The following is a 72089-nucleotide window of genomic DNA, read 5'->3' as shown; positions in this document are numbered from 1 at the left end:
TTAAGCTTTTCTTGGAAGGTAAGATTGTGTCCTACACACTTTTGAATTTGAATTTCAAATTGAAATTAGTTTGTTTAGGTTGATTAGTGACTTCACCCCCTCTTTTGAATAGTGACTTCACCCCCTTTAAGATTGTGTATACAAATTCCGGTTGATAATTTCACTAGAGGTTGATTCATTGTCCAAGAAATGGGTGGTGAAGAAGCTGACAAGTTCTTTAGCGTGGAAGTTGAATGCAGATTATGGTCAGAAGTACAGAAGAAATGGTAACAAAGAGAATGTGGTTGTCGACTCTGCTGTTGCTGATCGTTGTGCTTTATCTTCTTCCACAGGTAAGGAGCACGACCACATGTAAGTTAGCTGTTATTGAGTACTGTCTCTTCGTATATGTGAATTTAACTAAGGCTTCTATTTGTGTTTGTTCTGCTACTGTGTTAACAGGATCAATGGCCAACGTTCATACTTCGTCCCCCAAAACGAACCGATCACCTCTGTTCACCCCAGCAATAGTTAGTCATGGGAGCCAAAACAAAACACCTACAAGTACAGATTCTAATTCTTACAAAATTTAAACCGCAGTCATACTTAGGCTTATGTTCTGACTACCCATTGTTGTGTCTGTAATGCAGGTATGTTGACGAAATCCACGCCAAATATTGTTAGGTTGGTGGGAAAGAGGACAAAACTTGGTGACTTGCCTAGGTCCGGCCATTTTAATGAAACAGCTGTAAGTACTGTTTGTTTTCTTAATTTACTCTGTGTTTTTCTTGCAAAGCAACTACTATTTTATGTATATGATGCAATAATACGTTTAATATTTGGTTGGTAGAATGTAGTTGTCCAATTGTTACTCCCCGATCAAAGAGCAGAGGAAACTACATGAATCCTCCTGAAGGTAGTCAGGACAAAACTCCTTTATCAGATGTAACAAATTTAGTTAGCGCCTCATTTCCTAGAAAAATAGTGAGAGGCAAATATTAGATTCTACCTTTGTTAATCTTTTGTCTGTCTATCCTTATGGTAACAGGAAGAACTGAAGAATTGTTGTTTTAATTATGAAACAGAGGAAACGCAATCAAACATTAATGTTGTTTCCTTAAATGGACGTGAACCTTTGAACCGGAAAGGGAAGGAAAATTATCTTGGGTTTGGTAGAGAATTATTCGCAGATGAGATTGTTACTAATGATGAGAAAGAAAGTAATGACTTTAATGAAGGTGATATCTATGTGACATTTCGTCTTGGTTATGTGTTACATAATTGTGGATTACCATTTAATGTTTTCTTGCAGGTCCGAATGTTGTTGCTCCTTCACCGTGGGCTGATGATTCTGATGGATCAGATTATGAAGCAAGTGGTTGTGAATCAAGTGGTAAGTAATACAAAGATGTACTCCTTAAAAATTCCCCAGATTTAATTTGGTGACACTAAAATAAAAAAATGCAGATGATGCAGATTGTCTTAGTGGGTCTCATGATAGTGATGATGAATACACTATTAATGAGATGAATTCGGAATGTAATTTGACGCAGAACAGACGTGCACCGCGACGTGTCATTCCTGAGGACTATGCTTCTTTGTGTGCTCCTACTGCCATTTATTTAGAAATGTCATGCTCGGATGTGGAAGGAAGAAAGGGTAAATAAAAATGTGACTAAAGGCTCTTATATTTTCTCTTTGTTGTATGAAAGGTGCATTGAGATTGCCTCCAATCCCTCCTACCCCTCAGTATTTGCTGGATTTGTACAACGACAAGAAAAGAGGTCATGCATTTCATAGATTATTATGGCTCTACAATGCAATTTTTGCGTTTACTTCTGCTGGCAGTAACATAGATCATTCAATCAACAATAGAAGGGCGCCTTATGTGTACAGATTAAATGGTCAGAACCACCATGTTTTTGGATCTTTAATACCGAATGACAATAAAACCCCCAAATTTTGTCAACTTTACATTTATGACACCATTAACGAAGTTGATAATCGTCTTCGGTGGGTTAGTGTTCAGGACCGAGAAAGTTTTGATAAAGAGGTTTTAAAAGGTCTTATAACAATGTTAGATGAAACAAATCAATTGGTTGGTGAGTTTAGGCAGCAGCGTGATCTGTATGGAAGCGATGAAATTGTTGAGCTGCAGATTACACTGCAAGTTATTAGATCTGAAAGTGGAAGAGAGTGTCATATTTCTAGTACTGATGAAGTTGCTGGCATTATGGTTGCCAATACTGAAGAAACGTGTGGCAACCGTGATATAGTTGTCAATGAAAAAAGTAAAGGTTTAGTCCATGTTTCTTATGTTCATCCGAAGTTGATGTCTTTACAGTACCCTTTACTCTTTCCACGTGGAGAAGATGGATTTCACCCCAAGATAAAATTTCAAAAGACCGATGATAGTTCTTGCAAAGCACGTGGGTTTTTGTCTCTGAAGAATTACTACTCATATTCTTTCCAAATTAGAGAGACTGATGAACATGATTTGTAGCACGTGTCCTAATTTTTCTCACGAAGGGCACAGTTCACAGTACTTGAGCGAGAGAGCTATTTTGACGCCTACCAACCAGACTATGGGCCACCTCAATTCGCTTATTATAGACAAGCTCCCATGAGAATTTGTGTCCTATTTTAGTGTTGATGTTGCAGAGGAATTTGGTGGGAGATGAGGATCTGAATGAAGCCTTCCCAGTAGAGTATTTGAACTCCTTAAATGTTGCTGGGATGCCACCTCATGATCTGAAACTTAAGGTTAGGGCTGTTATTATGCTAATGCGTAATTTGAACCAAACCCTAGGTTTGTCTAATGATACAAGGATGATTGTGACCAAATGCCTGAGATTCTGTGTGGAGTGTGAGGTCATCTGTGGTACCTTTGTTGGTTCGAAGCATTTCATTCCACGTATGGAGCTTTCTCCCTCGGATACAAAAATGCCATTTAAATTGGTACGGAAGCAAATGACTCTACAAATATGTTATGCCATGACCATCAATAAATCTAAAGGTCACTCCCTTAAGACAGTTGGGCTATACTTACCTAAGTCAGTTTTCACTCATGGACGGTACTATATTTCTATTAGTCGAGTAACATCACCCACTGGCCTCACTATATCTGTTGATGATGAGTCTAGTGCAGCTACAAATTTAACCCAAAACGTTGTGTACAAATAAGTTTTTTACGGCCTTCTAGAAGCTTAGTTTGTTTGATTTTATGTATGTGTAAAAATACAGTATTGTGATTAAGTAATTATGTAAATGTGATGGTGGGAAAATGTTTTACTGTATAAAATACATTGCTCTTTACCATTACATATTATAACTTATGTTATGTTTTGATAGTAGTTTATTCTTATACAAACATTTTCTCAATTATTTCATCTTACATGTAATGGGATAAAAGAAGAGTTACGCTAATGATCGTAGAAAGAGATGAAGAAAGGTTATAATTAAAGTGTGAATAGTTGATCAAATGTAACAAACTTCAAAATTACAAATAAGTTCAGAATTAAAGTACAGGTTCTTTGGAATTGGCTTTTACATTACGTTCATGCCAGAATGCAAGTGCACTTAAGTAAGCAGAACAACTCTGAATGTGAAGTTATTTTGGTACATGAATCATAGTTTGTTGCCTGCAACGAAGTTATTATCGTAGGTGAAATCGTTCCAGCACAATCCAAATCGGCACGTTTTCCTCTTTCACTGGACAACGACATACCAAGTACAATCTCCAAATAGAAGTTTGATGAGAGTAGATTTTGTCTATGGTCGAAATACTTGGAGCATGTGTCTTGGGAAATACTATATGGAAGATTAAAAAAAAGATTAGAGTAAAAGTAAAGATTAAACATAATTAATTTTTTGCAAGGACTGTGTACGAGTTATCATACCACTCTGTGTCCTCTTTGATCAACATGTGACGACAACATAGTTACTGTGAAAGAATGGCTATTTTCTTCTTCAACAAAATATACTTGTGCATTTGCTTGGGTGGCTCCTAAAGAGGCATGAAAATTTACACTTAGGTATGAAACTATAACAAGTCATTAACGCATCAATTCAAATGTACCTTCCTCCACATTTGCATGAGCTGCATCATGCAAAATCCCAGGTAATTGACTTCCTCTTGATGAAATCTCATTAACCAATCTTTGAATAGAAAGAATTAGTTTTAATTTTGCATACAGCCCAACGATCAACCGTACAAAATTTACACTTAGGTATGAAATTATAACAAGTCATTAACCCATCAATTAAAATGTACCTTCCTCCATAATTTCCTGAGCCGCATCATGCAAAATCCCAGGTAATTGACTTGCTCCTGATGATATCTCATTAACCAATACTGAAATAGACACAATTAGTTTGAATTTTGCATACAGCCCAATGATAACGCGGACATAAATGGACAGAGTACTGTTGTACATGACGTATGGCGTGGCAATTTCTCCAGATGAGCTTCTTTTACAAAGCAAAGGAAGATTTGGTTAATTTGTCTGCTTCTTTGCTAACATACTACATAATGAAATTGAAAGTACCTGAAGAATATGAATCTGACGTAGACATATCAGTAACCTCAAAACACAGTTGTTTCCCCAGCTCTTTCAAAGACACTTTAGCGGCTGTAGAATTAAGAATATCCATACAGTTTGTGCTAAACATTGTTAAGTATAGACTTGATGGACCCACACATTCGAAGAATATCTAAAAACTCTCCCTCACAGAATAATTATTGAAAACTTCATCCAAATCAGACAAACGTTTATTGAGGTCAGAGAACTTAACAATGTACTGCCACCCGTCACCAAATGACAGCCTCACTTTCTTAGCCAGCATTGAACCATAAGTTTCTATAAAATTTGATGGTAATTCCTATACATTCGAAATATAGATGTGAAGAACATAAATGTATTAACCACACCGCAAAATTGCTGCAACAAATATATGTAATGTAGTTAGGTTACCAGACTCCCATCATGCAGCATGTCATAACTAACCATTTTGAAACATTTTTTCTACGAACTTCCACTTCCATGAACTTCCCAGGAAAAATACAACATGGTTAACAATTATGTCATATACAGTTTATATTTGTGAGGACTGCTAAATAATGGCAAATATACCTTCACTTTTTAATTCATTGTCATTATCATTGTCAATGATACATATATTTAGCCTCTACGAAAGCTCTGTACGTGATATCACACAAACATCACCTTCTTTCAAGTTCACCTATGCACAGAATTTTGTCCACTCTTCGTTCAATAGCAAATTCCCATTCTCCCATTTCAACTTTATAATCCAACTACTTTTGTTCAGGCATAACTGAACCCAGGTCATTTGTTCATGTGCATTTAAGTGGGCGATTACATCTTTGGGGAGCACCTAACAAATATAGCATTATAATTAAACTTAATAGTAAAAGTAGCAAGCGGAAATGACATTCGATTGAGAAAAATGTAACCTGAGTGAAAGCATTTTGTTGAAGGTGTTCATTTACAATGTAAACTCTGCCACTTAAGCGGCTGTCACCCATTGCATTGTAGAAGAACCTTGCTGCCAGTTTCTCAATTTCTGGTGGACTAAATTTTTTCCGCTCACGTCCTGTATTGCACACTTTATGATACTGAATAGGCCTTAGTGGTTAATCAATCTCCACCGTATTACCATCAAATATTTGTACATGAAAACGTCCATGGTCTTTGTAATAAAAAAGGAAGACACTATATGGTTTGATTGCATAAAAATCCATTATTTTCCCAACCTTTCCTATGCATGCATTGGCACTATCCAATGAACATTGCCATGCATCACCATTTCTAACTCGGAGATACACTATTCCGGTCAATTGGTTACCCACATTTCTGACAAACTCCTCTGGCAACGGCTGATTGGGAAAAATATTAATAGATTAATTGTACTAACTAAGCAATTCCGAAAAGAACAGAACTACAACAACATGCCTTAATATAAAGATTTGTGATCACAAAGTACAAAACAACATACCAACTCTCCTTTGTTATATGTTTCTACAAAAACAGGACATAACAATTGCATTCTTTTCATTCTGAATAACACACTCCTCCTGCAACATAGGAAGCCGCCATGAGTACATATATGTGTAATAGTTTAATTCAACATATATATCGCATACATGAATACATACTGAGGATTGAAGAAGAGAAGTGCTTACCTTTAACAATGTGCAATGCGCCCCTAAGAACCTAAGAAACCCCTTTCTCACTTTGTGGAAGTTACTGCCCAACCCCTTTTCCTCGGCTCTAATGCCCCCCCTTTCCGTGCTCAATAACTGCAAGCACCCACTGTATTGGGTTGTATGTGGTACAGTTAAGTGTATTTTTTTATTAAAATGTAGTGGTGTTTTATATCTATAAATGATGTTATTAATTTATTTATATTAACTAACTTATATATTCGGTCAAACATTAACCGAGTACTTTATCATATTGATTTCAAGGAATGTAAAATTCTAATCCAAAAATTATATTTTAAAATTATATTATTATAATTTCGCACACCGTTATAGTTAAACAAGGAAAAATAATATTTTAATTATTAAATTAAAAGAAAAATAAGAAATATGAATTAGCATAGAGTCTTGAATTGGAGCACTTATGTCACGTTCATCTTGAACCAATCATATTAATAATTTGAATTAAAACAAATTACAGTGTTTAATATTTTTTTTAAATAATTGCTATATATTTAACTTAATCGTAAAAATTATAATTCAAAAGTACTTCATATATATATATAAACATATATATATATATAAAGTTAAAATTTTATTTTAAACAAGATTTAGGCTGCTGATGATTGACGGCCAAAATTAAGGTTGGCACTACCCAGTGGCCTAAGGGCAAGTCCAAGAATGGCCAAGGTTTATTGCCTAAATTGTAACACCCCCTTTTATAATAAAGAGAGATATTATTATAATCCATAAATCTACAAACAGAGCACTAATATATTTCTAAACAATAATTAAATATTCTAAAAAATCTTCAAAAATACTATTAAATCTCCAAACTGTCTAAACCGCGCTTTCTTTTAAGAATGCATCTCGTTCCATCTTTCTTTCGTTAGTTAAACCACCTTTTTCTAAAAGTTTTTGTAGTAATTCTGGTATTATAAGACTTGTAATTACTTTTTCAAATTGTTCAATAATATAAATGTTGAAATTTCTAAATAAATAATTAAATCTATATACTGATAAAGTCCGAAATCCTAATCAATAAATGAGGTAGTTCTCCATCACACAGTCCCAGATCCCGCTAAGCACCTGCCAGAAAAAGAATACGACATTAGCCAAACGCCCAGTATGGATTTGGAATACAATTTATAAAACAAAAATCAGAAATGAAGATTTCACAATTTATAATAAAACAATAATTTTGAAAACAAGCATGGCTAAAACAACGAGGGGTTTATGTAATATATGTAAATTTTATAATAATAATAATAATAATAATAATAATAATAATAATAATAACAAGATTGAGATTAGAATTAGAATATGTGGTTTTTAATATTTACTAATTAGAAAAGAAAAAGAACTTGTTTAGTTGTTTATTAAAATTCTAATAATTGTAGAAGTGTTAGTATAGTATATATAGACACAGTTAATAATAGAAAAGAAAACCCTAAGTCAGTTGAGGGCTAGCGACAGATTGCAGAGAATAGGGGCGTGCAACAGGACAAAGAACTGGGGATATTAAAAACTTCATTCATCGGAGATAATTTAAAACAGAATTCGATAAACAAGTAAGTTTTGTATTAAAATTTCTAGTAATCAACTTCTTATATACATGATCACGATTCGGTAATCACTATGTATATTTGTACTAAACTGATGGTCAAAGTTGTTTTAATAAAATAATAAATAAATAAGTTTGTGACATTAATAGTTATTATTATATTTTTTTTAGAGTTGCTCCTTAATTTGACATATTTTATGTAACTTTGTTAATCATGTGCATCTTTATTTATGTATACATATTTATGCATTATATATATGTATTATGATGTTACAAAAAAAATGATTTTGTGTTTTATAATTTATAAAAATTTGAATTTATATCATTATTAGCCTCTCCTTTTACCACCAAGCCAGGACAACAGAGATAATATAGATGTTTATATTTATGACTATTTTATTATTGCATGCTTTGGTATGGTTACAGAATTCAAGAAACTTGAGTAGGGGTACAAGATCAGGCCAAAAATTAAATATTATTATAAATGACATAGGACACCATCTGTTTTACTAACATACTATCATGGGTGCATGTTCTGCTAAGAAATTGTTATATACGCTCGAGGTCATATTTTATGTATTAAAATCATTAGCCAAACATTATTTTACTTCTTTTTTTCCTGTATTAAGCTAGTGGTTGATCCATTGTTACATAAAGTTACCTGTAAATTATATTTTATAATTATGCATAACACTTGTGGAGAGGATGTCAATTTAAATAAATTATAATCTTGTTATTAGATCGAGGGCCTGGAATATAACGGATCGTTTAAGGAGTATTTTTTAGTATTTAATATTGAAATTTCGAGGTACGGATTATATCCCCTTTTTATTCAGCGCTACTCCTCTTAGCATTTAGAAATATTTGATAAGTTCTTCTGTATCCTGCTCATTCAATATTTGATTTGACTTTTTCTGACTTCCGAAAATTATTTTAAAATTGATTTGGAAATTTTAAATATCTGTTTATGTTGTTTTCAAAATTAATCTATGACACCCTCTATTTTAGAAATTTAAATTAATTATCTCAGGTGATTTTAAATTTGTGAGAATATTTTTATCTGAACTCTTAGAGATATAGGGTATACCGAGTTAACCAGCTGTAGGGGTACTACAACCATGTCATTGCAGCACCAGTGACATGACACTTCCGTGATAGTGTGATTGGTCACAGCGTATCCTTCTGTTAGCTCTTGGGAGGAGCTTTTGCGTTTTTGATATTTGTTCAGGATACGTGGGTGCCCCCAGAGTTTGATTTGTGATTTGATTTACGGTAACGTTGTATATGCCATGCACGTTATCCGTTCTGTTGCACGCATTAGGTACCCTATGATGTGTGTATTTGTATCTGTTCTGATCTCGGTATGATATATCCTAAACCCTCGTTGTTTCAGCTATGCTTGTTTTTAAAATTATTGTTTTATTATAAACTGTGAAATCTTTATTTCTGATTTTTGTTTTATAAATTGTATTCCAAATCCGTACTGGGCGTTTGGCTCATGCCGTATTCTTTTTCTGGCAGGTGCTTAGGGGGATCTGGGACTGTGTGATGGAGAGCTACCTCATTTATTGATTAGGATTTCGGACTTTATCGGTATCTAGATTTAATTATTTATTTAGAAATTTCAACATTTATATTATTGGTTTAGACAATTTGGAGATTTAATACTATTTTTGAAGATTTTTAGACTATTTAATAATTGTTTAGAAATATATTAGTGCTCTGTTTGTAGGTTTATGGATTATAATAATATCTCCTTTTATTATAAAAGGGGGTGTTACAGAGATGGCATCATAGCCTAGGTTCTTTCTTGTAGAAAACCTACTTTGGTTGACCTGTGAGTTTGGGTAGACGATATGATGGGTGTTCTATTTAATTTTGTTGCATTATACTCTTTATCATTTCATTCTAATTCATCATTTTGAAATCTGTTTGTAACTGCTTCATCATATTTATTCTCGTAATCTTCATTCATTCGCTATCTTATATTGTAGATGCCTCCTAGACGTGATCCTTTTCATATTGACCCCGCTCAGTTTACTGAGATGATAGGGCAAGCAGTGGCTCAGGCTGTACAGCAGGCTTTGGTAAACCAAGGAAATCAGAATGGAGAGGAAAATCGGAATGGACAAGGAAATCAGAATGGCGAGGGAAATCAGAATGGACACGGAAATCAGAATGGCAATAGGAATCAGAATCAGAATGGTCAGGGTCATCAGTTGGAGCCGTTTGTATGGTTGGAGAGGTTTGTGAAGCAGAAACTAGACTCTTTTAGTGCAGCACCAACTCCTATTGATGCTAAAAATTGGATTGTTCATCTCGAAAAGATTTTTGATGCACTGCGTTGTGATGAGATTCAGAAGGTCAGGTTAGCTGTGTATAAGTTGGAGGGGGATGCTCAGAGGTGGTGGAGATGAGTGAAAGCTACTAGAGGAGAGCAGTATGCAGATGCTTTGGAATGGCAGAGATTCAAGGAGGTGTTCTATGAGCAGTACTTCTCTAATGCTGATAGGGAGGCTTATTTGAGGGAGTTTCATTCTATTGCGCAGCACCATGATGAGAGCATTACTGATTATATGGCGAGGTTTATAAGGTTGGCTGGATTTGCTGGGACAGTTGCAAGGACTGTTGCACAACAGGCTGATAAACTTAAATGAGGGTTGAAGTCTTATCTGAGGGGTTCCATAATTTCTTTTAAATTTGATAATGTGGCTGATGCACCAAAGGATGTTGAGAAGGAGCGCATAGATTTCAGGACTTCCAGGTCTAACAGTGGTAGTAAGAGGACTAGGGATGATCAGGGTTTTGCACAGGGTAGACAGTGGTATGGAGGTCAGAGTGGTCAGCAGGGACAGTGGCGCGGACAGAATCATAATAGGGGTGGTAAGTCATTCCATGGCCGGAATCAGTATGTTGGTCAGAATCAGAATCAGCAGTTTCAGCGACAGAAGCAGCCTAGGCAGTGGCAGAATCGTCAGCGGGGGCAGAGCCGTTACTCAGTGTATGGGGAAAACCCCAATATGATTCCAGTGGCTCCTTATGCTACATGTGGTGGACATCATCCAGGTAGAGCTTGTTACAAACAGACTGGGGCTTGTTTCTTGTGTGGTAGCATGTCTTATAGGGCAAATGATTGTACAGTGTCACGCAACACTGGTGGAGGAGGAGCTGGCGGTGATAGTGGCATTCAGCAGAATCCTACAGCCGGAGTGTTTGCATTGACTGCAAATCAGGCAGCAGCTAATTCAGGTACCTTTTCAGGAATACTTTTTGTTGGTAGACGTGATGCTTATGTGTTATTTGATACTGGTTCGACCCATTATGTTGTGTCTTTATCATTTATTCGTCATCTTGGCGTTGCACCTTCATTATTATATCCTCATATGTCTATTGCTCCCCCGATGGGGAATTCTGTTATTATATCTGATGTATATCGAGTGTAATATCCCATATTTTCAGATATTATTATTATTATTATTTGAAGTTGTTTATGTGATTTTTATGTGAATTTTGGTGAATTATATGATAATTGGAGTTGATGTTTTGGATGTTTATATATGATATTCTTTAAGTATACTAATTTTTATATGTCCAGAATAAAATATAGATAATTGTGATATTTTTCTGGTAATTTTGGGCTATTATATGAATTTACAATGATTTATGGATTTATAAATTATTTTCATTTTCATATTTTTGAAATCGTGGGACTTTCAAATATATTATATTTTCATATTTTTGAAATATTCATAATTTGTTAGAAAATTTTGGTATAAATTTTATATTTATTTGATTAAATATTATTCCCCGCTAATTATTAATTTTGGGCTAATTGTTTAAATTTTGTATTGATTTTTTTAGTTAAAAGAAAAAGAAAACAAAAACAAAAAAAAGAAGAAAAAAGAAAACCTATAAACTACCCGCAACCCCCCCCCCCATAGTATATCCACCGCCACCCCCACCTCTCTGTCTCTTTTCTCTCTTCCCTACTCATATACTTTTAATTTTCAAAATTTCATATCTTACAAACCGTTCATCCAAATTTCAATTGTTATATATATAAACGATCAGCGCTTCGATACCTACGCATAGGTATATATATTGCGAGGTTTTGAGAAGAAAATTTGCGGAGCATATTTTCCATTTTAATTTATTTTTGGGGCGTAGAAAAGGAGTTTGACGGTGTTGATTACTCCGCATGGCGTTTCATCGTGTGTATATCTATGGCTATTAATTTCGGATTTTTCTGGAGATATTTTATGGACATCAGATATTCTCTTCGGGGTGATCAAAATTTATTTTGGGTAACGATTTCGAAATTCCGCCTTCGTACTTGTGTAAATTATAGCATGTTAGTGTTTATATATTTATTTAATATTTTTGGAAGTTGTTGGAGAAGTCAGTTTTGGCCCGAATTTTGGTCCAGGTGGCCGTGTTTTCGTTTCTGGCGTGTTTATACGTGCAAATATAAATTATGATGTGTTTTAAGTTTATAAATTTTATTAGAGTATAGTTGGATTGTGTTGTTTGGGATTATTTTGAGGGGTTATGACCCCGGGAAAAGTCTGCTTTACAAAGACGTTATTTCGAATTTTTTTCTAAAATATTTGTTTTAATTTCAAATTATTATCTTTTATTATTTTCAAAAATCATAATTTGATTCAATTATTTATAATTTGTTTTTATTTATTCTTATTTTATTCGTAATAAATAGACCGTTTATCCGTTTAATACGAAACGAACGCGTACAGACTCGGAAAATATTACGCTTTCAATAAAAATACTTTTAAGACCTAATTTCTTTTGTATTGCAAGGTCGTTTGATTTGCGAGTCATTCTGAGTCGGTATCTGATCGATAAATACTATTATTGACCGGATTTTAGTTTTAAACGTACCGAGTCGAACCTTTTGACGAACTGAGTCATATGCGATATGAATTATGTGATACTTGGATTATATGATTATGTGTTATATGAAATACGTGTGTGCGTGGGTCAAGAGTCTTGTATTTGACTGTCTTCTTTATGTGTAGGCTATCGTATGGGTAGATGGTAGGATTTTGACGCACAGCTCGTCGAGTAATTATCGTTTAGACGATTAAAATGTTATTTTCTAATTTTAGATACGAGTCTTTCAAGACGATCAAGACCAGATGGTATGGATGAATACTAGAGTTGAATAGTATGGAATATTGGGTTGAAGCACTGCATGAGCAGCAGATCAGAGATTTAGCGAAGTAAAAGACGGTGAGGCCTTGAGAGGATAGATTGAGATAATTGTGTTTCTACGAGTGTGATTAACTGCTAAAAACCCAAAGGCAAGTATCCCTATCATCACTTATTGTTCAAGTGATATTTATTTTGAATCTTATCATGCAAGTATTGCTTTCCCTATTCTCAGTTCAGAATAGATAAATGTTTTACATATCGCTGAATTAAATGATTCTGTTTATGCAAGTACTCTTCTGTTATTCTATGTTCAGAATAGCTAAGTGATTTTACTCATCAAATTACTGGATTTATAAATGTTTTGGATTTTGAGAAAGATGATTTGGTTGTGAATATTTCTACCCAAGTAAATGGGGGAATAAAATTATTTTGGGTGTCAATTATTGTGACCCATTTCCAATAAAAGGTTTTAAGATTGGATCAATGCGTAAGTGACCGGGGCGGACGGTCCAGCGGAGGGCTATTGCTAAGTGTCATATGAAATATTATGACACAACTTGTGCCACAGGCAAATATATTGCCTTTTTATTTGAGTACTCGTGTTTTGGGGACATGTTTCCATGAATCATGACCTTGTGCTTTCACACGGGCTGATCAGCAAGTGATAATATGTCCGTCGGTGAATGATCCCAATCTAAATTATTATATTGTTTTTGATAATCATAGAATAAATAATTTATCAACTGTTCTGTTTTGGATTAACGGTGAAATGCAGTTTTGATTCAGTTTCTGATTTATGTTGATACTTACTTTGTTGTTAAATATCAAAGGTGGTATTAGTATAGATGATTGATGTTGACTTCAGTATAGGATGTTATGAGCATCAAAGTTCGTATTGATATCTAATTTGATATGGCAACAAAATGAGTATTAGTATCAAGAGTTTGGTTTGAATAAAGTTTATGATTCAATCCATAATTATTGCTTCTTGTTATTGTTGTTTACGATATTTTCGTGAACACGGTTTTACGAGTTTTATCCTCGTCAAGATTCAAAGTATTGCTGAAGCATTTCGCTCGAAAATATCAAAAGAGTTTTGAATATAGTGAGAAACAATAATCCGATTCATTATCCAATTTTTTTGTTTCAGCAATTATGATTTTAAATGTTCTGCTTTAATGCAGATGTTGATTTTATATCAAAAGACCCTATATTTGCTATAATGATCTTGTTGAGCATTTCTTTCGCTCATACTTTCCTGTTTTGAAATTTAACCTCCAGTGAGGATTAACTTCCGCTGTTTAGCTGCGTAATTCGAGGAAGCAAAGAAGAAGCTTTTGGAAGGTGGTTGGTCCAGGGTTTGTGAACTAATATAAGTTCTATTGTGTAAAGTTGTTTATATTATATTATATTATAGTTGTGTATTTTATAGTTGGGCCTAGTATACTTCTTTTCGAAGTTATACTAGTGGGTTAAGTTTTGAGATTGAGAATTATTGAAAAGAGTTTTAAAAGAAAGTGAAAAATTTATTTGTGGAATTTGGATATCTTGTTTCTAGAACTGTAACCTTAAAAGATCTTGGATTAGTTTGGGGTCATAAATGATAAATATCTTCCGCTGACATTTATTTATTGTTTAAACAGGTTGATTTGGATCGAGGTTTCATAGTGACGACCAAATCCTCTGACCCCGGATTTGGGGGCATTACATCGAGAGTGTCTGATAGTTGTGGGAGATAGAAATTATAAGGTTAACTTGCTTCCAATGGAGATGCATGACTTTGACATTATCTTGGGCATGGATTGGTTGAGTGAACATCGTGCCACAATTGATTGTCAAGGAAAGTGGGTGATATTTGGGGATGCAGATAAACCAGAATTTGTATACCAAGGGTGTCAGCCGAAAGGGGAGGTTAAATTAATTTATGCTCTAAAGGCGAATAAATTGTTGTCTAAGGGTTATGATGGCTATCTTGCTTTCGTGAAGGATACATCGAAGGATGAACCTCGCATCGAGGATTATCCAGTTGTCATGGAGTATGAAGATGTGTTCCCCGATGAGCTACCAGGTTTGCCACCACATAGAGAGGTGGAGTTTACTATTGAACTTGTTCCAGGTGTTGAGCCTATTTCTAAGGTGCCTTACCGGATGGCACCACTTGAGTTGCAGGAATTGAAGGAGCAGTTACAAGAGTTGTTGGATAGGGGATTTATCAGGACAAGTGTGTCTCCGTGGGGAGCTCCTGTATTGTTTGTGAAGAAGAATGATGGTTCCACGAGATTGTGCATTGACTATAGGGAGTTGAATAAGGTGACTGTCAGAAACAGATATCCTTTGCCATGCATTGATTACTTGTTTGATCAGTTGCAAGGGGCGAAGTACTCTTCGAAGATAGATTTGAGATCTGGTTACCATCAGTTACGAGTTAGGGAGGAAGATAATCCGAAGACTGCATTTCGCACTCGTTATGGTCATTATGAGTTTCTCGTGATGTCCTTTGGGTTGACGAATGCACCAGCGATATTTATGGATTTGACGAATCGGGTCTTTCATGATTATCTGGATAAATTTGTGGTGATCTTCATCCATGATATCTTGATATACTCTAGGAGCAGAGAGGAGCATTTACATACCGTACTTGAAATTTTGAGGGAGAAGAAGTTGTTTGTGAAATTTTTAAACTGTGAATTCTGGTTGGAGGAGGTGGCATTCTTGGGGCATATTATATCTGGTAGATGCATTGAGTTGGATCCTGCGAAAGTCGAGGCTATTACTAATTGGCCCAGACCTAGCAATGTGACGGAGGTGAGGAGTTTCTTGGGTCTGGCAGGTTACTACAGGTGTTTTGTTGAAGGTTTCTCTTCCATATCTTTGCCATTGACTCAACTAATGAGGAAGGGAATTAAGTTCGAGTGGAATGATGATCGTGAGAAGAGCTTTCAAGAGTTAAATAAGAGGTTAGTGTCAGCTCCAATACTTGTGTTGCCATCATGGAGTGGAGGTTTTCAAGTTTATAGTGATGCTTCTAAGAGAGGATTGGGGTGTGTTCTTATGCAGCATGGGAAAGTGATTTCTTACGCCTCTAGGCAACTTAAACCTTATGAGGTGAACTATCCTACCCATGACTTGAAGTTAGCGGATGTGGTATTTGCTTTGAAGATCTGGAGACACTATCTTTATGGAAAGACTTGTGACATCTTTACTGATCACAAGAGTCTCAAATACATCTTTACTTAGAAAGAGCTTAATATGAGGCAACGGAGGTGGCTTGAACTTCTTAAGGATTATGATGCAAATATTCAGTACCATCCAGGGAAGGCGAATGTAGTGGCAGACGCTCTTAGTAGGAAGAACTTGGGGAGTATTGCATCTCTTATTACTCAGCCGCACCTTACATCAGATTTGGAGCGCTTGGGTGTTGAGTTGTATGTTAGAGGATCAAATGGTAGTATTGCAAGTTTGAAAGTGGAACCAAATCTTATTTCAATGGTTAAGGAAGCTCAGAATAGTGATACAGGTTTGAAAGCTATTAGATCTGAGGTGGCAAGTGGCAAGGAAAAACATTTTCGTGTTGATGATGAGGGTGTGATATGATTGGGTAGTAAATTGTGTGTTCCCTCAGACCCGACGATTCATGAGAAAATTTTGAAGGAGGCTCATAGTTCTTCATTCTCTATTCACCCAGGTTCAACTAAGATGTATAGGGATTTGAAGAAGCACTTTTGGTGGAGTGGAATGAAAGGAGATATAGCAGAATTTGTTGGGAAATGTCTTACATGTCAATAGGTGAAGATATATTATCAGATGCCTAGTGGTTTATTGCAACAACTAGATATTCCTTTTTGGAAGTGGGAAAACATTACTATGGATTTTGTAACTCATTTGCCGAGGACTTTCAAGAAGAATGATGTTATATGGGTGGTGGTTGATAGACTCACTAAGTCCGCTCAATTCTTGCCTATTAGAGAGACTACTCCTGTTCATGAGTTGGCAGAGATTTTTCAGCGAGATATTATTAGACTTCATGGTGTGCCTGTGTCGATAGTTTCTGACAGGGATATGAGATTTACATCGCGTTTTTGGAAGGGTTTCTAACAAGCTTGGGGTACAAGGCTTAATTTTAGTACAGCTTATCATCCACAGACCGATGGACAATCGGAGAGGACGATTCAGACATTGGAAGATATGTTGAGGGCTTGTGCTTTGGAGTGGACAGGTGATTGGGATAAATATCTGTATCTTGTTGAGTATGCGTACAATAATAGTTGGCACGCGAGTATTGGTATGCCACCATTTGAAGCTTTGTATGGTAGGAGGTGTAGGGCACCATCTTGTTGGGATGAGGTTGGTGAGAGAGTTATTGAAGGGCCGGAGTTGGTTAGAATCACTAATGAGAAGGTAGAGAAAGTTAAAGAAAGTTTGAAGGAAGCTCGATCTCGTCAAAAGAGTTATGCGGACCAACATCGAAAGTTTGGTGGATTAGAGCCTGGTGATCATGTGTTCTTGAAGGTATCGCCTTGTAAGGGTGTTAAGCATTTTGGTATGAAGGAAAAGCTTAGTGCGAGATATGTTGGACTTTTTGATGTTATGGAGAAAGTTGGGGAAGTATCTTATAGAGTTGCGTTACCGCCACAACTATCTCACGTGCATAATGTTTTTCTTGTATCTGTTTTGAGGGGATATAAATATCATCCATTACACGTAGTTCAGTATCCGTTACATAAAATTAGAGAGGATCTTTCTTGTGAAGAAGAAGCAGAGGCTATTTTAGCTCGAGAGGAGCGCGTTTTGAGAAACAACACCATTCCGTTTGTGAAAGTTTTGTGAAAAAATCATTCTGAGAGAGAGGCTACTTGGGAATTAGAACAATCTATTCGTGAGAAATATCCGCATTTATTCAATTCAGGTACGAGTATTTAGTTTTGTTAGATTCCGGGGACGGAATCCTTTTTAAGGGGGTATATACGTAATATATGTAAAATTTATAATAATAATAATAATAATAATAATAATAATAAGATTGAGATTGAGATTAGAATTATAATATGTGGTTTTTAATATTTACTAATTAGAAAAGAAAAAGAACTTGTTTATTTGTTTATTAAAATTCTAATAATTGTAGGAGTGTTAGTATAGTATATATAGACACAGTTAATAATAGAAAAGAAAACCCTATGTCAGTTAAGGGCTAGCGACAGATTGCAGAGAACAGGGGCGTGCAACAGGGACAAAGAACAGGGGATATTAAAAACTTCATTCATCGGAGATAATTTAAAACAGAATTCGATAAACAAGTAAGTTTTGTATCAAAATTTCTAGTAATCAACTTCTTATATACATGATCATGATTCGGTAATCACTATGTATATTTGTACTAAACTGATGGTCAAAGTTGTTTTAATAAAATAATAAATAAATAAGTTTGTGACATTAATAGTTATTATTATATTTTTTTTAGAGTTGCTCCTTAATTTAACATATTTTATGTAACTTTGTTAATCATGTGCATCTTTATTTATGTATACATATTTATGCATTATATATACGTATTATGATGTTACAAAAAAAGATTTTGTGTTTTATAATTTATAAAGATTTGAATTTATATCATTATTAGCCTCTCCTTTTACCACCAAGCCAGGACAACAGAGATAATATAGATGTTTATATTTTTGACTATTTTATTACTGCATGCTTTGGTATGGTTACAGAATTCAAGAAACTTGAGTAGGGGTACAAGATCAGGCCAAAATTAAATATTATTATAAATGACATAGGACACCATCTGTTTTACTAACATACTATCATGGGTGCATGTTCTGCTAAGACTATATATTAATTGTTATATATGCTCGAGGTCATATTTCATGTATTAAAATCATTAGCCAAACATTATTTTACTTCTTTTTTTCCTGTATTAAGCTAGTGGTTGATCCATTGTTACATAAAGTTACTTGTAAATTATATTTTAAAATTATGCATAACACTTGTAGAGAGGATGTCAGTTTAAATAAATTGTAATCTTGTTATTAGATCGAGGGCCTGGAATATAACGGATCGTTTAAGGAGTATTTTTTAGTATTTAAGATTGCAATTTCGAGGTACGGATTATGTCCCTTTTTATTCAGCGCTACTTCTCTGAGCATTTAGAAATATTTGATTCGTTCAGTTCTTCTGTATACTGCTCATTCAATATTTGATTTGACTTTTTCTGACTTCCGAAAATTATTTTAAAATTGATTTGGAAATTTTAAATATCTGTTTATGCGGTTTTTAAAATTTATCTATGACACCCTCTGTTTTGGAAATTTAAATTAATTGTCTCAGGTGATTTTAAATTTGCGAGACTATTTTTATTTGAACCCTTAGAGATATAGGGTATACCGAGTTAACCAGCTGTAGGGGTACTACAGTCATGTCATTGCGGCACCAGTGACATGACACTTCCGTGACAATGTGATTGGTCACGGCGTATCCATCTGTTAGCTCTTGTGAAGAGTTTTTGCGCATTTGATATTTGTTCAGGATACGTGGGTGCACCCAGAGTTTGATTTGTGATTTGATTTACGGTAACGTTGTATATGCCATGCACGTTATCCGTTCTGTTGCACATATTAGGTACCCTATGATGTGTGTATTTGTATCTATTCTGATCTCGGTATGCAATATCCTAACCCCTCGTTGTTTCAGCCATGCTTGTTTTTAAAATTATTGTTTTATTATAAACTGTGAAATCTTCATTTCTGATTTTTGTTTTATAAATTGTATTCCAAATCCGTACTGGGCATTTGACTCATGCCGTTTAATTATTGTTTAGAAATATATTAGTACTGTGTTTGTAGGTTTATGGATTATAATAATATCTCCTTTTATTATAAAAGGGGGTGTTACATAAATATTGGCCTAAATTTGGACCGAGAAAATTCTCTATTCCAACACTTCGGTCTAAATGTTGATCCAAATTCATATATCACTTCTTTATTCTTTAAACTATTACTATAATTTTTGTTTACGGTTGATACTAATTCACATACCTATTCATATTAATTTCAAACTTGAAAATATATTATATTATAAAAATATCAAACGTGAACAAGAAAAAATAATATTATAATTTATTAGCTTAAACAAAAATAAGAAATATAGAAGTACTCTGAATTAGTATATTGTTCGCAGAAATGGCCAGTTAATGCATCTCAGAGAGCAATATAAAATATTTTTTTCCGTATATTACAGGAAATTGTCGATCTAGAGTATTGTCATCAATTACAACCGGCTCAACTTTTGGATTTGGAATTTCAATCAGGGCTTCAATTGGAGAAATCAAATCACGTTCATCTTCAAGCAAGCATATTATTACTGTGAACTGAAATTTTTTTTGTTCAATAACTGTTATATATATAAGTGAGGACTACAAAATATAATTAAGAACTACCTATTATATATATTAACATTCAATTGAAAAAGTAATGAATATATATAACCTACAAATTTAAGGTTTTATTATTATGAAGATTTAGGCAGGTGAATATAGTATGCCTAAATTTATGCAGCGCTTTTAAATTTAATAAATTGGAACATAGTAATACACCATTGCTGGCTAATTTTGTACCGGAATCGCTTCAACTTTAGGCCGGTAAGGCACTATGGGTAATGGCATAAAGGGGAACAAGAAAATGGGCCACTGTTCGTTACATTTGGACCAAAATCGATCTAATTATTTATTCTACTAATTATGGAAAGTGTAATCACCCTAAACTGTTTTATTTGACAACTATAACCCTGTATGCGTATAATAAGAATATTACACTATGTGTAATTGCATAACTAATTGTAGAATTTATTATATCTCCGGCAATTATGTCACACCTTTCTTTTTCACCAAAATAACTTATGATTATGTTGATTACATTTATTGACTAATTTTTCGGATTCGGATTTTCGGCATTTGGTCCTACAACTAACTTGACAAACCCACCCATTTTATTTTACACATATGGAGATCTTAAATAAAATTAAATGTAACCATACAAATTGTTATGGTTGTAATATATTGTCAGCTACAATTACACAACTACTACTATTGAATGATATTATTGAAAATGGATAAACAAAATTGTCTCTTCTTTCATAATGATGTCAAAAGTTTGTCACTTTTTAAATGTAGTGTCGTATAAAATACATGTTCCTTCCTCCAATTCTTACATTTTTTTTCTCAAGAAATTGTGTAACCTTGCTCGCTTTAATAACTTCGACTAAAATAAATAATTTTGAAATACAGTTATATTAGATCGTATGTTTTAAGGTACATTCAAATTCGAACCAAATTTATAAAACTAAATTTCAGAATCAAAATATAAATTTTAAAAGAATTAGAGCCAAATAATGCCAAAACTTATATTCTTCTTCCTAAAAATTTCAATTTAATGCTACAAATTTAGTCGAAAAACAATATTGCCACGAACTAATATAGAAATGAATAAGCAAGACTACTCATTTATTAGATGTAATCTTACCTTACTATTTCATTTAAATCTCCCAATATATTTGATTAACTAAATTATGTTTAGAAGTACATGTATACATATATATATATATATATATATATATATATATATATATATATATATATATATATATATACAGGAGCTTGAAGTTTGCAGTGTAAGACATCAGTTTTGACAGAAGTAGAAGGAAGCTGAAGTACAAGTTGCAGAAGAGGAGTTGTATCGTCAACTGCATCTGGAAGGACATCAGCCATACTCCTTTTGAGTGGCTCGATGCTACACAATACTCATTGCCTACTGACATCATCTATATTGAATCAAATTAGTAAGTTGAAGTGAAGTAATAGGTGTGGCAGAGTACAGAACCTGGAGTATATTTACCTACCAACTAGCCATACTAATTATGTCAGTCTGTTGGGCTTCCCTACTGATAGTTACTTACAGATGCCTCTAAACACTCCGTTGCCATCTACAGCTACTCAAAGTCATGTTTACTTTAAAGATAGGTAATGAAACATTAGTTTTTGATGGTTAATACACGATAAAATTAGTTTTGAAAGAAAATGAAAATGAATAACAACATTCAGAATCAAACCACATTCATAAAACCTTACTGGAAACCATTAAATATCTTTACATCTTAATTAGATCATCCAAAATAAAACACCATAGTTCATCAAAATATTAAAAATTAATTAAAACGTAATTAAACAGAAACAAACATAAAACCAGGCACACTCTTACGTCTTCAGAACCACTCATTCATCTTCCTGCGGATATCACCATGCTCAATCCTCAGAAGCTTAATCTCCCCAAGCAGAAGTTGTTGCTGCGCCTTGAACATATTATTGAACTATTCCTGCTGCATCGTCATGTTCCCATTGAACTGCATGTGGCTCTCCCTCAGCTCCTCAACCATCCTCGACACAGCCGCCAAGTTAACATTGAGATTGGTCATGCTTTTTTCCATATTCTATGACCTAATCAATCTCCGGTTCTCATATCTGGCACTTTCGCACTCATCGGAAGTGCTACCACTGTTAGGAGACATTATAAAGGCCATATCATAGGAGTAAAATAAAAAATTCAAATTTAAGTTCACCAATTATGTAATAACAGGAAATGAAATGATGAGAATGCCATAAGTCATTTTAAAGAATAGGGAAAGAAAGCATATCACAAGTTTCAGGAATGAACCCAACGCTGGAAAACTACAAACTTTTACCCCCCGATTTAGCACTTGCAAGACATGAATCAAAATTTTAATAAGAGGCTAAAGTAAATCTATCTTTGACACAAGCTATGAACCATTAATCTACACAAGTTGAGGCATAAAGTGAGGACAACAAATAACGGTGTGGACATCCTATTATACAACACATGCAAGTGAAAAGAGGACAAAGGGTGTAGAAGATAGGAAACCGAGTAACAAGAAGACAGGCATAATATGAAAATCATATAACACTAAGAAAACGCAAAATAATCATATAAAGGGAGTATAATTTCAGAGAAACGGGAATATTTACATATGTATCTACATGCATGAGTTAAGAGAATCACCTATTCTTTGAAGCGGAGGCCATTGCTGTGAATGATCTGGCATTGAATGAAGCGGAAGAGAAATTAAAATATGAGTGAGAGGAGATGATGAATGAATCGTTTATAATCAGATGCATGCTACATTAATAGAGGTCTTGGGGGAGATAAATAGTTCAGCTGTATCACATGCAATGGTCCGTCCGTTCGTTCACCAAGACACGGTATCTAACAGGCGTGTCTCTTCAACGAATGGTTAGGTAGCAGATGAAAAGTCTTCAACCAATCAATATTTATTATAATAAATAATTAAATTCATAATAATAACTTTGATTTAAATACATAATTGTGATTTTAATTGAATACAGAATAAAAAATCTGTTTTTTTACAAAAAACATATATTACATTATTTTTAAATTACAAATAATGGCTCCAGTTATGTCAAAAAAATAGTATGTCAAACAATTGCATCTATCCAGAGATTGATATGCGATTACAATTGTATATAGATTTTTTAAATGAAAAATTAATTGTAGTTCATTACGTATATATTGGATACAGAGAAGGGGAATCATTTCGACACTATAATCATGTAGTTTGGTTAATGTAATGTAAGGACATCGTGTATATTATGAAGACTTATTATAAAAGAATCACATAATTCCTATAACAGTAAACAAAAGTGCTATTAAACAATTATCTTCAACTTAAAAATTTCAATTTTTTTCCAAACCAATACATTGTTCAACAACTACGTATAGTAATAAACAATTATTATTTACACCTCCGTTGGTAATGTGTTTTTTAAAATTGCTAATGAGTAATGAAATCTGAATATTAAGATTGGTAATGTGTTCTTTAAGAAGCTATAGAAGTTAAAAATAGTAAATTTGTAATTTACAATTTGCTGAACGTGAATAGTACACGATATTGTTATGTAATTTGTTTGTTCGGAGGTGAGAAACGTATCGATCACCTAATAAAATTAATCAAGTAACATACATAGTTTTTAAATTACCTTAATTAATGGTTTAAAATAAATGAAATTAAACTTTACAACGAAACAGAACTTACAAACGTTCGTTAAATTCAAAAAAGCCAGATAGTATTTATTCACTTAAATCAAACAGATTTAAAATGCACTATTTATTCACATCTACATATTAACTCCCTACAAACGGTTTGACAAACTTTATTATTCAAATTAATTTTTATTACGCACTAACCAAAAAAATGTTGTAACAACAAATACTACAATCGGTAATGACATTCGAATATTAAGATTGATATTTTTCTTCTTTAAGCAGGTACAGATTTTAAACATAGTAAATTTGTAAATTACAATTTGCTGAACATGATTAGGTGACGATATTGTTATGTAATTTTATGAATTTGGAGGTGATAAACGTATCAATCACCTAATAAATTTATTCAAGCTATGTACATAGTTTCTAAATTACCTTAATCATCGGTTTCGAATAAATAAACTTAAACTATACAACATAAATTAAATTTGAACTATTTCTTATTTCTCGAAAAAGTTTAATTATGGAAAATAACTTATGCTAAAATGATATGTCCAATATTATTAAAGCAAAAGTTGAAGTTATGGAACAAATCATTTTACGAATTACTAAAATTGAAATAAAAATTTTCAACACTTTCAATATATTACACTTATATTAGAATGAGTGAATTTTGAAAATGTGTTTAATTTTTCTGGAAGCTAGCTGTGTTATAGTGGAATGAGTTGATAACATAATCTTTAATCTAACTATGTACCTGTAACAGTATAAGTGAAGTGCAAGTTAGAGAGGTTAGAAAGGAATGTACTTCCAAATCTTTAACCACTGAACAACCAGATTAGAACTTCATTTCCTGTACAGAGTTAGCCATTAACGTCAGCCACATCATACCATTCACTTACATACATGTTTACTTACCATTAAAAAGGTAGAACAATTCATAACATAAAGAAGGTAGGTGAGGTATTACTGAAGCTCCGGGTAGAGAACGCACTATCTCAGGTATGGATCTTTAACTCTTAAATTAGATTTTGCATTCATTTCTGTAACTATACTGACCTGTGAACACATTAATTGAACAAAGCTGCAGGTACCTACTACTGAAGCAATAAGTTGCCTAAAAATGGATCACACCGCTACGATAATTTAAGTTATGTAGATAGCTCAAGTTATGACTGTAAATGTAGAGTAAGAGTGCAGGCCCTGTGGAAAGGAATGAATATAAAAGCACAAGAATTTTGGGGTTAATATGCTTCTCATCGATGATATGGTATGTACCACATCATAATTACAACTGGGGACTACATGCCTCACTTCCACAACACCTTCTAATATGATGTTGATTCACTATATGTAGAATAATCGAATTCACGCTTTTGCAAATGTAAAATATTGTGCGGAGTTGACCTGCCCTTTGATTGAAGGAGGCATTTACATACTTGACAACTTTAAAGTGAAGGACTTTTTAGGTGACGAAACATATCGCCCTGTCAGAAATAAAAAACACATATTCTTCACCAAGGACACAAAATTAAGCAGAGCAACTGAGCCGGGATTAGTAATTGATAAATATGCTTTTGATCTTTTCCACATGACTGAAATAGAGAAACTTACAATAAAAAATAGGTTCTTAGTAGGTATGAAAGCTATACTCTTTTTCAAATTGATAACAATGCCTATTAGTAGTAAAATGTTTTCAATTTTAGACATGGTTGGTTACTTGAGAACCGAAGACCGCTCATTACTTCGACTAAAAATAGTCAGGAAAAACAAAGGCTGAAATTTGATTTGGTCGATGGGAGGTTTGTCTTCTAAATCGACAATGTGTTAGTGTTTTTTGTAATTACTTACTGGCTTACCTACTTAAGCAACTTTTTGTTAAGTAGGTGTTGCGTGTCTGTCACTTTGTTTGACGAATTTGGAATTTTAATTAACAAAGCTCTGCAACAACTTGAGGAGGAAGAGCCTATTATAATTATCATCTATGCTAGAGTGAGTTTGTATGAAGGTATAGGTAATGGTACCCTCATAATGTTTTCTATTACCTAATTAACTCAAAATGCCCACTAATAATCCATGTTACTGACATAGGGAAAGCACACCTTACAAACTATCCTACAACAAGGATTTTTATCAATCCCAATCATTACAGTGTTGATGACCTTATAAACAGGTGATATTTTTACTTAAGACAAAGTACAAATTATAATGTACGTTCATATTTATGCTGCTTTCCAATGCCTTCAAATGCGATCAAATGACTGAAATGTCTGATGTTGATGAAGAAGACATCAAACAGACACTAACTGTGAGAGATATTACTCTGTTAACTGAGACACATGTTCAGGTATTGTAATTATGTTGGTGGTATTGTCATTGTAATTGCAGAGAAACTAAGTTATGATATTCCTGTTCAGAGGGAAGTTGTGTGCAAAGTTATGATTGACAAGGTTAATGAGGATGCTAATTGGTACCTAACAAAATGCACAAGATGCCTCATTGAAGTTCCTTTCATAGTTAACAAATTCAAATGTCAAAATTGTAAGAGGATCATACCACATCCCAGAAGAAGGTAAAATGAGAAATAATTAGTTTACAGAAGTATGAACATTGAGCAGTTTATGCATGCATAATCAGTTTCTTTGTAATACAGTTTTCGGTTGGAAACAAGATGCTCGAATGACACTGGATCGTTGACAATAGTGTTACCCCATGCAACCATTGCTCAAATTGCACAGAAAACTGTTGAAGATCTTTACTCTCCGGACAAAGAGGTTAACCTCCAACATTGTACTACAGTAATTTTGTAAACTATATCAGATATTTTACTAAAATCAGTCATTTACATGTGTAGGAACTGGGAGAACAACAATTCCCGCCATATTTGAGAATGTTTGAGAAGCAGAAATACAATATGACGGTCATCATTACAGAGGAAAATGTCGTGAACGGCTCAGAAGTGTATGAAGCTACTAGAATTGGTAACAAAAATAAATCTAGTGGGACCTTCACTCCATGTTCTAACCAAACTATTGAGACAAATGAAATGTTAGCTATGAATGTATGATATTAGCATGATAAGTAATTTATTGCTATAAAAACGTGTAATGTATGACTACCTTCTCGCATGTAGGTATCAATGAATGAAGATACATTAATGCAAGCCCTAAACACAGCAAAATCTACAAGCAAGAAGGTTCGAGCAAGGAAACTTCACGCACCAGTGCCATTTGATGAAGAAGGTCGGATTCAGAAGGAGCCTAAATCAGGCAAAGTATGTAACCAGATTTTGACATGTGACTACATGTTATTATTTCCCTATTTGTGTTCTGTGACCATTAATAAATTTTCTCCAGAAGAAGAAGGCTAAGTGAAGAGAAATACGAGATTCAGTAAGATGTGGAATTTTGTCTACGTACAGCCAATGTTTGCAGTTGTAACTCCTCGGACTATGTCACATTCTATTTTGTTAACAACCTAAGCTGTAATTGACTACATTTAGTTATGATAATATATGAATGAAGTACTTGCCCATATTGCTCATGCCAAAGTACAACTAATTACAGGAAAATTACCGTACATTACAAATACCTTACAACAATACAATATATGCAAAATTGTCCACCTACGGCTGCAAACTATAAAACCAAAAGTATGAAAAAACAATTGTTGATTTTTGCCATTTGAATAAAGCAAACAGGTAAATCAATCAAATATAAAGGAAAATAATTTAAAATTTCCTTGATCATTTACATTTGTGGGTAAGTAAATGCTGATACCAAATCAAATATAAGTGCAAATGGTGGTAGGTGATAAACATAATACATTATGATTCTCATACTATAAGGTAAGTTATTCACACCAGAGAACTTTCAACCACAAAAAAATTTAGCATTGTACATAGGCTGTGAAGAACATCATGTTCAAAGCAAAGTTTGACGAGCTAAGTAGCCTCAAAGTTGGGAAGTTTGATTGGAAAATCAGAGTAAGAGTTATAAGGTTCTGGAGAGGAGCTACAAGAAAGGGCGAGATTTTCAAAAGTTTCAACATCATTCTCTTTATTGACAAGGTAAGCTATGTTATGAAGCTTTAGTATTATACATTCAGCTGCAGAATTTAATGTCAACTTTCTGCAAAACCCCCAGAATAGCAGGATGCACGCTTTCATCCGTGGAAACGCAGATGACGTGCTAGAAGATAAGTTCACTATGGGCAAGTGCTATATCATTAGGAAGTTTGTCGTTCAGGCATATAAACCCGATGACAAGTTCTTATGCCTCGCGAATGATGTGCAGTTGGTTTTCTCAAAAGACACTCAAATGAAAGAGATTGAGGAAAGAAAATGTCATATTGAAACTAATGCTTTTGATTTCTATGATCATAGCGAGCTAATGGAGCTTACAAAACAAACAACTCACTTGGCAGGTGAAATCAGTAGATAAAAGTTTTTCACATGTAAACCTTCAACTGAAACTAACAAGTGCAAATAATTGTATCCACAGATGTAATTTGAATTGTCAAATTTTATCAGCCACTCACACATTTGGTTAACAGATTTAATGATGCTCAGAATCAAGTTAAGCTAATACTCACCGATGGAAGGTTACATTTTCCTTCTACATTTCATTTAAATATTTATAAGTTTTTTCATCCTTATTCGTCATATATACCGGAAATAATGCGTAGGTCCTCAATCAATGTCACTTTCTTGGATACATTTGCTGAAATGTTTGATGAACAGATGAGAGAAGTTCATGAAAAGCCTATTATACTGATTATTGCAAGTAGTCGAGTAGGATTGTGGAATGGTATTAAATTAGTAAGTTCTTCCGTTTATTGATCAATCCAAAAGCTGTTTATGTATTTTGACGCTTTTCTCTCAAAATTGTGCATGTATAAAAACACGTTTCCCTTCCAAGATCAAGTTGATCTTTCAAGTGTAGGGGGGACTCAATGTTATATCAACTACAATCATTACAGTGTGATGCAGCTAAGGCAGAAGTAAGTAAAGAACTTATTTATTATACATGTGTAAACATGTCATCTATGCAACATTTTTAACATTCCCCAAATCTCATTACATTGACACAATCTGCTTTCCAACAAGAAATGTATGCAATGGACAAGCATGCAGCGGTGGAAATTCTGAATGTTGCAAGGATTATAAGCCCGGGGAAGGAATACATCATGGTACTGCAAAGCTAAACAAATACCACATTTGTCTTCGTTCAATATTACAGTTAATGTACTTGCAGAGACAAATTTGTGCACACCTAATTATCACTGCTGTGGAAGAGACCGATAAATGGTACAAGACGGTTTGCTTATAATGCTTTGGAGAAATAGAATTTGAGGAAGATAGATGGTACTGTATGCATTGCAATCGTATCCTGCCTTGCCCCGACAAGAGGTAAGTGACAGATTACAAACGTCTCCGCCACAGAAAATATTGTCTATATTTCACACCAAATTAATACCTTCCTCGGCCTCTTCAATATACATAGATACAAGGTAACTGTAAAGGCATCGGATAACACGGGTTGCATTGACATCATCCTCAACGGCCAGCAGGTAAGAGCTGTCATTGGAAAAAGAGTTGTTCACCTACTGAAACAGGTAACAACTAAAACGTTAACCTATCATTTCATGCATCATTCCACACACCACTAACTTCTAAGTCTACATTCAGATGGGAGAAGATAAGTCTTTCTCTTCAGAGTTGAAAACATTGGTTAACAGAAAATACACCATCAAATTTATCATCAAGAAATTCAATGTACTGGACAAGGCGACAACATACTTCACAACAAACATTTGCACAGGCTTCATCGATCCAAACCAAGACCTAACAGACGGCACAACCTATATGCAGCAACATACACCAACGGTATGACATTACACCCCAATTGTCCTTTTACAATATTACACAGAAGCTAATTATGAATACAGTTCTTCACTTCACTGCAAATTACCTGGATCAACCAGCAGCTACCACCTGGACATGATGTCAAATCTTACCTTTCGCTCTCCACCGACAAAATAAAAACCCAATCCATGAGCCCAGTACAGAAGAAAGAATGAAATTCTGATGATTTCAACAATCTATTTTGCTAGAATTTTACATCTAGTGCAATGTGAAACTATATGTCCTCATGCTTCTACTTTTCCCTCCATCCTTGAAAGTGACGAAGTTAAACTAATATGTAATGAATTTTATGCTATTCAAGTATAACAATATGTAGTATTAGCTTGCTAACTGTTTACCACATAAGTTGTGTTACGACATTACCCATATACTACAGAAACCACATTTTGTTTACCACTACTACTCTATCACTCTTAAACGTACAGAGTATATAGCAGAGTAACCGTCAAGCTAATGTTAAAATCTTCAACTGATTTCAATATCAAGTTCCACTCCGAACCAAAAATAACAAATAACAGGGAGTAATCCGGGAAAAAAAAACAAGAACTACAAATTCGTCGCGCTCAAACCTTTTTAAACGGTTTTCACAATTATGTAATCCCATTCATTTAACCTTCTTCCATTTTCTGGGCACCATCATCCCAAAAATAACAATGCGCATCCAAACTCCTAATTTTGGAAAAGCAGTTCTGTGTAATCACTTGATTGTCGTCTTAATTTATTAAAAAACCAAAGCCACGCGAAGCGTGTTGGGGTTAAACCCAATATATGACATAGGCTTGGTGATACAAGACATAATTAGATTGGGTAATAATTGTATTTGTTGACAATTATTATCATAATGGGATTGAGTAATAATTGTATGTGTTGACAATTATCATCATAATGGGAATGGGTAATAATTGTATGGGCAGACAATTATTATTGTAATCAGATTAGGTATCTCTTGTTGGCTAAGTTTGTGATGGCTATATATACATAGTCATGTTATTATTTTGATGTATGCTTAAGAGATGTAGTCGTCTTAGGTATCGTGCGGGAGATGCTTGAGCATTGGTTGGCTCAAGTATCAGTTTGGGACACCATTGAGATGTTATGTATTGATGTATTATTGATAATTGTTTTGATTAATAATACAAGTTGGGACGTGGGTTTTTCACGTCAAATATATTGTTGTGTGTTTGTGTGCGTACTATGTATTGGTAGAATTGAATCTCGAATGTGTGTGTGTGTTTCCTCCTAACAAGTGGTATCAAGGGCCGAGGTTCGAGGTTTGTGATGAATTAGGTTGGAGGAAAGTTCGAGGTTCAATTGGTATGGTGGAGTACGTTGATGGATTTGCTGACAAAGTTACGTGCGGTATGGCGGTTGACTTGCACCGTTGATCAATTCGTTCGGACTCGAGGTGGAAGATGGACGGGATCATTGCAATAGTTTCGATGGTTTGATGGTTGATCAACCAGGTGAAAAATTTTGGATGATACTCGTGATGTTCTTCAAAAGAGACCGAAGGATTGTGAAAGCAAGGATCGGGTGACTCAATGCTGAAAGGAGGCACTCGTGGTTGATGCACGTGATTTTGTGGATGCATATGCCGTTAGGATGAAGAACGGTAGTTTGGAGTTATTGGAGGTCACTATACGGGTCTTAGTGATTCTCAAAAGTTGGAAGAACGAGATGAATGGATTCTTGTTCGAGGGGAGGCATCGGCGAACGGACGTTGATGTTTTAATGGTTACCATTCAACCTGATCTGGAGTATTGGGATGAAGGGGAGGATTGTTGGGGTTAAACCCAATATGTGATATGGGTTTGGTGTTACAAGACATAATTGGATTGGGTAATAATTGTATTTGTTGACAATTATTATCATAATGGGATTGAGTAATAATTGTATGTGTTGACAATTATTATCATAATGGGAATGTGTAATAATTTTATGGGCAGACAATTATTATTATAATCAGATTATGTATGTCTTGTTGGCTAAGTTTGTGATGGCTATATATATAGTCATGTTATTATTTTGATGTATGCTTAAGAGATGTAGTCGTCTTAGGTATCGTTCGGGAGATGCTTTAGCATTGGTTGGCTCAAGTATCAGTTTGGGACACCATTGAGATGTTATGTATTGATGTATTATTGATAATTGTTTGGATTAATAATACAAGTTGGGACGTGGGTTTTTCACATCAAATATATTGTTGTGTATTACTCCATATTGGTAGAATTGAATCTCGAATATGTGTGTGTTTTCTCCTAACAAAACGGGCATGTAAGCAATTCTTCTCCTCCCAGCAGACATGCTTTTATACACCATAACTCCACCTAGTTTTAATGAATCAGTATGAAGCAGTACTGATTTTCAGATAGCAATAAAGTATCAAGTTTGAAGCTGTACCGAGTATGAAGCAAATCTATAATCAATACTGGTTTTTAGAACATACATAATTTTGACTAACTTTCGATCCAATTAGGCTGTATTTCTTGTAATGCGCACAAAACTGCAAATAGAATTTATATTCCAAACAAGAAGGCATGCATAACCTTAGAGTGTAACAAAACAAACCAGAAATTTTTGGTGGTGTGCTCATGGACACTCAATCAGAAGTAATATGTTAAATTTTGGTTGTACTTTCGTTGATGAACCCCCTCCATTTATATCAATTCCACTAATATAAATACTCCAAAATTATAAAAGTTAGTGATTTAATACGTGTCCATAGACCCAGAGAAACCCAACAAATAACTATACTCATCAAAACGAAATGGTATACATAAGCTTAATTATTCAACATAGAAGCGATACATGCACAGAGCCGCACACAAGCAGATACAAAATGATAATCGGAATACAAAATAAAAACACACACACGCAGAATTAATAAAAACTTCGAGCATCATAATCTTTCGAGAGCCCACACACAAAAACATGAAAACTAGTAAGGCTCAATGTACTCATCAACACCACAATCGACAATCACAACTGGCTTAACTGTCTTCCCACCGCTACCATCCACAGCATTCTCTAGGGCCTTCACTACATCCAAACCTTCCAAAACTTTTCCAAACACAACATTCTTCTCATCAAACTGATCATTCTTTTTAAAATTGATCAAAAAGTCCGAATCACCGTACGACACCGACAAATCCCCAGGCCCAGTGTGCTTTCTCACGAAATTCTCCTTGTCCATTCGTGGACCATAAATGGTCTCCTCGGTTAACTTTAAGGTGCGCACACGACATGCAGATCCTTCCTGGACTAAATGCTCCCAACCCTTGTAGTGCAATGGCTTACCATTCTTTCCCAACCCCTTCTCACCAGTGCAAAATGCGCGAAAATTCTCAGCCGTCTTTGGAGTGGTGTCGGCATATAATTCTATGATCATGCGACCTGCTTTTGCACCACCGATCGATATATCAAGAAAGACCACTGGGTTTTCCATGTTGGACTCGAATTTGTAGGTTTTACAGATGTTATAATATATATTGACAGTGGTGCTGATGAAGAGCTGTAGATTTGTGAATATACATTAGTGCATGCCGATATATATAGGTGTTCCATTGTGAGTACAAATAAATGTTTGGTAGAGTGTAAAATTGCTGACGCTTTTTATTTGGTAGGCTTGTGTCACAGTGTACGTAGAATTTTTATTTCTTTTACCATTCCATTTAATGTTTAAAAGTCAACTATATTCTTACAGTATTTTAATTTCTTTATTTATTAGACCTACTTTAAGGGCTAGTGATCGTGCAAGCAAGCTGAGACTTTCTCTCCATAAATAATTTAATGTTAGGGTTTGTTTATCAGGTGCCAAAGTGGCACAGGCTTAGGAACAATTGAGATTACAATTTTCAGTTCTTTTCCTGCATAACTAGGACACCTACTCTATATTTGATTCTATCTTCATTCACGGCCTGTTTGTTTAGGAGTAATTCTGTAATATGTTTTTTTATAAAATATTACATTTGTTAGAGTAAACATATTGGGTTATGGGCTCCTTACTACGTGGAGAATAGTCTATAAAAGTGTTTAAAGTTGGGTCTCTTTCTACGTGGATTAAAAAAACCCAACATTATTTTTTTATCTCATGAGAAAAGAGGGAGCTGGAGGAAGGTGAAACTTTTTTTTCCTAGAGAGACACTACTCAAATAGGTTCGTCCAGTGAAAAAAAAAAGAGCCTCATTTTTTTAGCTTGCTGTTCTGGAACACTCAGTGACATTTGGTGGATATTGACTTAAGAGCTCTGTAAGTCGGTGTATCATCAAGGTTCTCAAGAACGCTTTCTGCTATTCAGATTTCAGTTTTTCTTCTCTTTTATAGGTTCAACTAGTTATCTTACCCGTGCTACGTATATGGGGTTTAGTTATATACGATCTATTTTTAAATTTTAAAGATATATATTCATGAAGTTGCGACATTGTGTGCCAATATTTTTATACCAATATCATCATGTGTAAACAATAACAACAAATCATTCGATAACGTCTCTTTCCTTTTTCTGTCTTTGACAAAGAAATTATATATTATTGTCGTCAAATAGTACAAAGAGTTTTATTTTTTGTAGCTATAGTTTAAGCACGTTTATAGTATAAAATATTAACCACATAACGGAGAGCATAATAATCTAATTACTGGACAAACTACCTGCCATTAAAAATTATTGGTCCATTAATTTAAAAATTTGCAAAAACATGAAGAACATCCAAAACTTTCAACTTCACAGTCGTGCAAAATGTTACTGTTTGCAAAACAGTAAACAACAATGGAAATAAAAATCAAACATAATTATTTAAGTTCTGAAATGGAAAAATGAGATAATCTTCATTCAAGATTCCTCGAAATAAAGCGATTATATGAATTTTGAGTCCGGTACCAAAATATTTTACTTTTCCAGCATATTGGAAATTGATATAATGTTAATGCAGTATGATTTAATAAACAACTGTACGTATATTTTGTATGATAAATCACATCTAATAATGGGTAATTATACAATCTACCGACCTTTTTAACTCGTTTGCTAGTCGATAGAGCTGAACCTGGAGTGCCTGCACCATCTGATAGACTGGGAATACTTATCTGCAATTTTGGTTATAGTATGAAAACATTTATAAATTCAAGAGCTAACAAATATCTTTAGGATATATAGTATTGTAGGTATATTATGAAATAAGCAGGAAATTTTTAAGATGTGAAACATGAAACTCACATTTGTATAATTTGAAACTGAAGTCCCAGTATCAATGTCTTCAAGCACATGAAAAGTGCTAACTGAACATTCATATGCATCCACAACATAATATGCTGTGCTGCTAACTAATATGTTATCATCAGTGAGCTCAACTTTAACAGTAATTTCTTTTCCTGCAATTTGCTTCAATTGTGGAGGATATGATGCAGGATCCTACAAAGTTACAATCAGTAGACAACTTGATATAATCATAAAAACAGTAACATATGTTTCGGATAAAACAATTAATTGACACTAAAGGGATTAAAGTACTTTACATTGTATCCTTCAGTCATCAGATTAGTTACTGTTTTACCCAACAGTCGTTTCACGGCACGATCATATAAAACAAAATTAAAAGCTTATGTGTCATCTTCAGCAAGAACAACGATCTTGAACCTGCAAATAAGATATATGAATTGTTGGTGATTTTTTTAGGTGGTCAGTTATTTGTTCATAAATACATTTAACTTTACAGATTTATATTGATAAGAGTATAGACTGAATTTGTTTCTCGATATCCTCTTTTGTGGTACTGGATAATTATTCTGGCATCTGGCACATCGATACTTTCCTTCGAACTTTATAACTTCTTCGTGACAATCATTCTTGTTGTAGCTACCATACCACAAGTTGTCACTTTCTTCAACAGATTTAACCTTTACTTTGCACATAAAACTCATCTACACATTCCATTAACATGTTTTCATTTATTACATTCACAAAAAACTCTATTTCGTATTTATGCATGCAGTATTAATCAAATACAGAATGTATTATATGTGAAGTTACACATTGATCTTAAATTTGCAGCATATAGATAAATAATACCTTCAGAAAATCAGTAGAAGTTTTCTCACTTAACTCCTTTAGTGTAACCGTTTCAATGACAAACACCACCTCCTTAACATCTGTCGTAGTTGGAGAAGAAGTTGTCTTGTCAGAAGGTACATAACCTTCTTCGCGAAGCCTGATACAAATATGGATAAATGATTTTGAGCTCTTCAAAAAATAATTAACTAATCATTTAAGATATATAGATGAAATATAGTTGATGAAAATGAGTGTACCTTTGTCTCATAGCAAAAACAAAATCATGATCCAAATTGATGTATATCTTAGACGCGGGTAGTGTGCTAATCTGAACCAAACATGTATATACATATGAAATGAAATCATGTTGAGTACATGTTAATAATCTCACACTTTACTACTTTAATATTGAATTTTATAGGACTTACTCTTCCAAATCTTAAGCTTTGTACTTGACGCTATAACAATTATAGGCTCCTCCTCACCATCTTTAAATCCTGCCTTAACCTCTTAACACGTGCATCAGTAGTCACGGCAAGATTACCCCATACAGTGACCTTATGAGAATCTCTGTATATGTAATTTCAAGATTATTAAATAATACAAAAGCCATTTCTATAAAACAGAGTTTGATCAACAATAAAACTTAGCCAATGAGAAGTCCAATATAAACCTTCCGTCAGTAATCCTGAACTTGCAAATATCCTTCAGACCGTACATAGTTTTGATTTTCCATACATGCTCAAAATCCACTAAAACACCAATCACATCTACATACCAAGACCAATTATATATGTTGGATTAATAAGTGTATAAAATGAATAAATTTGAGAGACTAATATAAAAACTTAATTTGTTAGACCTATTGATACGTAAGTACTTGAAAAATAGTATAACCTGTTGAATAATCGGGAGAATCAGGTTTCTCATATGCGTTTGCAAGAGCAAACAAATCGCTCAAATCAACAAATTCAAACTTGTGTCTGGCTATCATGAAGTCGTCTTCAACTCTTTCAACATTAGTCGATGGTGAGAAGTTGATGCAAAATTTAGAGCTCACTGGTCTGAGAGAGCCCAAAGCTTCTTTTGTGTAAAAATTCGAAAAAACAAAGACACCACCTTCTACTATTTTGTGAGCATGATATTTCCAGTTATCAGCATAAACAAAAACATGAACATGACAGTCCTGATCATACAATAAAATAGACAACATCATGTTATATAAATCAGTTAATATGAGTCTAATTAATTGGAAAACGTAAGAAAGTAAATTATAAATTTAGAGGCTTACAGCGTCATCCAGTAAAACTAAATTGTATCCTTTCATTGTTTCAGTCCCATTATCTGCGACAGAAACAGAAGGCCACATTCTGGTAACTCTAGCATTTATCTTCCATGTGGTTCTAGAAGCGTCAATAAAAGAGAGCTGATCAAATATTGTGGATAGTTATCTGTATCATAAGACAGAAACATTAAGTACAATAGCAAGATAGAAGAAAAGGACGGTGGGATGTGGTTGTTTACCTATATGAAGTCAATTTGTATGATGTAGAAACCGAATATGGTCTGCCAAGAAAGAAGAAGCAGTTTATAGAAGAAAGTGGTGGTCGAAAAGGTAGGAGAATATATCTCTAAGCAAAAAATTAGCAAATTGAGAATGTAGGTGGACTGTTTTTATTTGATTTGTTGTTCCTCTCTTCATTCCACATACTTGCTTTACATTTTCCACATATTTTTTATGGTGGTTCAAGATCCATGTATCCTTTCCAAAAATCTGTAAAAATATTTAAAAAGGTTAGTATATGTTTTCGTCAATTTCTTTCTACAAAGTGGATAGGTGAATTAATTGAATTGCCATATACCTAAATCCTCATCTATATATTCATCATAACAGTCTAATGAATATTCTCCTTGGCTTTCAGTTGCATCAAGTTCATCATCTATAAAAACATTCAGGATGTAAAATTATCAACATTCATCTTTCCTGGATGTTTCCCAAATTATCCGAAGAATATTCAATCTGTGAATGTGACATTACCAGTTACGTATTGCTCATATTCCGGCATATCTTCCAGTACCACATCACTTGCATTATTGAAAGCATCCATCAGATTTAATCTACTTGCAGAGGTTCCTTCTGTACCAAACATTCACTTCGATAAAAATTGCCGAAAAAATAAAAATCATGCTAGAATAAATGCCTTTAAAAATAAAAAGATATTCAAACATAACTAACCTTCATTACGGGGAAACCATTCTGCAGATAATTTTTAAATTTAACAATATCAATATAAAAATAATGAAAGAACTACAGATAAAATAATTAATATATTAATATTGAAAATGACCTGGTAGTGGAATACCAAGATCCTCAGTCTCTGGAATTGTAATTGATATTGTATTTCGTCGTTCTCTTTTCTTAGCCATGGTAGAATTTTCAGTAATGCGAGCATCAATCTACGCCGTTTTGTCTTTACTGTGTAACTTTGACGGGGATTGTAAATTCTTACCAAAATGAACCGGATCATTCTTATTTAAGTTTGGATTATTGCTTGGTATTATCCTAGATGCAGGGAGCTCAAACATACTGTGTTTCTTAGCCATTGTTGGCCTATTCTGTAATATTCGAGCTACTGGACTTTGTTGCAAGACTTGACAAACATGGATTGAAAAAGTTAAATGTACTACTACTAATTATCCGAAAGTTATAAAGTTTTTGAAAATTAATAGTTATACCTGAAGACGCTGACTGTTTAGGACTATATGGATTAGCCGATGAGTTTATGTGCGTCAATCCAGATTGAGGTGTAAAATCAAATAAATTAAGCATTCGTTGTGATGGTGTAGTAGTAACTGCAGGATTACTTGCATGACGTTGAAAACCTAACATACGAATATTGTCAAACATGCGTGAACGGGCAAGATATATGTTGGCAAAAAAAATGCAAGTGAATGGAATACTATATTTACCGTTTTTAATTGATGCTGAAACATTGGGTCTGCATTCTCATCAAGTGAACGTTGACTGAACAATTTAGATTGTTCAGAAGATTGAAGAGTTTTTGTACTCAAAGCTGAAAATATGCTCAAAATGTTTTGTTAGTTTGATTTGTGAATTAATCTAGGTTGGTTGCATTAATACGTTTAAAAAATGGTAGACCTTTAGGAGCGGACGAAGGAGACAATGGTCCAGGACATATCCGCTTATGACCTATTGTAAACAAATTTGCTCATAAACTATTGTAATTCAGGATTAGTTGCAGTACTATCTTTTAAAAAAATGCATACCTTTAGGCGCTGAAGAAGGAGACAATGGGCCAGGACAGAACCGCTTATGGCCTATAAATGTGAGGAAAGATCATTTGCTTAAATTAAAATTTTAAACGTCTGCATAGTCAAACTTACATGATGACGATTCATGGCTGACATGTCGTTCCCTTAGAGAATGTGTCAACTGAGTTGTTACAGAGCTGTATATTAAACTTGATAAATCATGGTTATTTTGTGACTGAGAATTCTTATTGGCATGCAAAAAAATTTCATCCAAGCCTGTAAAAAACATTGATCATAATGTTGTGTATTTTACAGTCTACAGAAACAACAACGCAATACACAAGCCTTTTGATGAAAACGTTTGAGACAACTGGATTTGATTTTTTTAATACCTAGAAAAGTAGAACATGGCTTAGATCATTAAGGTGAATAAGCTTAAAAGATAAACATAACACATACCTAAACCAGAAGACCGTGACTGTGAATTCATATTGGCAGGGAAAAAGCGTTCATCCAAGACTACAAATTTTTTTTGATAAGAATGCAGGCTAGGTTTACATGCTAGTGAAACAAACAAAAAATACCCAAACCTTTCGATGCAGACGTTTGAGACATCTGGCCAAGAGGTTGTCTTTTATTATCTACCAAAACAAAACATGAATTAGATCATTAAGATGACTACGCTTAAAAGATACACATTACACATACCTAAACCGGAAAATAGTGACTATGAATTCTTATTGGCATGCAAAAAGCGTTAATCCAAGCCTACAAATAATATTGATCATAATGCAGTATATTTTACATGCTATCTTGAAACAAATAAAAAATACCCAAACCTTTCGATGAAGACGTTTGAGACAACTGGCCAAGAGGTTGTCTTTTATTACCTACCAAACAAAACATGAATTAGATCATTAAGATTACTATGCTTAAAAGACATATATAAAAACATACCTAAATCAGAAGAACCATTAATATTGTGATTGGGTTTCTCAAGAACCGTAGAATCATTAGCAGAGTTTTCTTTACCAACTGAATATGTAAACATATGTCCGGTTCTTTTTCTCCTACTACCTACATCAGTTCATGCCATTAACAATTCCAAAATACGTGATTGAAATCCTGGTAACGAAGAAGGAGATAAAACAGTATCATTAGATGCATATAAAGTGTTACCTTTCTGTGAAGAAGAAGGAGACAAAGGACCACTGTTAGGCCATTTCTGTGCATTCGGACTATTTTCTTCATTCATGGCAAGAAGGAGATCAAATTCGTGTAACTGATTCCTTGTTAACTGAGATGTTGATTGTATACATTTGAATTCAAATTTTTAAGTTTACAGTTGATTGAAACATTTATTTAATTTGAATTTAAAATTTACTTCATTTGAGGAGTAATGATAGGTTTCATAACAATATTTGATCTGATATTCCCAATATAAATATGGGTTTTATCCATGAAGTTGGACTATCCAACTTTTAACCCAAAAGTGTGTAAAAATAGTTAAGATGGGTCACCCATTCAAAGTTGGACTATCCATAATTTAAGTGATTTTACCAAAATAGCCAAAATCTAGTATAACTTTTTTTAGGAGGAGGGTATTTGGTGTAATTTATTTTTTTCTTTGCTAGTAAAGTTTAGGAATATATTGATTTGCTGGGTTAGTTTGTTTCAGTTTTGCTAAAATTCTGTCAATTTTGATGGAGGCTTAATTAACTTGGTATCTGAAGAGTTTGGTTGAATTAAAAGGTTACCTTGTTTAGTTTTGTGCTACTGAGAAAATCTTGTACTTATTATATCCTGTATTGTTGTTTGGATTCCTTCTTGTTGGAATCATTTCGCACTTTACAGAACTGAAATTGTGACTCTTTTCTCACAGTGAAAACTTTATTGGACTATAGTGTCTTGGGGTTGTTTCCCTTCACATCGGAGGGTTTTACCACGTAAAATTATGGTGTGCTTATTTTCATATTTTTTTTGTTTACTTGTTGTTCTGTGTCAGGGATTAGCTTAGTTGTGTGTCTGCATTGGTATCATGATAGTGGTATCCGAGCCCAGTTTTGATGGAGGTTAATACGAGCAGAATGACTTATTTAAATGGTACAAATTATAACAAGTGGAAGGGTAAAATGAAGGACTTATTGTATGTAAAAATTCTTACCTCAGAAAATTGGAAGTTTGAACGTGAACAAATGTGTGGATTTATCAGGAAATGGGAATAAGATAACGTCTACAATCATATTGTGAATGAAACAAATGCAAAATTTTTGCGGGAAAAATTAAAAACTTTGTATGCTTCGAAAATCGGAAACAACAAATTACATCTCTTGAAGCAATTGCTAAATTTGAGATAAAGAAACGGTTCTTCTATTTTCGATCACCTAAATGAGTTTCAAGGAATAATGGATCGGTTGTCGGGTATGAGTATAAATTTTGAAGATGAGATTCAGGGACTTTGGCTTCTAAACACTCTACCAGATTAATGGGAGACGTTTCGGGTCTCACTTACGAATTCTGCCCCAAGTGGAGTTCTTATAATGGAGTTGGCTAAAAGTGGGGTGCTGAATGAGGAGATGAGAATAAAAAGTCAAGGATCTTCTTCATAATCACATGTGTTGGTTACTGAAAATAGGGGAGAACTAAGACGAAATGACAGAGGGGTCAAAATAAAGTCGAAGCAAGTCCGGGCAAGTATAAGCACCTTGAGTGTCATTATTGCGGAAAGGCTAGTCATATTAAAAAGTTTTGTTGCAAATGGAAAAGAGAAAATAAAGGAAACTTGACGCAAGATAAAAAAGATCGTGATGATCATGTATTGGTTGCCTCTTCTATTGATCTTATGGTTGTTCTTGATGAAAATATGGTAAATCTGTCCTCTGATAAGACAAGTTGGGTAATAGATAGCGGAGCTTCGCAACATGTTACATCTCGAAAGGAGTTCTTCACTTCTTACACACCAGGTGATGTTGGAGTTCTTAAAATGGGTAATGACGGTTTGTCGAAGGTTATCGAATTCGGTGATGTTTGTTTAAAGACTAGTATAAGAACTAATTTAGTTCTCAAGGATGTCAGACATGCTCCAGGAGTTCGCTTGAATTTGATCTCAGCTGGCAGGCTTGATGATGAAGGCTTTCAAATTATTTTGGCATGGGACAATGGAAGCTCAATAAAGGAAATCTTGTTGTGGCTCGAGGTAAAAAGTATTCTAACTTGTATCTAGTGCAAGCATCGATTTCGAGTGAAAGTGTTAATGCAATTAGTGAATGTAATACATTCGAAGTATGGCATAAGAGACGCGGTCATCGAAGTGAAAAATGGCTGAATTGTTTGACCAAAGAAGGAGTACTTTCTGGTGTGCAAGATAGAAAACTTGAAAAATGCTCTCATTGTCTGGCAGGAAAACAAACTAGAATTTCTTTTAAGAAAAAAGCTTCTTTTAGAAGATCAAAAACTCTTGAATTGGTACATTAAGATGTATGTGGCCCTCTAAAGGTAAAGTCTCATAGCGACGCGCTTTACTTTGTCACATTTATTAATGACCACTCCTGAAAAGTCTGGGTGTATGCTTTAAAGTCAAAAGATGAGGTTTTTGACAAGTTTAAAATGTTCCAAACTGCTTTTGAAAGAGATACCGGAGAGAAACTTAAATGCATTCGAACCGTTAATGGTGGTGAGTATTGTGGGTAGTTTGACAAGTATTGTGTGCTATATGGCATTAGACATCAGAAAACTCCTCCAAAAAATCCTCAATTAAATGGCCTAGCAGAGAGGATGAACCGGACACTGATTGAAAAAGTCAGATGTATGCTTTCAGAAGCAAGATTGCCCAAATCCTTTTTTGGTGAAGCATTACTTATAGCAGCCCATGTGATTAATTTGAGTCCTGCAGTTGCGCTGGAAGGTGAGGTTCTAAATAGAGTTTGGTACGATAAAGATATTTCATATGATCACCTACGTGTGTTTGGTTGCAAGTCATTTGTTCATGTCCCACAGATGAAAGATCAAAACTAGATGCAAAGACTCGTCAATATATTTTTTTGGGATATAGTGAAAATGATCTTGGTTATAGATTGTACGATCCTATTAAAAAAAAGATTGTCAGGATTGAGGATGTGACCTTTTTAGAAGATCAAATTGGTGTTGATATTGTGAAGACCGAGAAGTCTGAGTCAACAGAAATTGATAAGTTAGTAAATGTGGATCATATGAGAGTTGAAAGTGTTCTCGAACTAGTTCACTATGAAGCTGATGATTATGCTAATGGGTATGAATAAACAAGTGAACATATGAGCACTCATGGTGAACAATATATGGGTGACTCGGATGTTTCAACAAATGATGCTAGTGACGAATATTGAGAGGTTCCATCAGATGCACCATCTTCTCCACCTCCACCTAAAAGGTCCATTAGAGAGCATAAATGATCTACTAGATATACTTCACATGAATATGTACTTCAAAATTTGACCATTATCAGTATGCAATTACAACTACCAGGATTTATCAGTCAACACTAGTTTGACCAATATCAGAATTTATCAACTACTGACAGAATCTATTAGTCAAAGCAAGTTTAACTAATAACCGAACATATACGCATAATCAGTAGTTCTAACATGCAATTTTCACACAGGATTCATAGATAATTGCATGTTATCATAACATCAACATTTAGCACAATAATCAGTATCTAACAAGCACTAACACATAATAAGATACCATGCTTCAAAATATCAGCAGTCTTAATTATCAGAGTTTGAGAATTGTACTGATACCATTCCCAATTCATTCACCAATCTTGTGAAAGTAGCTTCATAAAGAGGCTTGGTGAATATATCTGCCACTTGCTGATCTGTTTGATTAAAGACCAATTTCACTGTACATGCTTCCACATGTTCCCTTATTAAATGATACATAATGCTGATATGTTTAGTCATTGAATGATGCACTGGATTTCGTATAATTGCAATAGCACTTTTATTATCACAATATATAGGAATAGCAGAATAATCTAACCCATAATCCAGTAACTAATTCTTCATTCATAGAATCTGAGCACAACAGCTTCCTGCAGCAATATATTCTGCTTCTGCAGTTGATGTATTTAAAATTTTCCCTAAAATAGGTTATGATTAAGGAAATTAGTTTTCAAAAAATAAGGGTTGACGAAACAAATCAAATATTACTCTTTGTCCTGCAGAATGTTGAAAATATAAGTGACATATAAGTGACACGTGTCACTTATTCCGTCAAACATGTTCAACTTGCAATTGCAATTTAAATAAAAATATTATAAAAGGGAAAAATGCAGTGATTTCGTGCAGCCCGTCTCGGCTTGCCTGAATTCGACACGGGACTCCCATCTATGTCACCTGCCAATCTAAAATTAAGAAAAATATATAATTTGTCAAACTCGTATAACCCGGCAAGGCGTACACGAGATATCCTGAACTGGCCCGAACCCGACACGACTCGTTTAATTTCACGTACCGTACACGAGTCTTCAGGTATCTAAATCGGCCCGTAGACGAATCGACACTGCTCGCCCGACTTGCTTGTTTGGCCGCCTCTAGCACCCCTATCTCCTTTTATCTGTCTTGTATTGCATGCCACTAATATGAAATTCTAACTAGTCTGTGTATTTTAAATAATTTTATTAAACTGAAAGGGGAAACAAAAGATGCTCCTCACTGTCGTGAAAAAAATAAAATTTCCTAATAATTTAGAACTCCCGACAATTTAGGAAGGAAGAAAGTGGTAGTTAAAAATAATTTTTGTTCTAATCTTCTCAAATTTTAATTAAAGAAGGAATATAATGCTTTTTTTAATATTATGAAGGAGAGATTTAGAGCTGCTAACATCTTAGGGAGGAGCAAGAAGATTGATGGAGATGATTTTTCTTTTTTTTAATACTATAAAGAAGAGATTTAGAACTGCTAAGATTTTAGGGAGGAGTAAGAAGATTGATGTAGATAATTTCTTTTTTTTAATACTATGAAGAAGAAATTTAGAGCTGCTAAGAATTTAGGGAGGAGTAAGAAGATTTTTGTTTCAATACCCGATATCTTTGGTACCTCTTGGAGTTGTACTATAAGACGTTACTCTCGAGTTTTTTAAAGTGAAGTAAAATATTTTAATCACATTTTTGGAATGAAAATTTTGAATTGAAAATTTGTTAAATTTGCATGTATTAAATACCCTCCTCTTGCTTTTCGTCTTGATTTTTTCTCGGCATTAAGGGTAAATAACTCAAATTATACCCGCTCTCTGTATAAACCCTAGAACAAGAACTTTTACAGTTTTACTGTCATTCTAAAACCCCACTAGTAAAAACCCAATCTTTTGCTCGTTGGACGAGAACCCATTATTCAATTCTTGTTCTACTAAAAACCCAGTTTACAATTCTATCAACTGCCCTGTTCATAAATGATCAAACATTTTTTTTTAAAAAAAAAAATTAACCAGAAGGCCTATTTTCAAGTTTTTGATCATTTTTGACATTATCTGGTGATTTGGCATTTGGATTATCTGGTGATATGAGGTATGTTATGACTCCATTGTATATTCTAATATATATTCACTTGTCAATTAGTTAAATTAATTTAAAGTAGTATGTTAATCTTTCCTCCCATCATGCTTGCTAGTGGTATTTATTAATTCTAGTTACAATATTATTTCTGTAGTTAAAGACTTGATTATTATTTTTTTTATGAGTTATTTGCAAAATGCATCCCTGTGGTTTGGCCAAAATGTATTTTTTTACCTATACTTTAGATAACTGCACTTTGCATCCCCTTACTATTTCGGCGCGACAAATTGCACCATTTTCGTTAATTTTGTTAAAATTTTCAGGGGTATTTTAGGAAATGTAAATATTAAATTATTTTCAGATCTTTGTTTAAGGTTTATAACCCTCTAAACGATACATTCTGAAAAAATCTAAAGAACGGAAGTTGTAGAGAATAAAAAGATCTTCTCGAAATAAAAAGGTTCAAAATTGAAATATTTTTTTATAATTAATTTTAATAAATTCAATAAGTATATATTTTATTTAATTTTGGCTTCGTAAATTTTTTGATAATTTTGAATGTTATTGTTTTGAAAAGATTTTTTCGTTATCTATAATTTTCGTTCTTTAAATTTTTTCGAAAAGTATAATTTAGAGGGTCAAAAAACTTAAATAATGATCTAATTATAATTAAATATTTTAATTTCCTAAAATGCCCCTGAGAATTTTAACAAATTTAACGAAAAAGGTACAATTTGTCGCGCCGAAATAGTAAGGGGATGCAAAATGCAGTTATCTAAAGTATAGGTAAAAAAATGCATTTTGGCCAACATTTCATATCATTGGTCTTTCTTCTTTTCATTGATATTGATCACAAAGAAAAGATAGAGGAGCTGATTTTATATCTTTTAACTATGTTGAAATTAGAATCCTCAAATTCATATAGGTATGACGTATTTTTAAGTTTTAGAGGTGAAGATACCCGCAAAAATTTTACTGATCATCTTTATACTGCTCTAAGTGATCAAGGTTTGATCACTTTTAGAGATGATGAAGAGATTGAGAGAGGAGAGAGTATCAAATCTGAGTTAGAACAAGGTATCCAACAATCAAGAAGTTGGATCATTGTGTTCTCCAAGAATTTTGCGTTTTCAAGTTGGTGTCTCGATGAACTTGTGTTGATTCTCGAGTGTAGGAACAATTCTAAACGTCTTTTATTACCTATCTTCTACCATGTTGATCCATCCGATATTCGCAAACAATCTGGTTGTGTTTACGAAGCGTTATGTAGGCATGAAGAGAAATTCAAGACTGAAGTTGATAGTATAAAAAGAAAGGACTTGTTGGATAAAGTAAAGCGATGGAGGATTGCTCTTACTCAGGTTGCCAATTTGGGGGGAATGCCTTTGCAAGACGTAGCCAATGGGTAATTTTATTTTTTGATCTCTAGTTCTTTTGCTACTATTTGCCTTCTTAATGCTCTTCAATATTTAGGTCAACAAATTTTGAGCTCCGTACTAGTCCTTTTACTTCAATTCATAATGTATTGTAGATGAAAATTAGACGAGCTCAATACTAATTGTCTAATTCACAGTTTAAGTGTCGAGGAAGTCCTAAGCCCTAACCCCGGAGTTATACTTATGTCCAACAAAACTACGGTGATTAAGTTGTGATAACGAAATTAACTCCCCCATTGTATATTAAAAATGGCATGGGAACTTTATCTACCCAACAGTCTCAATTCAAATCATGACAACCCCAATATAAAATTCAATTTGGACACCAAGGTTGAAAATGCTCCAAAAAATGAGTTTATAGTAATCCACTCTTCAATTCCGAGATGTGACGAGGATTGATGAATATAATGTTAAACTACGTCATGTTCTAACAACTTGAGAATCTAGTAATCTACTATATATTCACTTTAGAGAGCATGTTGCTTTCAATCTCAAGAGCAAGGGTCTTCTATGCAAAACTGATGGAATAGTTTATAGTCCTTGTACATAAAAATGAGTTGCCATGGAGTTAATCCTGTATGTTAATGTTAACATGTTCTTATAGATCACATGCTATCTATGAATGTTTTCTGACATTTGTTGTATTAACATGTGTTTAGTACTAACAAGACCTATCAATATATAAACTTTTTTTTTATGTAATTCTTTTCCCATTAATAGGTACGAATCAATATTTATTCAGAAAATAATTAACGTCGTCAGGGATAAAGTGAATTATAAAATCCCAAGTATCACACCACGTCTTGTTGGAATTGATGCTTCAGTAGAATCAGTACGGGCCATAAGTTTATGGTTAAGATATGGTTACGCCGATGTGGAAGTGTTTGCACTGTATGGTATGGGAGGGGTGGGAAAGACAACCATTGCCAAATACGTTTATAACACAAACTTCCAATTCTTTGAAGGCAGCAGTTTTTTAGAAAATATTAGAGAATATTCTGAACGGTCTGATGGTTTAGTGTGCTTACAAAGGCAACTTCTTTCCGATATTTCCAAGGGAAAGACACCAACCATCAACAATCTTAGTGATGGCATTCATAAGATACAAACTGCCCTTCATCAAAGAAAACTTCTGATAGTCTTGGATGATGTAGATCGAGTAGAACAATTAAATGCAGTCTTTGGGATGCGAGAGTGGTTTTACCAGGGAAGCAAAATTATTATAACGACTCGGAATGTGCACTTGTTGAATGCTCATGAACATTGTAAGAGATATGCTGTGGAAAAAATGAATTTTACTGATTCATTGGAGCTGTTCAGTTGGCATGCTTTCCGAGAAAATCGCCCTCCAGAAGGTTATATAAATCACGTAGAGAGGATAATTAAACAATGCCAAGGTCTTCCTTTAGCCCTTGAGGTTGTAGGTGCTTCTCTACGTGGCAAGAAAGTAGATGTTTGGAGGAGTGCAATAGAGAAACTTGAAATGATTCCTCACTGCAAAATCCAAAAGATGTTGCAAATAAGCTATGAATCTTTGCAAGATGATCATGATAGAGATTTATTTCTTGAGATTGCATGTTTCTTTAATGGAGAGGCCATGTCTTTTGTGGTTGGGTTACTGGATGAATGTAATTATTTCACAACAATTGGAATAGAGAATCTTATCGATAGATGTCTGTTAAAAATTGATGATGGAAAGCTCAGAATGCATCAATCAATTCAGAGCATGGGCAGAGAAATTATACGTCAACCATCACCTAAAGATCCAGGGCAACGGAGTAGAGTGTGGCATTATAAAGACTCCCTTGAAGTATTAAAAGATGAAACAGTAAGAAGGATCCGGTGTAATACATGACTTATTTTCAGGTTCACATCGTAATTATTTTGCTACTGTTTTTTTTTTTTTCTACCAGGGCACTAGAACAATTGAAGGCCTAGCATTAGACATGGATATGACTAAGGCATATCAAACAGAGTTCAGAACCGAAGCTTTTTCTGTGATGCACAGGCTAAGAATACTTAAGCTCAATAAGGTACGGCTTCGTGGAGGTTATAAGGACTTCCCTAAAAAGTTGAAATGGTTATCTTGGCATGGATATACTTTAAGATCTTTACCAAATGACTTCCCTTTCAGTAGCTTAGTTGCACTTGACATGCAAAGTAGTAAATTGCAGACACTGGGGAAGGTAAACATGGTATTCCATTATAATTTCTGAATTGTCATCAAATTTAAAGAATAAGATTCTATAAGACGTTTAAAAGTTAAGCAGACGTGTTTTTTCTTCTTCTTTGTGTCACAGCTCCTTGGATCACTAAAGTTTCTTAATCTGAGCAACTGTCATGACATTGTCAAAACCCCGGACTTTGCACAGCTACCTGCTCTTGAGCAATTGCTCCTTGAAGATTGTGTAAGTTTAGTCGAGATTGATGAATCTATTGGAATGGCTGAAGGACTCGTATTATTAAATTTAAAGAACTGTAAACTCTTGAAGAAACTTCCAAACAATCTATGTATGCTAAAGTTACTGCAAACACTAATCATCTCGGGTTGTTCAAATCTTGGTGTGCTACCTATAGAGATGAGAAAGATGGTATCTTTGAAAGTTTTTTATGCTGATGGACTTTCTTTTGGTAATTCTGGCGAAAAAACTCAGGAAAATGAATCAATGCTACGATTCATCTGGGGTTGGGTTTCGAAACCCAGAATAGGTCCCCAACTCTCGCTGACTTCTTTATTACAGAGCTCCATTTCTGAATTAAGTTTGGCGAACTGCAATCTGCATGATAATGCTTTTCCCAAGGATTTCTGTGTCACATCCACACTTAGATTTTTAAACTTGAGTCGGAACCCAATTCACTTCCTACCAGATTGCTTTAAAAATCTGAAAAAGGTTGAATTCCTTTGGTTAACAGAATGCAACCAGCTTGAAGTGCTTGAAGATTTGCCGAACATAGATGACTTAGTTGTTATGGATTGCCCTTCATTGGAGAAAATTACATGGATGCCTGGTGCATCTTTTAGAGGTTATTGTCCTCCATGGGGATGCACGAAACTAATTGATATGGGATCCATTTTCAAGCTTGTACCAATCGGACAAATAGACTCAGAATTCATCAACAGTTGTGGTATTTATGATGTGGAAGTCAAGAAAAAAATGCGTACAAGATTATACAATAGTAATTCATTGACTGAAAGCAGATGCCCAATTCAGGTTACCACTCTCACTCACTCTCTCTTTATGTTTTCCTCTTTTACACAAATCAATAATCAAGTGAAAGCCAATTTCACCTGTTTTTTAATTACAAAATCAACAAGAATATTCATTTTTTAGAAAACTGACTTTTATACCGCTGGTATATGCTCATCTATCTCATTCCAATTTTCTTTGAATGGTTAGAAGATATTTTAGCCATTTTGCGCGAACTGAAAGTTTGGCCAGTTGTTTGTTAAGACGGCGACCACTAATATGATTTAGTTTGATATTATTTTCTTGTGTTATAAAAAATTAGGCGAGCACTGCTTTTCATCAGCACTTTACAAGAGGCTGAGCTATTTGCCTGCTTGTGGGAGTCGCATGTATATGCATTGCTATTTACTAAATGAGATTACTATGCAGGGAGTATATGAGCAGTTAGGAGGCAAAACATTCAGCATATTTTACCCTGGGGACAGCGTTCCAGATTGGTTCACTATTCAATGCAACGCATCTTCAGTATCATTTATCACATCTCGTTCCAAACTCAGATACATAAACACCTGCATTGTGTACAAGTTGAAGTCGGCCACAGAGTTCTTCCTGATGATCGATAACAGGACCAAGGATGATATGATCATATATCGTCCAACTTGTTATGGCATTCCTGAGGGAGATGAATATATGACATGGTTAAGTCATTGGAAATTCGGTATGTATGAGGTTGCTCCAGGAGACGAGGTCACTATTTCAACACTTGCATGTCATTCCAATCACAATTTTGAGGTAAAAGAGATTGGTGTTGAACTTGTGTATGAAGAGGAAGAACGAGCATATGTGCATTCAACCAAGCTACAAGAAACAGGACAAACCAGTGATAATACTTCTCAGTATGTCATCCCCTATGAAATTCAGCCATGGACACATCATAGAACAACACATTTATACATCCTCGGGCATGTCACAGTTGGACGTGATTTCATGATAAAGAGAATTTTTTCCTGAGACAGAAAAGTAGCTGTCTGCTGTAGAAACTGGGGAATGCCCTTTAAGGCTTGTTAGTGACCTTGGCTAATTCTGCTGTACAGCAGCCAAATTTTCATTCTTTTCCATTTGATTTTCTTACTATAAATCTATATGTATGTATCTAAAAATGCCAAATGGGAATAAATTCCTAACAAGAATCCAGTCAAATTTTGATCCAAGAACAAACATCCTACAAAACTTATAATTTCACTTCATATTCTAGGCTAATTTCTTTAAAGCTTATACAGTTCTTTTATACACATTACAATCCAGATCAACAAAACACTCTTCTATTAAAACAAATTTTGTATTTATCTTCTAATAAATTATATACATTAATATTAATATATGACTTATATATACACTGTGGTACCAAGTACAACTGCAACGCTCATACAATTCACAATTTTTAGCCTAAAAAATTAACAAATTCACTAATAAAACCCTCAATTCTCTAAACCACAAAAGCTTTTAAGTTGCAACTTGATATTAATAAGTTTAATAATTTATTAAAAATCAAAACTTTAAACATGTGGGCTACATTTAGCCACACCACATTTGGGCCAACCAAGAACCAAACAAGACTATTCATAACAACACAAAACAAACCCACAAAACTCAACCAACCAAAAATAAAAAAAAAAACACCAATCTTCACCTCTTTATCCATTGTAAGTAACGTATACATACAATAACATTGCATATATACACACATTTTCAATAACAACCTCTCCTTTACCATCTCTTCTCTCTACTCTCTATACTTGTTGTTAAGAGTGAGAGAAAAATGGAGATGGCTATTGGAATTAATAATTCTATCAAACCCACGTTTTGTTTGAACCCCATTAGAACAAGAAGCTTCAATTCTACAAGCCCATTTGTAAAAACCCAATCTTTTGCTCGTTTAAACAAGAAGCTTTTGTTTAATGGGTGTTTTAGTAAAAACCCAGGTTTTAATTCTGTGAAATGCTCTGTTTCTGAAGTTGCTGACACTGATACTGCAGCTGAGGCTGCTGCTGCAGCTACTGGTATGTGTGTGTGTGTTTTCTTGATTACTATTATACTTTTAGTACTATGTGTTTGATTCTTTGGAAATACTAATATTTTTGTAATGCTGAAATTGAAATATCAATCTGCCATTTGATTTGCTTGGTAATTTGAATTGTTTGGAAAGATGGATTCTTTCTTCATTAATTAGTTGTAGCAATATATATTGTTCCAAAAGGTGGATACTTTCTTCATGTTAAGTAACCAATCACTCTAAAACCTTAAGGTGGTAGAGTAAAGATGGGTTATTTCTTCATTATTTAGTTGTAGCTATTTGAATTGTTCCGAAAGGTGGATTTATAATTTAGTTATAGCAATATGAATTGTTCTGAAAGGTGGATACTTTCTTTGTTATGTAGTAACAATATGAAGTGTTGCGAAAGGTGGATACTTTATATAGTTGTAGCAATATGAATTGTTCTGAAAAGTGGATACTTTCTTCATTGCGTGGTTATAACAATATGAATTGTTCCCAAAGGTGGATACTTTCTTCTTATGTATTTGTAGTAATATGAATTTTTCCGAAAGGTGGGTACTTTCTTCATTATGTAGTTGTTGCAATATGAATTGTTTCGAAATGTGGATACTTTCTTCATTATGTAAAAGTTGAGAAAATGACTAACTAGCTTACTTAATGTGTCTTACTGACGAGTGATGAATCGTCAACTAATGAGTAGTTACAGTTTGGGTTGCTAATTGCTAGCTAAATTAGCTCATGTGATTCATGCTAACTATAAGAGATATATTATTAAAAGAAACACATGGTTCAATATATGTATCAAGATGCGGAAAAGAATAGGAAGGAGGTAGACCTCACCCCTTCTAGATATAAAGGTTTTCTTGCGATCGTGCGGAAATGTGTTATAATTTTTGCATTTTTCAGTTTACCAAAATATGCAATGAAGTTAGATAAGCGTTAGATGAGTAGATACTGAGTTCTCAATCTCCTACAGCTTACAACTCAACTTTTGTTCTCGACTTAAACATCAGCTACCTACATGCATTATGATTTTGCTACTCAAACTGTTTTATGTGCACCTATATACCAACATTAATTAACGTATTCTTAACTGTTTGCTTCACTGCTTTAGAGAGGAGGAGCAAGCTGATGAGGAGAAGCGACATAAGGAATATAGCAATTGTTGCTCATGTAGATCACGGAAAGACAACACTGGTGGATTCTATGTTGAAGCAAGCAAAAGTAACTCTTTCGGAAAATCTTATTATCTTTTGTATTTAACATGATATTAGTTAAATCAAATGTGTTGCTTACATGATTCATTCGAAATATATATAATCTATAAACTACATGATCCATGTGCAATATTTAGATAGTTCTTTAAGACCTACTGTATTGAATTAAATGAATATTATTGTATTGAAAGCTACATATAATATTAGCTACCTAAAGACCTTGTAATTTGCATCATATCTACAAGTGATGATTATCTTTGGGAAGCTATCCACAACATTAATCTCATATTTATTTACTAATGAAGAATCTTTGTCTTATCTTTAATTAGTTTATTTAATTGTTGAAAAGTATACTACACAATAAAACCTGTGGACCTGAACTTAAAGTAAAATATAATTTTGAACAAAGGGAAACTGAACCACACAAGTTACAAAGAGGCTAATGCTGGTGCCTATATAATTTTTTAGAGACTCAAGGGTTTTTCTAGCAGATGCCTTGTGCTGAGGCAATAAACTATGGTTGTGGCATTTTGACATGTTCAATTGAACTGGTGTTTAATCATTTACTTATCTCACTGGTATATTCCACAGGTTTTTCGAGACAACCAAGTTGTTCAAGAAAGAATAATGGACTCAAATGATCTGGAGCGTGAAAGGGGAATTACTATATTAAGCAAAAACACGTCAATCACTTACAAAGATACGAAAATAAACATTATCGATACTCCAGGACATTCTGACTTTGGTGGAGAGGTGGAACGTGTCCTGAATATGGTGGAGGGTGTTCTGTTAGTGGTAATACTCTATACATTCTGGTTTTTCTCGCGCTCCTTGCTTCTAGACTTTTATTGCATTTGGTGCTTGTGTATTTGTGCTTACAATACCAAATTTTATCTGTCTCTCTGGGTATCCCCTACTCATTATATGTATTCTGGTAGATTCTACGAATCCATGGAGTGGCAAAGTGGCAGTCTTCCCGGGAAATTTCTAGTGACCTGATTTTAGTTTAAATAATCACTGACAAAATTCTAGAAAAAAACAGGTCAATGATCTACACATTAAAGCTCTAATAAAGAAAGATAAGAGTGCTTAATTCAGTCACTTGATCTACATATTAAAGCTCTGTAGTCCCAAAATTACATATGATATGATTACACATCTCAATTAATATGACAAATTTCTGCAGTTTGCACTGTCCTACGGCCTTGCATATTGACGAAACTTTAGATTCATAAGTTGAAAAAGTTCTTGATTTACGTTTTCTTAATAAAGATACTTCATTTTTATTTTTTAAACCCTTTCAATTCAGTCTGCAAATTCTTCTTTTTGTCTATTTTTCTTTGTGTTATACAGATATTTTCTCTAGAATAAGTTGCTTGCTTATTTTGTTATGTAGTCTGACAGTGTGCTAGTGGTCTGTCTAATGTGCATGAAAAAGCATGATGGTTTTTTTTGTTGGTTGTGTAGTGAAACCTTACTCCAGTTGTCAAATTGATATTAATAATACTCTTCGAAAAACTTCTTCTCGAGTTGAAATGGCTGTAGAACAGTAAACTTGTGTATTCTTTTGTATTGTCCACCCCACTAATCATACCCGATTGATCTTTTAGGCTTACCGTTAACATCTTATGGTTTTTACTTGGTACCTGTGTACATTATAAAATGTCACTTAAAATTGTAACATCATTTTAAAATTTCCATGTTTGTTTGGTTTCTGGATAAGCAAATTTTAATCCATTTGTTTTAGTGATCATCTGACTGACAAATTGACATCACATTATTTGTAGGTTGACTCTGTTGAGGGCCCAATGCCACAAACAAGGTTTGTTTTGAAGAAGGCTCTAGAATTTGGCCTTGCTGTTGTTGTTGTGGTTAATAAGATCGACAGAACCTCTGCTCGTCCAGAATTTGTTGTCAATTCTACTTTCGAACTCTTCATTGAACTCAATGCATCTGATGAGCAGGTAGTGGAAACTTTTTAACCCAGATCTAACAAAGTCTTAAAATATGTATGTTAAATTACTGTCAGTATGAAGCTGCACATTGACTAAAAGCTAATCTTGGAATAGATGATAGACCTGAAGAAGGCTATAATGGTCTAGAAGGAAAAAAAGGGGTCAACTCCTACTATCCAAAGATTTTTTTTCATTTTTTGATATCTAAACCTTGAAAGATAACAGACTATTGCCTCTGAACTCAAAAGCTCTTCAAACGGGGTTGAAAAATGTAGTATCAATAATTCTGGAAGATTGATCTAAACTATTATTTTCATTTTTAAAAAACTATCATATGGTAAAGGTACTTGATGTCCTGATACATCAGGATATATAATTAATTCTTCATCTGATTTCTGTTATGTGCAGTGTGACTTCCAAGTAATTTATGCAAGTGGTATAAAGGGAAAGGCTGGACTTGTTCCTGACAATTTGGCAGAGGATCTCGGGCCTCTTTTTGAGACCATTATTCGATGCATACCAGGGCCACATATTGACAAAGATGGCGCACTTCAAATGCTTGTAAGTGACTACTGTGATGCATCTTTTCACTGCAAAGCCATGTCATTGCTATGTCGTAACATTGTTTGCTATGAAATATAGTATATAAATAAAACAGAAGCTGCTCTCTTTTTAGATTGGCCTTTACCCTAATTTCATAGGTGAAGCAGAAGATCTAGATCTGTCCATTATCCTAAAGAGTTCAAAATGTGAAATATGCACTTACAACAAGCACACAGACACAGTAATTCTAAACTTACTGATTGACTATAACCTTGTAGGGATCCAAAGTAATTTTATACATGTGTGTTGGCTCAGGGGATCTGTCCTTAACCACATCATGCAACCCGTTGTGGATCTCAGCTTTTCCTAATCTTTGATACACGGAATTTAATAAGGCTGGACCATTAACTAGCAGCTTGTCTTTTCTAGCCACTCTGAAAAGGATGGGTTATAACTAATAGACAAAACTCGCTCTAGATATTCAATCTTATTTACCACAAAACTCGCTCTGGATTGCTCATTAAACAAATCAAGCCCCCTGATCAAGGCTGTTTCACATCCTCCTTCATTGGCCAAGATTTTCTGTTCTACAAGCAAAATCATATTGACAATCTGCTGCAAAAAGTCCCCTTACCATCCTGCCCTCTTTTGCACCCAATACACACCTTCTCCTCCCAATGGGATGCAGAGGATGGGGGATCCTGAACCTATTCTGGAGGATGTTTATGTGTGTGAGTCTATTTAAAAGATGTGTAACTACCAAAAAAAATTGTTACTTCTCATATTAAGTTGGATTGATGAACATTTGAAGTAATTAAGTATCTTTTAAAACAATGTTGACTAATAGGTAATTTGAGCTTTATAGTGATGAAAAAAATAGAAACTTGGTCTTGCTTACAAGAGCACATCAACAAACATTATCTGCCATGAAAGCAGTACCTCATTTGATTGCTATAAAGCATATGGTGTTAATTCTACAATGAGAACATCTCTACACTCTGATATAAATATTTCTCGCTCTGCCAATCTATCTTGCAGTTGGTACTAATGTAATATGTACAGGAAATCTATGCTGAATATTGTTACTTCTAAAATATGATTGTAGGCAACAAATACCGAATATGAGGAACACAAAGGAAGGATTGCTATTGGACGTCTGCATGCTGGAATTCTAACCAGAGGAATGGAAGTGCGGGTAAGATGCATTGCACCTACTTCTGCTGTGGTTACATTAATTTTATTTTCCCTAATCATTTATAGGGATTAATATAGAATCATTACAATTATGGAATTAAGGTTTTTTTTTCTCAATTTTGTTAGAATTAGATTGACTGCTTTCGGGGAGAGTTAGGTTAAGTTGTCAAGTAAATAAAAATTCATCTTTACAAGTCACCAGTTAAACATTCTATAATATTGTTAGATAATTACTTTAATTTTAAAAGCACCAACTAGATCGAGTAATAAATGTATTTTCTTCTCTGGAAATTGCTACTACTTTAGACTAACTTTTTCTTTGCAATTCACCAATCACGAAAGACTTTTTCTGACGCTTTCTCAAATCTCAAACAAATGTATTTGCGAAAATCGGAAATTCATTGTATTTGTGAGACGTATTGATATAGTTACAGGCACATTATACTTGAAGCTCATTACTACTTGTAGTTTCATTGATATTCATGAACAAAGATGCCAACTTATCTAACACCGATTGGGGCCTGGGTGCCACGACAACTACATGTCATAATCTCTTCTAGATTATCTTAAATGAAATGTTACTTTTACTATGAATTGGAACTTCGATTCTGTTTCATGTTTTTATCTGAAATCATCCATGCATAACTACGTGCTTCTACCAAAATTCCTTAGATCTTGTCCTAAGAAGCCAGTTGTTTAAAAATTTTGTTCTAATTGTCACTGCACTTGTAGGTATGCACCCCAGACGATGCATGCAGATTTTCAAAAGTTAGTGAACTTTTTGTCTATGAGAAGTTTTATAGGGTTCCTGTAGAATCTGTTGAAGCCGGTGATATCTGTGCGGTCTGTGGTATCGATGATATTCAGGTAGAACCATGCTTTCTTATATAGACAACATGACTTGTGTATGTAAAAAGCCTAAATTTACTGTACAAACTAATGACAAGAAACTTGTTCTCTATACTCAGATTGGGGAAACAATTGCTGATAAGACTTTCGGGAAGCCTTTACCTGCCATTAGAGTCGAAGAACCAACAGTGAAGATGGCTTTCTCTATTAATACGTCACCATTTGTAGGCCGCGAGGTGTGTGAAAATAAGTATCTGGGTACACGTTTTGCTGTGTACAATCCAATTTTGGAAGTACTTTCTAATATAATTTTCTCAAATGTTTGCTGATTGTGGAAGTCACATGGTACATCCTTATATATAAAGCATATTTTCTTGGCATACTTGTTTCCCTTTAAAACGTTTTAAGACTTGTGTTGTGTGTGTGAAATTTGTATCTCTACTAGAGGTGCAGCCACTCCGCCTTCTACATGATTTACATAATCACTCTCCTTCTATGTATATATATTTAAATGCCACAATAATAAACCAGTTTTTGGTGCACTTTGTGCCTGTGTAGTTATGATCTAATTGCAGCGTGTTTCCTGCTGATGCTGATATTCTTCAGGGCTTAAGTGACATGCTCTCTATTATTTTGTAGGGGAAATACGTTACCAGTAGAAACTTAAGAGACAGGCTCTACCGCGAGATTGAGCGAAATTTGGCTATGAAAGTTGAAGATGGTGAAACTGCGGATACATTTCTTGTTAGCGGTCGTGGTACTTTACACATTACTATACTTATAGAGAACATGTAAGGAGTTCAAATTTCCCGACTTTAATTTATTTGTTCATGTCTTGACCCGTACTGATATTCTTCACACATGTTATTACGGTGACACAAATTTCAGGCGAAGAGAGAATTACGAATTTATGGTTGGACCTCCTAAAGTTATCAATAAGAGAGTAAATGATAAATTGCTGGAACCTTATGAGGTGGGTGCTCATTGTTATGGTTTGTATAATATATAACAATTCCTTCAACTTCAAATGTATTCGGTCTTTGTACAGTTTTTTTAGTTAGTAGCATGCTTCTGTTTTTTCTCGAAAAATAGGAACATGATTTTAACTTGAGAAAGTATTTTTTTTCTCTTCTTAGTCTGGATTAATCTGAGTGTCCAAGCTTTTATAAGGAGTGTTTTGGATAAGGGTTGGTTCAAGTTTTAGTAATTGCAGTATAGCCTCAATATTCAAAATGGTGGCCGTACAGCTGTACTAAAATAGATTTAAATTGATCGCTTATTTAAAAAGCTCTGTTTCTGCCAAAACTATAGACTGCATCAGCAATTATATGTACAAGGGTATCAAGAAATAGTTGGGGTTTCTTTTTTAGTTTTGTACTGTGGTAAATGCCTGAGGAATGGCAAAAAGACGCTAAACTATGGTTATGTTATGAAGAAGTATTTTGTTTTAAGTTTCATATCAGGCAGCTTATGAAATCAGATTCTATGTATGGGTACTTGCAGATTGCCTCTGTGGAGGTACCTGAAGCACACATGGGTTCGGTGGTTGAGCTTTTAGGAAAAAGACGAGGCCAGATGTTAGATATGCAAGGGCTAGGGTATGCGGAAAGACTTTTTTTATTATATATGTGGTTTATACAACATAATATTTTGGATTTCCATTATTGGAGATGTTGAATCACATAACAAAGAAATTTATTTTCTAGCTTCTGCATACACTTGATCACAATCCCGAGATTTTTACCCAGCTAGTTCTTTAATTCTAAAACATGTGTTATCATGTTGAAAATGAAGATTTGCTGGCATATTGGATTGTTATACTGTAAAAGTGAAGTAGATCCCTCACTAGAAACAGAGATTCCAACTTATTAAACACAAGTAAAGAAAATCCTTTCCGGAAATGATGATATAGGATTAGGCCATGGCATGGTGATTATTGCTAAATGCTTGTCTGGAACTTTAGTAACATGCCTATTCCTTCATTTGAACCATTATCTGATTCTTTGGCATTTTGGCAGAAACATTATATCCACAAGCAAAAATTTGGTTGATATCGTACTATTATTGAAACGAAAAAATATCAATTGTTTGTCATGTCTGATTGTAAATTCAAATCTAGTTTTACTTTCCTTTGACATGGTTTCCGTGATTTGCTCTTCATTTTGAACAAACCTCCTTTTACTTGTCCACATAAAGAAAAAATGTCCTTTTGTCCTAAATATTTGCAAGATTATATAAAAATTGATTATTCCTAATATACTAGGTCTGAAGGAACGACATTGCTTAAATATAAGATACCAACTCGTGGACTTCTTGGACTGAGGAATGCAATTTTGACGGCTTCCCGAGGCACAGCAATTCTGAACACAATTTTTGATAGCTATGGACCCTGGGCCGGTGATATATCTACACGTGATCAGGGGTCATTGGTAAGTATTTGTACAAGTAATAGCAAAAATCGTGGTATGTAATAAATGTTTGAAAAGTTGGGTCTTTAGTCCATTTCTTGTCCATGAGATTTAGCGCGACTGGTTATAGGTTGCTTTTGAGAATGGAACCACTACATCTTATGCTCTATTTAGTGCACAAGAAAGAGGACAGTTGTTTATCAGCCCTGGAGCCGAGGTATATAAAGGTATGATTGTTGGCATTCATCAAAGGCCTGGTGACTTAGCATTGAACGTGTGCAAGAAAAAGGCTGCTACAAATGTGCGTTCCAATAAAGAAGTCACAGGTGAGAAACCTCTTAGTTACATTGACAGAAAGTGATTAACTTCAATTATGGACAGAACTTCTTGTTATTATATAGTTTCTTTCAGTATGCTTCCGTCTTGTATTATATTTATTTGAAATCGTTAGGAGTATAAAGGTATGTGCCACATTCTGTCTTGTTGAACCTAATAATTTATCTACCTTATGGACTGTGCAGTGGTTCTTGATACCCATTTGGAGTATAGTTTAGATGACTGCATAGAGTACATTCAAGAGGATGAACTAGTGGAAGTCACTCCTCAATGTATCCGAATGCTAAAGAATCCGAAGATGGGAAAGAAATCTCGGTAAGCTTACATGCAAATATTTAGATGATCTATCGGCTTTCCAAGGGTGCCAAATTCACGTCCGGATGATCCATGTCATGATACAGTATAAACATTCTGACCACAATTACTTTGGTCAGTGACTCCCATTAGCATACAGAGTTTTGAGCAGAGTCAGGTATGTCGAGTTAACACATTCAGAAAGGTGCATTCATTTTTGCATACTCAATCGATGGATGTATATAATAGCATGATAGGTTTGAACAGCATTGTATACTTGATGAGATTTCATAGTGAGTAACGATTTTGAGAACCAGGAAAATTGTTTTCTTGGATCTTGAAGGTTCTCTTGTACTTGGCTAAAAATTACAGCATGGCAATTTTGGCATTATGATAAAATGAATAAAAGTTTGAGAGGATTTGTTTGGCCAGCTATCCAGAGCTGGCACTGCCTTGTTCTAGATCCTTCCTGCAAACTTGTCTAATTGCCTGATTGTTATGGCTGCTAACACACAATTTGTCACCAATATTTGACTTCAAATCATTATATAATTACAGAAGCCAGGAGCACGATGAATATTTTGCGAACACAGGATGACCTGCGTAAAATTTGTTAAAGATTTGTAGGATGTACACGCATAAGGGTATTGGTCACCGTTTACATATCGGTTTTTGGTTTTTCTATGGTGCTTATTATGTGCTCATGGACACATGATACAATACGTTAGAAAGATCAGTAAAATATTGGAGGGGGAAACAATCCATGAAAGTTGGCTTGACCTCGGTGGCAGCTACGAAACGAGTAGAGTAGGCAACCGCCAACTGGGCATTGGTTTTATCATTTTCAAGCAATTTGTTATTGTGATCAACTTGGGGTGTGTTATGGATTTTGCTTAGTTTTAACCCAACTTTCTCTTTTTGTTCTTTTACCTAAAATATAACTCCACTTTCCTTTATTCTCCACTAATTCTATAGTAATAATTATATTTAAGATAGTAATAAAATAAGAAGGCACTAGCACCAATACGACATCTTATTGAATAATTATGCCATCTATTAGTTTGGCGCCGTCTGCGGATTTTAATTTTCAAAGTATTATTGTCAAAAACAAAAGATTTCCTAAGTAAATAAAAGTTTTACTGTTTCATTATTAGTTTAATCTATATATTTTAACTTAAAGTTTCCAAGTATTGCAAGTTGAAATAAGTTGAAATGGATTTAATTATGACAAAAGAAAAAAGAATTGAAGTCAATTTTACTAAGTTCTTTTTACGAGGGCATATAAATTAAATGATCGGATTTCTGGGGCATGCCTTTGGGCACATAATAAGAAATTATGTGTCAAATTTTGATTAGCCTTTCAATTTTAAATGTTGATGAACATGACACCAATTCTACCGATAGAAATATTTCAAATTCATAAAAGTTAGTGATTAATGTGTTTCATAAACCCACACTATACACAATCTTAAATGATTTGTCTAGTGTGTCCATTGACATATATTAAGTAAGAAAATTTATAAATTTAGCTAATTTTGATATATATAATTTTTTTGGATGCATAGAATTCACAATTTTTAAAAAGTAATATTCAATTAAAATAATTAAAATAAGCTAAACACATGCTCGGAGGCTTATACTAGAAAAATTGTAAATTAAAATAAACAACACGTGTGACCACCGTGAAAAAGGAAGGATGACCAAAGTCAACTTCTGGAAAGCCGGCAAATTAGACACGACTTTTTCCAACAACTAATAATGCCGTCATGATGTGCAACGTCTACAACATTAATTGCTGTTAGTTATGCCGTCATACTAACTGCCTTACAACAGATACCTAGGATTATCTGGGACTAATTGAATAATTTATAACATAAAACTTTCTTAATTTATGTATTCATAAACCAAATGCAAACTTGTAGCCTGTAGCTGTAGATTTTCAAATCTTCCATTGCCAAACTACATAATTCAGTCATATAAGCCAGAAGAAGATTTGATTATTTCCAACGGAGAAAATGAGAATATAATTACTTAAACAAATGAGAATATTAATCCCCTGTTTTACCATTAAACTTACAAGATTTGTACTAGTAAAACAGAAGTGTCTGACACAAAAATCTTAACACTTTGTATTCTAGTTGATGCCACTATATTAATCTTTACAAAACAAACAACATACAACTTGGAGTCAAAGTCAGGAGAAGATTGATCACTTCTCAGAACAGAACACAAACATATACTATACATAATTAGTACTACAATTTTGATTAGTAAACATAAGAAGAAGTAGCCAAGAAATGGGACAATAATTAATGTCCTTGACTTGTGAGTTGTTTGTTCTGTCTGATTGGTCTTAAATTCCCTTTCTCGACCTTTTCTTCCCCAACCCTCTTCCTCTCATCTTCCTTATATTCACCTGCCCCCCTTCCCCATTAATTCTTGACTTCATCCTTCACATTGTTGATCACTTCTTCAATTAGCCCATCTCTTATTTTTTGTAAAGATTCAATTTTTTTCAGTTGATTCATTTCTTTACTTATATTAAACTGTTTCCCAGTTGGGTTTTCATTCTTGTGCAAGAATTTTCAGAAAGATTTGATCTTTATTGCTCTCCCACCTTAAATTTTCTTGATTTTTTGTTCATAGTTGTATTGATTTTTTTAGGATTTAAAAAAGATGGGAAATTGTTGTGCAATTCCATCTGATCCTTCTGTGAAGAAGAAGGGAAAAAACAAGCCAAACCCTTTCTCAGTTGATTATGTTGCAAACTATACAAAAGGTGGATACAAGTCTTATGTATTGGAGAATCCTACTGGTCATGAAATTGAGCAGACATATGAGCTTGGTAATGAGCTGGGGCGTGGCGAATTCGGGGTTACTTATGTGTGTACTGATAAATCAACAGGTGAAGTTTATGCTTGTAAGTCCATTTCGAAGAAGAAGTTGAGGACTAGAGTGGATGTTGAGGATGTGAGGAGAGAAGTTGAGATCATGAAGCACTTACCTAAACATACAAACATTGTGAGCTTAAAGGACACTTATGAGGATGATAAGGCTGTGCATTTGGTTATGGAATTGTGTGAGGGTGGAGAATTGTTTGATCGGATTGTTGCTAGAGGACATTATACTGAAAGGGCTGCTGCTGGTGTAACTCGAACAATTATCGAAATTATTCTGGTGAGTTTTTAACTTGATTGGATGTCGATGTATATTTTGCGAATTTGATCAATTTTGCATAGTTTTACCAGAGTAATGACTTTGTTAAATCTGGGTAATTTTGAATACTAGAATTGCATATATTCTATAGCATTTATGTATGACCTCACCGAGTTTGAGGAATAGCATTTACGAGTAGACTTCATTAGTACCTTGATTTCCCCCCCCCCCCCCCCAAACTGGATTACCCTCTACTGTGTTCTGCCTTGCTAGAATATATGAATAAGTGTCTTCATTATATTGCAGATGTGCCACAAGCATGGTGTTATGCATAGAGACCTTAAACCTGAGAACTTCTTGTTTGCAAATAAAAAGGAAACAGCAGCTTTAAAGACGATCGATTTTGGATTGTCTGTATTCTTCAAACCTGGTAAGAATATAGTTTAAACTTAAAGCACGTGTTTAATTAGCTCAGAAATATCATCAAGAGTGGCCAGTGGTCTTTCTACTTACATAGATAACTTAATTAATGCACTTTTGCTCTTTGCAGGTGAGACATTTAACGAAATTGTAGGAAGTCCTTACTACATGGCACCTGAGGTGCTAAAGCGAAATTATGGTCCAGAGATAGATGTTTGGAGTGCTGGTGTTATTCTCTACATTTTACTCTGTGGTGTCCCACCCTTTTGGGCAGGTTAGTTTCTTCGTTTCCAAAGTAATGTACTTCTTTGCTTCGTAATTTTTATTGCTCGTATTATCTAAAAATCAGCACAGAGACTGTGTAGATGTGTAATATGATAGTGAGGTGGCTGCAGGAAAGTTCACTAGCTTAGTACTTTCTGTGTCTTATAAGATTATAAGTAAAAATAAGAAATGTTCTAATAGTTTCATAGAATGCAAGTTTTTATGATGTTAATTTTATCTCTTCAGGCACCCAATATCAGGTTTTTAGCACTAAAAATATTCTGTAATTACTTTGTTTATCAAATTATTTTGGAAGTAGACCATGCTTTTAAGATGTCTTAGGTTATAGGTATAGACCATTACTATATCTACAATGATTTTTTCCGATATCCAAATTACTTGAATTATGTTGTTTGTGTAGTTATAATTCAATCCTCAGATTTTCTTGTCTCAAATTATTTTTGTAACTGTGCAGAAACTGAACAAGGAGTTGCACAAGCAATCATTCGATCTGTTGTAGATTTCAAGAGAGACCCGTGGCCAAAGGTTTCTGATAGTGCAAAGGACCTTGTGAAGAAAATGCTTAATCCGGATCCGAAAAAACGTCTTACTGCTCAGGAAGTACTAGGTAAAATAGAATTTTCTTTTACTGCAAAGTCCATGAAACTTTATGGTTAGTGCTTGTACCCAATTGCTCCGGTGTAAACTATAGAATCTTAACATTGGTGATTAATTGCAGATCATCCTTGGATACAAAACGACAAGAAAGCTCCAAATGTTTCTTTGGGTGAGACTGTTAAAGCTAGACTCAAACAATTTTCTATGATGAACAAGCTCAAGAAAAAAGCTTTACAGGTATTGTTTGAAGTCTCATTTTTTATGATTATATCAATCGGTATATGAATATATGAAACTTTATTACCTCATACTTATTTGGCAAACTTTGTCCTCTTCATTTCTTTGTACTTAATTGGGAACCAAACTGCTGTCAACCACAGGTGATTGCTGAGCATTTGTCAGATGAAGAAGTGGCGGGCATAAAGGAGGGATTCAAAGTGATGGATATCAACAACAAGGGAAAGATAAACATTGATGAGTTGAGAGTAGGATTACACAAGATTGGCCAGCAGATTGCTGATGCGGATCTCCAAATTCTTATGGAAGCTGTAAGTATAATTTTTTCTATAAGTATTTCCAAAATAATATGAGCATTTTATACTTGTTAAAGTTAAACGACTAAGATCACTTTCACTAAGCATTTTGAAGATGCCAAATTTATCCCAATTAGAATAGAAACCTAGCAATTATGGTATTAATGTATTATTGGTGTTAGTTTTGATATCAATCTGGAGCTTCCTAGGTTTAAAGACCATTGTTCAAATTTAGGAAAATGGGGCCTCGCTCTACAGTTTAAGAAATTTAAGCAATAGAATACCTGATAAATTTGAAATTATAAAAATTTCTATGACCTTGGTCAGAGAACCCATTTAAGTTTGTGTACACACCGAGCCTTCAGCTGCAGCCCCTTGTTTTTCATGCTTCTACTCGTTTTGAAATTTGCAATGACTAACCATAGGTTGATTTAACAGGGAGATATTGATAAAGATGGACATCTGAACTATGGAGAATTTGTAGCAATTTCTGTCCACCTCAAAAAGATGGGGAATGATGATCACCTTCATAAAGCATTTGCATTTTTTGATCAGAACAAAAATGGGTTTATAGAGATTGAAGAGCTTAGAGATGCATTATCGGATGAAGTTGATACTAGTAGCGAAGAAGTCATTACTGCGATAATGCAGGACGTGGATACTGACAAGGTTTGTGATTCACCAAGCTTTTCGTACTATAATTATTATTCATAAAAAAATGATGTTGCTTTCTACTCTCTCCATAATTTAATTATTCAATTCCAAATCGAGGAAGTTTCTAAAATTCCTCATTATCTGGTGATGTTGACTCTAATAAAGAAGTCATTAGTCATTAATGTTATAGATCATGTTGCATTCGCTTCCCTTTTAGATGCTAGATTTATTGGATAGATTGTGTATCAACTCTGTTTTTTGATCCTAACATGTAGTTGGCCTGCCAGTACTATACACATCTAATTGACTACATGTTTAAGCTTCTAAACTCTAATCTTTTGAGTTAAGTGTTTGTATTGCATTCTCTAGGCTGAGAAAAACATGTATTAATTTCACCTGCTTCTGCTTTGCGCCCTATAAGTTTTACCTATTGATGTGACATAATGCAGTTTTACTAAATACCTGTTCATGATGCAAGTTTTGTCCTTCAATTTATTTAGTTTTTTTAAATGTTTTCAGGATGGGTGCATAAGTTATGATGAGTTTGCTGCAATGATGAAGTCTGGGACAGATTGGAGAAAAGCATCAAGGCAGTATTCACGAGAACGATACAATAGTCTGAGCTTAACACTTATCAGAGATGGATCAGTGAAGGTGAAGGACTAGTGAGATTAACTTTCCACGTAAATAATTACCTATCTGTATAATAGAGAGTGTCATGTATTTTGTGTTTCAAAGATCAGCTATTTTCTTGATTTTTTGATGAGAACACTTCTTTGGGACGTGTAGCACATATTGGTCATGTAAGTTATCTTGTCAAAACAGTTCCAAAGAGGGCTTCACAGAGATTTTGCGAGGGGAGGGGGAATGTGTGTGTTACATTTTCATTTGTTAATGTATATACGACTACTGGTCTATAGTCAATCCATGTTACCTTTTTATTCTGCAGTACTTTGATGTTCCTTTCTTGATTTAATGTTTTGCTACTGCATGTCTATGCAGAGAATCACCAAGAAAGTAGGTGATTCTTCGTTGAATCGATGGAAATGTACCTGGAATAAGCAGTTTAGTATAGCTTGGTAATCAGAAAATACATAATATTAACTCCAATGACCAATTACCCACCATATTAATCATATTATTGTATGGTCCATTTAGCTTTGCGTTTTACCAGGGCTTAATTAGGACTTGTTCTGTTGTGCAATGAGTCAAGACTTCGGAAGCAATTTCTGGCTGTGAACGTTTTTTGTTTTGAAAGTTATAGAGATTTCATTAAACTTGCAAATCATTCGTGATTACATGTTCAATTCAAGAGAGAGGTCTGCCCTCCTGAACACATGATCAGCTACATAATAAGAGGCTCTTACGATGAGCAACTTTATTTGCAGATCGGCTAGTAAATAAAATATAAACATAACTCAACTCAACTCCTTGACAGGGTCTTACAATCCTCAATGATACTATCAAAGTAAGAAACCCCATTGCTTTCGCCATTTCTAGTGCTGGACTTGCTGTATTTTGCTGTCAAAACTAGGACATTACTAGGTCATTACGCGCCTTCTTGGTTTATTCCCACCCAACTGCGACAGCATTTTGGTTTTAACCATGATTAAAAGTCATCTGCTTCGAAATTCAAGACCCCCTGTACCAGTTGGTTCCCAGCAGACTTTGGCAAAATAACATGTTACCAAACAATGGAAAAAATGATTAGTAATGTTACCAAAAAAAGGTTATGATTCAACGGAACTCTGATCTAACAAAAGAATGAAGCAAATATACAAATATATGTTGCACTTTATTTATTCTTTGATTAAATAAAGTCACAAAAGATTTGACGGTCTATCACTTATATTTATATATTGGGGTGTGCATTCGATTCGTTTAACAGGAAATCGTACCGAATCATCGAAATAATTTCGGTTCAACTAATCAAATATAAAATTTCAGTTCGATTTTCCGTAGCATTTTTTATAACAATTCGGTTATTCGGTTAATATAAAAGACTCATGGTTCAGAAGAACATAAAATATTAAAATAATTAAGAGTTTGTAATGGTAATTCTTTAATAATATAGAATGGTGAGTGTTATGCCCAAAATTTGGTATAAACTTTGTCCGGATCAAAAACGGGTCAATTGTTCAAAATTGGGATATTGGTGCCTAAAATTAAGGAAAGATAAGGCATTTATTTTGTCACGAAGGCAGAAGGCGCGCCCTACAGATATGGGGAGGCGCGCCCTTAAGCATACGAGAAGAGTAATGTTGACGCTTTACATAATCAAGGTGCGCCCTCAGTGGTGAAGGAGGTGCGCCCTATTGATATATGAAGAAAGGAATTCAACTGATTCTTAGAGCTATCCCTTAAGGTATTAGGGCGCGCCCTAAGTGAGAAAAATAGCTTGGATGGAACTTCAACATGGTTACTTGGACGGGTTCTTTGGATGATTCATGGAAGATGGAGATTCTTGTACCAACCTATTTGATGCAGGTACTCTATCTAAGAACTCCTTCCTGTAGCATATCTACAGGAAAGGCGGTATCCGTGGTCAGAGACCTCCAGGGGTATGTCTGATGATTGAAGACCTCCTCCCGTAGTCAATGGGTGTCCTCATTGGGGATGTGGGGTGAAATATGGTGTGTGCTTTGGGAGCTCTGTCTCTGTAGTCAACGGGTGTTCTCGTTGGGAGACTTTGGAGTGTCCTGCACTTTGCACCCAAAAGCTTGGGATCACTTGTCCTGTAATCTGGTAGGGGGCTCCTTATCGGGGGACAAGTATGCGTCCAACATTTGGGGTGAACCACGGCTATACCTATGTCCGCGGACTAGAGAAACAGCTGGTAGCGGAGGGTTATCCTTGGCCAGGGAGATGCCTTATCCGTGAAGTCTCGAAGCCGCGGACGAGCCTTGGGTCTTTGTGGTTGGGCCTCATCGGCGGACATTCCTAAAGCTAGTAAAAGACGGTTTTCAGTGGGTTTCCTACTAGGCCTCGGGACAAGATATCTAAGCTCGTTAGGTTTCTTGTTCCCCAAGAATTACGTTGGCTTGATCCCCTATAAATAGGGGTACGTAGGCAAATTGTAAGGGGTGGGAAGCGAGAGCCATAAGGAGCCACCACCAACCCTAAGTAATATCAACCCCCAATTCATCACAACCACCAAACACTGTTCATGATTTCCGACGAACACTGTTCATGATTTCTGAAGAACACTGTTCACGTTTTCCGACAAAGAACCGCTTTCATAGATCTTGATTCTGACTACAAACCTCAAATTTTGTTGTTACCAAATTCCTCCGTCAACAAATTGGCGCTAGAAGGAGGGGCTAATCAAGATCATAATCTCAGGAGGAAGAGATGTGTCGTCACGATGAAGGTTGTTTGACGCTAGAATTGAAGGATAACCACAGAGGAGTTGCATACAGTGGCCATGAAGGAGATCCGTGAATAACTGTTTTCGGCAGGGGGGTCGAAGGAGATTTGAGTGTAGTATCCGCGACCACGAGAGAGATCCATGGATGATGATATCCAGCCATGGAGGTTGAAGTTTGCAGCCATAGCCACGAAGGAGCGAAGTTGGGTGGAAAATTCGGATTTGATGGATTAAGCAATTTGCTTACACTGTTTGGGCCGTATCCCGAGTTCCGTAAGTCAGATTTGAACGATTTTTCAGTCTGCGCGAAGCTTGTTGAATTCTCTTTAATTCGGAGATGATATGATTACGAGAATAAAAGTTTAGCAGTCCGAAAACAGAGAAAAACAGTAGCTGCAAATTTTTACCAAAAAATCCTATTTGGTTTAGAAGATTGGGAGAATCCTATTTGGTTTAGAAGATTGGGAGACTCCTATTTGGTTTAGAAGATTGGGATAAACCTATTTGGTATTGATGATTGGAGTATCCTAGTCTAATTAGAAGATTGAAGAATCCTATTCGATATAAAAAATTGGGGAATCCTATTCTAATTAGAAGATTGAAAAATCCTATTCCATTAAGGAGATTGGAGAATCTTATTCCAACAAGAAGACTGAAGAATCCTATTTGATTTAGAATATTTGAGAACACTATTCAGTTCAGAGGACTTAACCAGGAGCAGATCTGAGGAGGATCGGGAGGAGAACACTTAAAAAAGAAGGCATTACTACCATGAGCTAGTCATCGTCATTAAGACGATTCCTCGAGGTAACACTCGACTAGTTTAGTTGTGTTTTCCGTTAATTGTTTCTGGGACTTGTGCAGGAAGAATATTGTGAAAGAGATTTAGCACGGAGAAGATCCCCACAAACACTTAGAACACGCCTTGATGAAGATATTCGAGGCCCAAGGGACTTCCAACAAATTTCAGGAGAGTTCGCTGATTGGACACGTTCGTCCCTCTATGCGTCCTCCAGGTAACATTTAAAGTTTCATATTAATTGTATTTCTTGCAGGTAGGAAATCTTATCTGGGAAAAATCTCATGATTTTCCAAGCACCGTATCACAATCTATTAAGGCGCGCCCTCTGCATGTGAGAAATTCAGTGGAAAATTGCCTTCCCAGGGCGCGCCCTCAGAAGAAAAAGTCTATCAAAGTTTTCAATGAAGATGTCTTGATGATCAGATGAGTCATAGTCAGTACTTGAAGAATGGCTCGACTGGAACTAATTCCTTGTCTTTCAAGACGCGCCCTTTCTTTAAGGCGCGCCCTCATAGAAATATTGAGAGTGAGACGCCATTTATTGGATGACACTTCGTCAGATGCCCAAGAGATGTTTCTACATGAGATAGTTTCGGCATCCCTTGAGCTTTGTAGAAGATAGAAGCCTTCTAAGAATATTGATCTTTGATTTGGTTTAATTACATGAAGATTCTGTAGATTACCCTTGACGAGGTGGATGCGCCTCTTACAGATGACGCGCCCTCGACAAGATGATTTCCCTTGTCGAGGTGGATGCGTCTCTGATAGAGGACACGCCTTCCAAGAATGATTTCCCTTGTCGAGGTGGATGCGTCTCTGACAGAGGACGCGCCCTCGACAAGATGATTTCCCTTGTCGAGGTGGATGCGTCTCTGATAGAGGACGCGCCCTCCGAGGATGATTTCCCTTGACGAGGTGGATGCGCCTTTTACAAAGGACGCGCCCTCCAAGGATGATTTCCCTTGTCGAGGTGATGCGTCTCTGACAGAGGACGCACCCTCCAAGGATGATTTCCCTTGTC

The 72089-nt window shown here is 34.6% G+C and overlaps 5 protein-coding genes across 7 annotated transcripts; 4 read left to right on the top strand and 1 right to left on the bottom strand.

The window, feature by feature from the left end:
* The first annotated feature begins 2631 nt into the window (after positions 1-2631).
* On the top strand, positions 2632-3162 carry LOC141691905 (uncharacterized). Its single transcript, XM_074496655.1, has one exon. It carries the CDS (start codon positions 2632-2634, stop codon positions 3160-3162), a length of 531 nt encoding a protein of 176 aa, XP_074352756.1.
* A 29497-nt stretch (positions 3163-32659) lies between these two features.
* Positions 32660-33460, bottom strand: LOC141692936 (peptidyl-prolyl cis-trans isomerase-like). The gene has a single exon (XM_074497899.1). The coding sequence runs from the start codon at positions 33370-33372 to the stop codon at positions 32866-32868; it is 507 nt and encodes a 168-aa protein (XP_074354000.1). The 5' UTR covers positions 33373-33460; the 3' UTR covers positions 32660-32865.
* Positions 33461-46631: 13171 nt separating this feature from the next.
* Positions 46632-51520, top strand: LOC141690116 (disease resistance protein RUN1-like). Of its 3 annotated transcripts, none has more exons than XM_074494766.1 (5): positions 46632-47183; positions 47935-49042; positions 49128-49247; positions 49515-50426; positions 50832-51520. In XM_074494766.1, the coding sequence occupies exons 1-5, from the start codon at positions 46672-46674 to the stop codon at positions 51411-51413; spliced, it is 3234 nt and encodes a 1077-aa protein (XP_074350867.1). In that variant the 5' UTR covers positions 46632-46671; the 3' UTR covers positions 51414-51520. The 3 variants fall into 3 exon arrangements, with proteins under 3 accessions (XP_074350867.1, XP_074350866.1, XP_074350865.1); XM_074494765.1 differs by having other exon boundaries at positions 49128-49400; XM_074494764.1 differs by having other exon boundaries at positions 49128-49409.
* A 588-nt stretch (positions 51521-52108) lies between these two features.
* Positions 52109-61715, top strand: LOC141690117 (putative elongation factor TypA-like SVR3, chloroplastic). The gene is made up of 14 exons (XM_074494767.1): positions 52109-52462; positions 53573-53682; positions 54267-54470; positions 55463-55639; positions 56039-56191; positions 57279-57368; positions 58100-58234; positions 58336-58452; positions 58856-59007; positions 59105-59189; positions 59720-59814; positions 60480-60645; positions 60755-60950; positions 61146-61715. The coding sequence occupies exons 1-14, from the start codon at positions 52222-52224 to the stop codon at positions 61277-61279; spliced, it is 2055 nt and encodes a 684-aa protein (XP_074350868.1). The 5' UTR covers positions 52109-52221; the 3' UTR covers positions 61280-61715.
* Positions 61716-63529: 1814 nt separating this feature from the next.
* LOC141689933 (calcium-dependent protein kinase 8-like) lies at positions 63530-67847 on the top strand. The gene is made up of 8 exons (XM_074494466.1): positions 63530-64431; positions 64717-64840; positions 64961-65104; positions 65570-65722; positions 65834-65949; positions 66093-66260; positions 66684-66914; positions 67419-67847. Exons 1-8 carry the CDS (start codon positions 63931-63933, stop codon positions 67563-67565), a joined length of 1584 nt encoding a protein of 527 aa, XP_074350567.1. The 5' UTR covers positions 63530-63930; the 3' UTR covers positions 67566-67847.
* Positions 67848-72089: the final 4242 nt, after the last annotated feature.

Source organism: Apium graveolens, chromosome 10 (assembly GCF_009905375.1).
Source record: "Apium graveolens cultivar Ventura chromosome 10, ASM990537v1, whole genome shotgun sequence".
NCBI classification, from domain to species: Eukaryota; Viridiplantae; Streptophyta; class Magnoliopsida; order Apiales; family Apiaceae; genus Apium; species Apium graveolens.
This window is presented reverse-complemented; position numbering and strand designations above follow the sequence as displayed.

Coding starts and splice junctions, on each gene's coding strand:
- LOC141691905 (XM_074496655.1), top strand. CDS start 2,632: ATGTTGCAGAGGAATTTGGTGGGAGATGAGGATCTGAATGAAGCCTTC.
- LOC141692936 (XM_074497899.1), bottom strand. CDS start 33,372: ATGGAAAACCCAGTGGTCTTTCTTGATATATCGATCGGTGGTGCAAAA.
- LOC141690116 (XM_074494764.1), top strand. CDS start 46,672: ATGTTGAAATTAGAATCCTCAAATTCATATAGGTATGACGTATTTTTA. Junction 49,043..49,127: donor AAGTATTAAAAGATGAAACA/GTAAGAAGGATC, acceptor TTTTTCTACCAG/GGCACTAGAACAATTGAAGG. Junction 49,410..49,514: donor CACTGGGGAAGGTAAACATG/GTATTCCATTAT, acceptor TTTGTGTCACAG/CTCCTTGGATCACTAAAGTT.
- LOC141690117 (XM_074494767.1), top strand. CDS start 52,222: ATGGAGATGGCTATTGGAATTAATAATTCTATCAAACCCACGTTTTGT. Junction 58,453..58,855: donor CACCATTTGTAGGCCGCGAG/GTGTGTGAAAAT, acceptor ATTATTTTGTAG/GGGAAATACGTTACCAGTAG. Junction 59,815..60,479: donor TTAGATATGCAAGGGCTAGG/GTATGCGGAAAG, acceptor CTAATATACTAG/GTCTGAAGGAACGACATTGC.
- LOC141689933 (XM_074494466.1), top strand. CDS start 63,931: ATGGGAAATTGTTGTGCAATTCCATCTGATCCTTCTGTGAAGAAGAAG. Junction 64,841..64,960: donor GTCTGTATTCTTCAAACCTG/GTAAGAATATAG, acceptor TGCTCTTTGCAG/GTGAGACATTTAACGAAATT. Junction 65,105..65,569: donor TGTCCCACCCTTTTGGGCAG/GTTAGTTTCTTC, acceptor GTAACTGTGCAG/AAACTGAACAAGGAGTTGCA.